General features: G+C 37.8%; 1 non-coding gene across 1 annotated transcript; it reads left to right on the top strand.

Annotated features, from left to right (window-relative positions):
* The first annotated feature begins 35,241 nt into the window (after positions 1 to 35,241).
* LOC122054309 lies at positions 35,242 to 35,347 on the top strand. Its single transcript, XR_006132637.1, has one exon. It is a non-coding gene; the product is annotated as a small nucleolar RNA R71 (small nucleolar RNA).
* Positions 35,348 to 72,089: the final 36,742 nt, after the last annotated feature.

The raw sequence follows: 72,089 nt of genomic DNA, 5'->3' as shown, positions 1-72,089 counted from the left end.
TTTGCTTCAGTCTGTCAAGACCTGGCTAGGGAGTTGCTTCTCAATGAAGGACTTAGGTGAGGCATCTCGCATTCTAGGGATACAGATCTATAGAGATAGATCTAAGAGATTGCTTGGCCTAAATCAGCGTACATATATTGACAAGGTACTCCTTCGGTTTGCCATGCGGAACTCCAAGAAGGGATTTCTGCCGATGTCACATGGCGTGAGTCTTTCGAAGACTCAAGGTCCCTCTTCTAAAGAGGAGAGAGACCGCATGGATCAGATCCCTTATGCCTCAGCCATAGGATCTATCATGTACGTCATGCTATGTACTCGACCTGATGTCTCGTATGCTTTGAGCATGATGAGTAGATACCAGTCAGATCCAGGTGAAAGTCACTGGATAGCGGTCAAGAATATTCTTAAGTACTTAAGAAGGACAAAAGAATATTTCTTGATATATGGAGGCAATGACAAGCTAGCTGTAAAGGGTTACAGTGATGCTAGCTTCCAGACCGACCAGGATAATTATCGATCGTAGTCAGGGTTCGTATTTTGCATTAATGGTGGTGCTGTGAATTGGAAGAGTTCGAAGCAGGACACAGTAGTTGATTCTACGACAGAGGCCGAGTACATTGCTGCATCAGAGGAAGCAAAGGAGGCAGTTTGGATCCGCAAGTTCATCACTGAACTTGGGGTGGTTCCTAGTATCGCTGACCCTATTGAGCTCTATTGTGACAACAATGGAGCTATAGCACAGGCAAAGAAACCTCGCTCACACCAGCGGACCAAAAACATACTACGACGCTTCCATCTCATTCGAGAGATTATCGAGAGAGGAGATGTGAAGATATGCCGAGTACGTACAGAGGCTAATATCACAGATCCCTTGACCAAGGCTTTGGCACAGAGGAAGCATGATGGTCACACTAGGTCATTGGGGCTTAGAGCCTACACTGATTGGCACTAGTGCTAGTGGGAGATTGTTGGTTAGAGCCCTAGAGACAATCATTTAATGATTGTATTATGGACTTGTTGTATCATATTCTTATATAAATAAAGGCATTTGTTTTGGGTTATTATACTTACTTGTATTGGTGCCAAATAAACTAAGTATAATAGCGTCCTTGAGTAGAAGGTTCTCACCTATATCAATCGGTTAGTTGAACCGATAGTGAGATGATATAGGGAACACTACTCTTAATCATTCCTAGTCGAGTATTAACATTCAGGGACAATGTTAATGCAATAAGACTAGCATGTAGGTCAACTCGATGACTTGATCTCACAAGTCATGGATATAGAGATATCAAGTTGACACATGGGTATGCATTAGAGAATGTATACTGAATGACCCGCCATGAGAAAGTATCATGGATCATTATATGAGTGTCATATACTTTCTCATGTGGCTATTAGTATGACTACTAGTCCTTAGACCTGAAGTCAACATGGATCCCTACATAAGGAGTTATGTACTTTCGTTTCATCAAACGACACCCGTAACTGGGTGGACTATAAAAGCGATTACTGGGTATGTAACGAATTATGCAGAGGGATGTGAGTGATGTAGATGGGATCTATCCCTCCTATATAACGGGAGAGACATCGATATTCTTGATAGAGTGAGACCACGAAGTGCATGGCCATGCCCAAATGAGTCGATATGAGATATTGAGCTCATTTGATTTAGTGAGTCTACTTGGAGTTCAAGATTTAGATTGGTCAGAGGATGACACGGTCTATGCCTCACATTGATCAATCTAGATGTTTAGGATAGAAGGACACTTGTCATATATTGTGAGGAGTCACAATTAGTAGTCACAAGGTGATGTTGGATCTCAACATTCTTGTAACTTGGGTAGTAATGATGTGTTGCTAGATACCGCTCATTACTTATGCTCCTAAATGGGTTTAGGGGCATTGCCAACGTTACAAGAACCTATAGGGTCACACATTAAGGACAATTAGATGGAGATTAGGTTCATATGATGAACCAAGAGGATTAGATTCATTTGATGAATCAAATTGGATTAAGAGTAATCCTAATTGGGCTAATTGAGTTGGACTCAAGTTGATTCATGTGTTCAATGAGTCTAATTTAGATTATGACTCATTGAATCAATTTAATTAAATGAATTAGATTCATTATATTAAATTGGCTTGAATTAAATGGTTGGATTAGATCAACCATGAGAGAGATTAAGTCAAGTTTGACTTGACTTGAGAGGAAGAGGAAGAGTCAAGTTTGACTTGACTTTATGCCACATCATTTGTGACTTGACATTAAGTGGCCAATGATGAGGTGCCACATCATCATGTTTAGCACATGTGTGTGCCACCTGATGGAGGTTGCAAATCTCTTTAATGGCCACACTTAATGCAAAATGGGAGTTACACTCCATGAAGGTGGCCGACCACTTTTGATTGTGAATGGAATTCATTTTCATTCATTCTCATTCAACTCATCTTCTTCCTCCTTGAGTTCTTTCTCATCTCCCTCTCCTCCTTGGTCAAACACCCTACGTGCTAGCACACCTTTGCTTGGCCTCTCCACCTATTGTGTTCGTGTGGATACTTCTAGAGAGTTGTCTATCTTGACAACTTGAGATCCGGCACCTTGGACGAGCGGGATTCGCGAAAGGCATGCATCAAGGGTAAAATCTTAACATATAGTTCTAGTGTAGATCTATAGGTTGGTAAACTCGTACCCATATTTTTGTTTTCAAAAGTTTCAATTTTTCAATTTTTGATTTTAAACTTTCATTTTCTGATTTAAATTTATCTAAGATATTATTTAATTTAGCATTTTCTTTTTCTAATTGATCTAATTCTTTGGACAGAGACTTGATAAATTTAAAAGACTGAGTCGGGGTTAGATTGCGTACCTTACTTACCTAATCTGGTGACGCTCCCCCTTCACTGCTGCTTTCTTCTTCTAATGTTCCTCCCCCTTTATCGATGCTCATCTCGGAGCAACTTTCATCGTCATCTTTAGGTCAGTGTTCGGCTATTAGTGTTATCTGGTGGATCTCCTCGATCTCAGATTCCTCTGATGATGAAGCGATGTCCATGGAAGAGTCAGATTCTTCTTTTCTTGATGTTTCGTGATGTTCTAAGAACTTTTCCCAAAGTTCTTTCGCACATGTATAGTCACCGATATTTTCGAGTTCCTGCACAGGTAGAATGGTAAGTAAATGAAATTCATCCTTACCATTTGCCATGAATTCGATCCTTTGTTGTTTGTTCCATTGGTATTCCTCAAGTACTTTTCCATCTGTTGTTTTAGGTACTTTGAAACCCCTCTTCATACTCAACGTGATGTCGAAGTCAGTCTTGAAGAAGACCTCCATTTTGCGTTTCCAGAACTTGAAGTCTCCGTCAAACTTCGGGGGATCAATGTTCGCTCCGGCCATCGTCTTGATCGTAGGGCTTCAGTTGGTGGTTAGTCCTTCTGAGGCGATCAGGCTCTGATACCACTTGTTGGTGCAGCGGGAGTTGGCAAGAGGGGGGTGAATTGCCTGCAAATAAAAATAACCCTTCTCAAAACTTTTCAACTCTTAAAATAAAGCAATACTTAATAACAAAACAAAATGACAGAAAAGAAATAAAACTCAGAGTTTTAACATGGTTACAACCAAGAGGGTTGTTAATCCAGGGTGATGAAAGGCGTAGTAAGAAAACTCCTTCTCTGAAGGCGGAGAATCCTTTTACACTTTGAAAGCTCACTAGTTGCTTAAACAGAAATTACAGAGTTACATTTTCGTATGAATTCGTTGTTCTCTAAGGTTGCCCGAGAGCCACCTTTATATAGGGGTTCTAGAGCTTATCGGATGCCTGATCTTCTGGATCAGGTTTTGACTTGAGAGGGATCGGTCGACCGATCCCCAGGTTCGGTCGACCGAACCTGCTGTACCTGCCCAGCTTTTCGTCCAGGTGCAGTCTCTGTGGATCGAGCTAAGTTCGGTCGACCGATCCTTTTGTTCGGTCGATCGATCAGCCAACGGTCTCCAGTTGAGTTGGCTCGATCAAACTACTCGACTTGATCTCTGGATTAGCTTTGGTTCAGTCGACCGATCAGGATGTTCAGTCGACCGATCAGCTTCACTAATGGTCAGCTTCTGACGTGGTATTCGACGTGTCTGCTGCGGTTGGCTTCGGTTAATAAAGGGTTCGGTCGACCGAACCGTTGACAAATCAACTCCCAGTTGACTTGCTCCAGTTCGGTTCCTTGGTGTTGGTTGGTACTCGAAAAACCCAATGGCTCCACTGTACAAAAATTTTGTACGTGATCTGAACCTTTCCTAGCTACCATGTGTTCTTTTAAGTTAAATTTGTATCTCCTGCGGAACTTAACACGTTCGATTCCAAGTTTAACTTATATGTTCTTTTAGGTTTAGATTTGGATCTCCTGCAGAACTTAACATGTTTGATTCAAATCACCTAGGTTATAAATTCAATTAAATATTAGTTTCCAAAATTGGCTTCCAGTACTACATGGCGAGACACTTGGCCTTCGTGGATATGGGAGCAACCACCACCGACTAGACAAAGCCTTTTAAGGAAAGTTAATATTTAATTTCCTTATATAACTCTAGGTTAACCAAAAGGAACAATCAAATCACAAGGAAAAAAGAAAAAGAACACAACATCGAAATTAAATTCGAAAAACAAGAATCGAATGTCTCTTATATTTGGTATTTATACAAAGAAAAATTAACTAGTATGATGCGAAAATTAAATAGTAGTTATACCTCTTCCTTGTATGCTAAAAACCTCAAGATCTTCTACCGTATCCCTCGCCTCCTCTTAGACGTCGTGTGGGCGACGATCCTTCAAGATGAACACCACCTAGAAAGCTTCTCCTCCTTCTCTAGAATTCGGCCACCACCACCACAAAGGACCAAAAGAGAGCAAAGGGAAGAGAGGGAGAGGGGCGGCCACTTGATGATCTCCAACAACACAATATCAATTGTTATTTTTTTTTAAGGCCTCCCCTTCCCCCCCTTTTTATATTAGTTTCCCAATGGAAAATTATGGAAAGAGTTTTATAAAAAATTAGACTCATTCCTATTTCCTTTTAATTTTTTCTTTTTCTTTCCTTTTAATTAATCAATCCTAGATTGATTTATTAATTAAACAACTATTTGCTGATGTTTAATTATTTGACCGGCCCCTTGCTTGGGCACCAAGCAAGGTGGTCGGCCACTTATTAAAAGGGAAAGAAAGAAATTTTTTTTATAAAATTTAAAAGAAGAAAACTTCTAATAAAATTTTACAAACACTCTTTTTTTTTTCTAATGTGGATATTAAAAGGAAAGTTTTAAAATTTAAAACCAAGTTTTAAAATTTAAAACATCTCTAATAATATTTCTTTTTAAAAGAAAGTTTTATAAATTTTACAACTCTCTTTTAAAACCTTGTGGCCTAATTTAAATTAGGAAAATTTTATAAATTTTTAAAATCTCTCTTTTTACAAATTGTAAATATCTGAAGAAATTTAAAAATTCAAAAACAACCTTCCTAATTTAAATATTGCGGCCGGCCCCCTTGCCCAAGGCAAGGGCCGACCACTTCTAAAGAATATGTGGATGACCATTGCATGGTCACCAAGCAATGAACCGGCCCCTTCTTGGACACTAAGATAGACTTTTCTTTGGATGGACTTGAGGCTTTATTGAGGCTACAACAGGAACCTAGAGGAGAAATTGGTTTTGGCGTTCCGATGAGCTTGGGTATCCAGTGCTCGCCCCAAACACACAACTCAAGTTCATCGATAATAACTCATTCCACTAGAGATTTATTACCGCACTACCGCACCAATCCTAAATTACATTATGGGCTCCTTCTTATCATGAGTGTGTTAGTGTCCCTGTGTTTAAGATTACGAATGTCCACTAATTAAGTGAGTTACTGACAACTCATTTAATTAATATCTAGCTCCAAGAGTAGTACCACCCAACTTTATTGTCATGTTGGCCTAGGTCCACCTGTAGGGTTTAACATGGCAATCCTTATGAGCTCCTCTTGTGGACATTCTCAACCTAGATAACTAGGACATAGATTCCTTCTATAATCAACAACACATACTATAAGTAATATCATTTCCCAACTTATTGGGCATATTGATTTATCGAGCTAAACCTCACCTTTTGATAAGTCAAAGAAATAAATATTAAATATACATGCTTGTTATTATATTAGGATTAAGAGCACACACTTCCATAATAACTAAGGTCTAGTTCTTTTACTATGTCAGTACAAAAAGAACTTACCTAAATGATCCTACTCAATACACTTAAAGTGTATCAGTGTAATTTATTAGTCAAGATAAACTAATACTTAATTACACTACGTCTATTCTGATGGTTTGTTCCTTTCCATCTTAGTCGTGAGCAACTGTTTATAATTTATAGAGAACCAACAACATGATCTTCTAAGTGTGACTCCACACTCCATGTTATCTACTATATAAATTAATTGAACAATTACATTTAATTAATAAATGTAAACATTTGACCAATGTGATTCTTTATTTCAAAATAAATGTGTACAAAAGCTAAACTTTTAAGTATACACTCCAACACTTGGGTGATTGCGGCCATCCGGAATAGGGCTCACCCGAACCCAGTTCCCGGCCTTCTCCGCGAGCAGGCTTCTCGTCCCTCGAACGCCGCGCACATTCTTCTCGCTCCACCGAAGTACTCTTCCGCATCTCTCTCGTCCTTTGGACGCACTGAGCTCGTCGGCTCCCTTCCCGTGTCGTCCTTTTTGCTAGCTGCGTCTTCCACAGGACTTCCTGTGCTCCTAAGTTCCCGCACACTCAGACACAGGGATCAGACAAAATGCAGGACCTAACCAACTTTGTTGATCACATCAAAACTACCACGGGGTCTAACGGCAGCTAGGGTTGGAGCACACGGAAGACAGTGATGAAAATGCCATAATAGTTGGAAAATTAATTTCTAAATTTATTGCTTTTATTTACTCTATGTGTGCTCATGTGTTATATGCTAGCACAGGTTAAAATTACTCACCTTAAATAACTAAGTGGGAGAGGGATTTTAAATAAATTCCACGGTCTTCATTACTGGTTTGTAAGTGATGCAACAAGCTTGTTTGTTGGCTCTGAGTACCTCCCTCCACAACGGATGGGTTTGTTACAGATCACTAGATCAAACTTCATTTATGGATGGTTATAGGAAATTATTTAGGAGCGTGTGATCTTCTTCAATTGAAGGGGCATAATCCTATTTAATGGACTAAGTATCAAGTAATGGTATACACTTAGACACATTCAATAGTATCCTCCCCATCGGAGTCACTGCTATTGTTTTGCGGGACCAAAGCAATATCAACTATTAATTTGTCATAAAGTTAGGTAAAACCTCCATCTTACAAATGTTTGAATTTGTATTTGTCCACACTAACATGGCATACAAAATTCACGGTGTTTGAGGTAATTTTATTTGTCATAAAGTTAGGTTGACAATATAAAATGGGTAATACCTCCTCTTACAAACAATTGAATTTGTATACGTCCACACTAACGTGGTATACAAATTACATGGTGTTTGAGGTAATTTAAGGTTGACAAGATAATTAATGGGTAAGACCCTCCTCTTACGAATGTTGAATTTGTATACGTCCACACTAACGTGGCATGCATAATTCCCGGTGTTTGAGGTGTTGGTGAATTTAAATAATATTGTTTGAGGAATCAATGTTATTTTAAATTCAAAGTTTTGACCAAATATTTGATCAAAGACAGACCAACTATTAATTTTATTCTTCATAAAGTAAGTTTGACGAGATAATAAAATTAATGGATAAAATCTCCTCTTTGTTTTTGTATACGTCCACACTATCGTGGCATACAAAATTCACGGGGATTTTTAAGGAGTTGGTCTTGACCAAATATTTTTGTGATTCTTAGGTTTTCAAATGTTAGTCAATCCCCTAGTTGTTATACCATAGAAAAGACTTAGTAGTCCCAATTATAATGATTGGAAATAGGACTTGGATATTAAGGTGGACTGTCTTCTTAGAACTAAGAACAATTCAAGTGTATTTTATTCATTAGTTGTTACATGTTTAGTGGAGTTATCTACTAGTACCTGGCGTGTAGATACGGGAACCACTGATCATGTCTGTAATTTATTGTAGGGGTTCCAGGAAACCCGATAATTATATAAAAGTAAAATCACCATCTACATGGGCATTACTGCAAAAGTAGCAACTGTTGCAGTGGGAGAAATTTATCCTTTGATAGGAATAAAAAGTGGATTTTGAGAAAATTATCTTTACATACTAAGTTTAGAAAGAACTTGATTTCGGTTTCTAAACTATCAACAAATAGATATTCTGTCTATTTTGATAACAAACTTGTTATCAAGAAAAAATAGGGAAGTTATATGTTCTGATATGTTGGTTGAAGATTTGAATGGTGGTGCTGTGAGCTGGAAGAGTTCAAAGCAGGACACAGTTGTTGATTCTATAACAGAAGCTGAGTATATTGCTACATCAGAAGCAGTAAAGGAGGCAGTTTGGATTCGCAAGTTCACTACTGAGCTTGGGGTGATTCCTAGCATAGCCGATCCTATAGAGCTCTATTGTGACAACAATGGAGCAATTGCGCAGGCTAAGGAACCTCGCTCACACCAGCGGACCAAACACATACTACGACGTTTCCATCTCATTCGAGAGATTATCGATAGAGGAGATGTGAAGATTTGCAGAGTACCCACAGATGCTAACATCGTTGATCCCTTGACCAAGGCTTTGGCATAGAGAAAGTATGATGGTCACACTAGGTCATTGGGCCTTAAAGCTTACACTGATTGGTACTAGTGCTAGTGGGAGATTGTTAGTGAGAGCTCTAGAGCCAATCATGTGATGATTGTTGTATGGACTCGATGTATCATATTTCTATATATAAAGGCATTTCTTTATGGTTATTACAAGTCATGGATATAGAGATATCAAGTTGACACATGGGTATGCATTGGAGAATGTATACTGAATGACCCGCCATGAGAAAGTATCATGGATCACTATATGAGTGTCATATACTTTCTCATGTGACTATTAGTATGACTATCAGTCCTTGGACCTGAAGTCACCATAGTTCCCTACATAAGGAGTTGTATACTTTGACTTCGTCAAACATGACCCATAACTAGGTGGACAATAAAGGTGATTACTGGATATGTAACAAATTATGCGGAGGGATGTGAGTGATGTAGTTGGGATCAATCCCTCCTATATGATGGGAGTGACATCATGATTCTTCATAGAGTGAGACCACTAAGTGCATGGCCATGCCCAAATGAGTCAATATGAGATATTGAGCTCATTTGATTAGAGTGAGTCTACTTGGGGTTCAAGACATAGATTGATTAGAGGATGACACGGTCTATGCCTCAATTGAGCAATCTAGATGTCAAGGATAGAAGGACATTGTCACATATTGTGAGAGTCACAATTAGTAGTCACAATGGTGATGTTGGATCTCAACATTCTTGTAACTTGGGTAGTAATGATGTGTTGCTAGATACCGCTCTTTGCTTTATGTTTCTAAATGAGTTTAGGAGCATTGCCAATGTTACAAGAACCTATAGGGTCACACACAAAGGCCAGTTAGATGGAGATTAGGTTCATGTGATGGACCAAATTGGATTAAGAGTAATCCAAATTAGATTAATTGAGTAAGACTCGATTGAGTTAGACTTGAGTTAGACTCAAGTGAGGCTAGACTTGAGTTAGACTCAAGTGAGGCTTAATGATGATATTCATTGAATTTTGAATTCAATGATAAATGGTAACATTCATTGAATTATGAATTCAATTTGAATATTAGATTCAAATTTTGATTCAAATTATGAAGAGAAGAGGAGTTTCAAAATAGCCATTTAATGAAGAGTAAGACTCATTAATGAGGCAGATTAATGGAGTTAATAAGCATTAAGTATTTTCATTAGATGAAAATACTTAAGCCAATTTACTGTTATTTTTCATGAGGTATCATCATTATTCTTCCTCTCTTCTAGTTCTCTCCCTCTCCTCCATTGCCGAGCCACCCATGAGTGCTAGCACACTCTAAGTGGTTTTTCTCCACCTATTGTCCATGTGGATATGTGTAGAGGAGTGTTCACTTGACACTCTACAAGATCCGGCAACCTTTTGGACGAGCGGGATAAGCGAAGGGCTTCGCTACAAAGGTATAACCTCTATTATGTAGATCTAGTGTAGATCTAGGAGAAAACTATGTATATGTAAAAATTTTATCTTCGCATGGATCTTGTGGCACAACTCGAGGTTTTCCGCAGCGCAAAAAAAGTGGTTTTTGCGGCTCAAATTTCTAACAAAAGTATCATGGATCGTTATATGAGTGTCATATACTTTCTCATGTGACTATTAGTATGACTATCAGTTCTTGGACCTGAAGTCACCATGATTCCTCTATAAGAAGTTGCATACTTTAGCTTCGTCAAACGTCACCCGTAAATGGGTGGACTATCAAGGCGACTACTAGGTATGTAACAAATTATGTAGAGGGATGTGAGTGATGTAGAAGGGATCTATCCCTCCTATATGACGGGAGTGATATCATGATTCTTGATAGAGTGGGACCACTAAGTGCATGGCCATGCCCAAATAAGTCAATATGAGATATTGAGCTCATTTAATTAGAGTGAGTCTACTAGGAGTTCAAGACATAGATTGATTAGAGAATGACACGGTTTATGCCTCAATTTATCAATTTAAATGTCAAGGATAGAAGGACATTGTCACATATTGTGAGAGTCACAATTAGTAGTCACAATGGTGATGTTGGATCTCAACATTCTTGTAACTTGGGTAGTAATGATGTGTTGCTAGATACCGCTCATTGCTTATGTTTCTAAATGGGTTTAGGAGCATTGCCAACGTTACAAGAACCTATAGGGTCACACACAAAAGATAGTTAGATGGAGATTAGGTTCATATGATGGACCAAGAGGATTAGGTTCATGTGATGAATCAAATTGGATTAAGAGTAATCCAAATTAGACTAATTGAGTTGGACTCAATTTGATTCTTGTGTCGAATGAGTCTAATTTAGACTATGATTCATTGAGTCAATTTAAACTAATGAATAGAGATTCATTAAATTAAATTAATTTGAGTCAAAGGGTAGATTTGATCAACCATGGGAGATAAGAGGTCAAGTTTGACTTGACTTGAGAGGGAAGATGAAGGGTCAAGTTTGACTTGACCAAATGCCACTTCATTGTGACTTGGCATGGGCCGGCTAATGATGATGTTCCACATCATCAAGGCTACATCATTGTGTGCCACCTCATGAGGAAGACCAAGAGTCATGACTCTTGGTATTACATGGAAGTATAAAACACTCTAATAAGGGGGTCTGCCACATGTGTGTGAAGCAAGGGTGTGATTATTCAAGGTCTCTTCTTCTTCCTCTTTTTCTTTCTCTCCTTCTCCTCCATTACCGAGACCTCTTAAGAGTGCTAGCACACTCTAAGTGGTTCTCTCCACCTTTTTTCCATGTGGATACGTGTAGAGGAGTGTACACTTGACACTCTACAAGATTCGGCAACCATTTGGACGAGCGGGATAAGTGAAGGGCATCGCTACAAGGGTAATAATTCCTTTTCATGTAGATCTAAGTTAGATCTAGTGTAGACAAGCATGAACATGAATATTTTATTTATCTATCTTCGCACGGATCCGTGGCTACCTTCGAGGTTTCTGCAACGCAAAAAGTGGTTTTTTCAGATCGAAAGTTCTAACAATCACATGAATGCATTTCTTATAAAGGAGGGGTTCATCCCAAATATAGTCCTTCACATCTAAAAAAAACTTTTGCTTTTGTTGATTGGAGAAATTTGGGGGTAAAACTCCACTTGCTTGGAAATTGACAAAATCTACATACCAAGGTATTTTAACACTTGACAAAGCTAGAAGGTGCTCGTCGAGAAAAACATCATCAATAGGTAAGTCAGAATTTGCATCCTTTTTTTTTGTTTTGCCATACTCTGATAAATGATCAGCCACTACATTTTCTGCTCCCTTCTTATCTCTAATCTCAAGGTTAAAATCCATCTGATAAGCCGAGGTTTAGTATCTTTCTTGCCTAGTAAAAAATCGGATGGCTGCATGATCAGTATAAACTATCACCTTTGAACCCACCAGATACGATCTAAATTTATCAAATGCAAATACTACGGCTAGGAATTTTTTTTCGGTAGTGGTATAATTCACTTGAGCTGCATCAAGTGTTTTACTTACATAATGGATTGCATGTAGAATCTTATTTTTTCTCTGTTCTAAAACTACTCCTACTACAAAGTCGCTAGCATCACACATTATCTCGAATGGAAGATTCCAATCCGAGGCTTTGATTACTGGAGCTGAAGTAAGAGCACTTTTGATTTTAATAAAAGCCTCCATGCAATCACTATCAAAACAAAACTCAACATCTTTAATTAACAAATTTGTCAAAGGCTTAGAAATTTTTGAGAAGTCCTTAATAAAACACCTATAGAATCCGGCATGCCCCAAGAAACACCTTACTCCTTTTACATTAATTGGTGGGGGTAACTTCTCTATTACTTCTACTTTTGCTTGATCCACTTCAATCCCACATTCTGATATTTTATGTCCCAAGACAATTCCTTCTTTAACCATGAAGTGACATTTTTCCCAGTTTAATACTAAATTCGCCTCTTCACATCTTTGAAGAACTGTAGAGAGATTCGTCAAACAAGTGCCAAAGTCATTCCCATAAACTGAGAAATCGTCCATGATCACTTCCATAATTTTCTCTATTAAATCTAAAAAAATTATCATCATATATCTCTGAAAAGTAGCTAGAGCATTACAAAGCCCAAATGGCATATGGCGATAAGAAAAAGTGCCATAGGGGCATGTGAAAGTAGTTTTCTCTTGATCTTGAGGGTGAATTGGGAGTTGGAAAAATCCTGAATATCCATCCAGATAGCAAAAATATGAGTACTTAGCCAATCTCTCAAGCATTTCATCAATAAAAGGCAAGGGAAATGATCCTTTCTAGTTTCTTTATTCAACTTTCGATAATCAATACACATTCGCCACCCCATCACTGTTCGTGTTGAAATCAGTTTATTATCCTCATTTTTTATAACAGTCATTCCCCCTTTCTTTGGAACTACGTGTACTGGACTCACCCATTCACTATCTGAGATTGGATAAATGATCGCGGCATCAAGAAGTTTGAGCTCCTCCTTCTTTACTACTTCTTTCAGATTTGGGTTTAACTTCCTCTGATGTTCAATTGAATTTTTATAACCCTCTTCAAGTAAAATTCTATGCATGCAAAGGGAAGGACAAATCCCTTTAATATCATCAATTGTATATCCAATTGCTTTTCTATGCAGCTTTAACTCTTCAATCAATCTCTGTGTTTCAGAATCAGTTAAATTGGCATTGATTATAACTAAAAAAGTGGAATTTGGTCCAAGGAATTCATATTTTAGGGTTGATGGTAACGGCTTAAGTTCAAGTTGAGGTGGCGCTATTTCTGGCACAGTTAGCTCTTGCTCTATCAACTTAATTTCATCTTCTTGAGATCCCTTCTCCAAATCTTCTTCATCTTCTAGAGAAATATCATCCCCTTTCATCTCCTCCGTTAAAACTGTCTCTCCATCAAATATTTTTGAAAGAGATTCATAACACCAAAGCAATTATACTTGAAGATCATTCTGATTCAGAGTAATTCATTTCTCACCATTTTCCTTCTCTTCAACCGTATTAGCCGTCAGAGTTGTCTTATTCTGTCCTGACCAATCATTAAAATTTGATGCAATCCTGCAAATTATCTCGTTGGCTTCCTCTAAGCTTTTCTTCAAAAAAGATCCTCCAGAGGCTATATCTAATTGACTTTTATTTGAGAAAGAAAGCCCCATATAGAATAAGTGCATGATTAACCATCTCTCTGTTGGTTGCTACTCGGAAAACCCAATGGCTCCACTGTACAAAAATTTTGTACGTGATCTGAACCTTTCCTAGCTACCATGTGTTCTTTTAATTTAAACTTGTATCTCCTGCGGAACTTAACACGTTTGATTCCAAGTTTAACTTATATGTTCTTTTAGGTTTAGATTTGGATCTATTGCCGAACTTAACATGTTTGATCCAAATCACCTAGGTTATAAATTTAATTAAATATTAGTTTCCAAAATTGGCTTGCAGTGCTGCATGGCGAGGTACTTGGCCTTCTTGGATATGGGAGCAACCACCACCGACTAGACAAAGCCTTTTAAGGAAAGTTAATATTTAATTTCCTTATATAACTCTAGGTTAACCAAAAGAAACAATCAAATCACAAGGAAAAAAGAAAAAGAATACAACATCGAAATCAAATTCGAAAAATAAGAATCGAATGTCTCTTGTATTTGGTATTTATACAAAGAAAAATTAACTAGTATGATGCGGAAATTAAATACTAGTTATACCTCTTCCTTGTATGCTTAAAACCTCGAAATCTTATGCCGTATCCCTCGCTTCCTCTTAGACGTCGTGTGGGCGACGATCCTCCAAGACGAACACCACCCGGAAAGCTTCTCCTCCTTCTCTAGAATTCGGCCACCACCACCACAAAGGAGCAAAAGAGAGCAAAGGGAAGAGAGGGAGAGGGGCCGGCCACTTGATGATCTCCAACAACACAATATCAATTGTTATATTTTTCAAGGCCTCCCCTTCCCCCCCTTTTTATATTAGTTTTCCAACGGAAAATTATGGAAAGAGTTTTATAAAAAATTAGACTCATTCCTATTTCCTTTTAATTTTTTCTTTTTCTTTCCTTTTAATTAATCAATCCTAGATTGATTTATTAATTAAACAACTATTTGCTGATGTTTAATTATTTGACAGGCCCCTTGCTTGGGCACCAAGCAAGGTGGCCGACCACTTATTAAAAGGGAAAGAAAGAAAAAAATATTATAAAATTTAAAAGAAGAAAACTTCTAATAAAAGTTTACAAACTCTCTTTTTTTTCTAATGTGGATATTAAAAGGAAAGTTTTAAAATTTAAAATCAAGTTTTAAAATTTAAAACATCTCTAATAATATTTCTTTTTAAAAGAATGTTTTATAAATTTTACAACTCTCTTTTAAAACCTTGTGGCCTAATTTAAATTAGGAAAATTTTATAAATTTTTAAAATCTCTCTTTTTATAAATTGTAAATATATGAGGAAATTTAAAAATTCAAAAATAACCTTCCTAATTTAAATATTGCGGCCGACCCCCTTGCCCAAGGCAAGGGCCGACCACTTCTAGAGAATATGTGGCCGGCCATTGCTTGGTCACCAAGCAATGAACCGGCCCCTTCTTGGACTCCAAGATAGGCTTTTCTTTGGATGGACTTGAGGCTTTATTGAGGCTACAACAGGGACCTAGAGAAGAAATTGGTTTTGGCCTTCCGATGAGCTTGAGTATCCCGTGCTTGCCCCGAACACACAATTCAAGTTCATCGATAATAACTCATTCCACTAGAGGGTTATTACCGCACTACCGCATCAATCCCAAATTACATTATGAGCTCCTTCTTATCATGAGTGTGTTAGTCTCCCTGTGTTTAAGATTACGAATGTCCACTAATTAAGTGAGTTGCTAACAACTCATTTAATTAATATCTAGCTCCAAGAGTTGTACCACCCAACTTTATTGTCATGTTGGACTAGGTCCACCTGCAGGGTTTAACATGAAAATCCTTATGAGCTCCTCTTGGGGACATTCTCAACCTAGATAACTAGGACACAGATTCCTTCTATAATCAACAACACATACTTTAAGTAATATCATTTCCCAACTTATCGGACATATTGATTTATCGAGCTAAACCTCACACTTTGATAAGTCAAAGAAATAAATATTAAATATACATGCTTGTTATTATATTAGGATTAAGAGCATACACTTCCATAATAACTAAGGTCTAGTTCTTTTACTAAGTCAGAACAAAAGGAACTTACATAAATGATCCTACTCGATACACTTAAAGTGTATCAGTGTAATTTATTAGTCAAGATAAACTAATACTTAATTACACTACGTCTATTATGATGGTTTGTTCCTTTCCATCTTAGTCGTGAGCAACTGTTTATAATTTATAGAGAACCGACAACATGATCTTCTAAGTGTGACTCCGCACTCCAAGTTATCTACTCTATAAATTAATTGAACAATTACATTTAACAAATAAATGTAAACATTTGACCAATGTGATTCTTTATTTCAAAATAAATGTGTACAAAAGCTAAACTTTTAAGTATACACTCCAACAATCTCCCACTTATACTAAAAGTCTAAGCTACCATATCTGTTTCCATACATCTGATTCCCATCCCCTCCACACGCCGATCAAAAGCTTTCGCCGGAAGGGCCTTGGTGAAAGGATCTGCTAGGTTATCTGCTGATGCTATCTTGGCGTCGACAACGTCTCCTCGCTTGACGATGTCTCGTATCTGGTCATACTTGCGCTCTATATGTTTACTTGCCTTATGGGCTCGTGGTTCCTTCGAGTTTGCAACTGCTCCACTATTATCACAATAAATTGTGATGATCTTGGGCAAACCAGGAATCACATCTAAGTCCATTAGAAAGTTCCTGAGCTATACAGCTTCTTTGGCTGCCTCAGAGGCTGCCACATACTCAGCTTCCATAGTTGAGTCTGAGACGCATTTTTGCTTAACACTCCTCCATGCAATGGCTCCACCTCCTAAAGTAAACACATAGCCTGATGTAGACTTACTGTTGTCCCTATCTGATTGGAAGTCCGAATCCGTGTAACCCACAGGGAGTAAATCGTCTACTTGGTAAACTAGCATTTAATCTCTAGTCCTTCTCAGGTACTTTAATATATGCTTTACTGCAGTCCAATGTCCTTGTCCAGGATTACTTTGATATCTGCTAACCATGCCCACGGCAAAACAGATATCAAGTCTCGTACAAAACATTGCATACATAAGGCTTCCTACAGCCGAAGCATAAGGAACTGCCTTCATGACCTCAATCTCCTTTGATGTTTTTGGAGACATCTCTTTAGATAAGGCTACTCCATACCTAAAAGGTAAGAAACCTTTCTTGGAGTTTTGCATGCTAAAACGAGCAAGGATTGTATCTATATATAAAGCTTAGGGTAGGTACAACATTCTTTTCTTGTGATCCCTTATAACTTTGATCCTAAGGATGTCTGCACATTCTCCTAAGTCCTTCATATCAAATTTTTGGACAACCATACACTTACGTCTGATAATACCTTGACATTGTTGTCAATTAACAAAATATCATCTACGTATAGTACAAGAAATATCACCATGTTTCTGTTACACTTCTTGTATACACAAGACTCATCCGGACACTGAATAAATCCATATGACTGGATTATTTCATTAAACCGGATGTTCTAAGATCTTGAAGCTTGCTTCAGTCCATAAATGGACCGATTAAGCTTGCACACTAGATGCTCTTTGCCCTTTTCAATGAACCCTTCTAGTTGCTTCATATGGATGTTTTCTTCAAGACTTCCATTAAGGAAAGTTGTCTTGACATCCATTTGCCAAATCTCATAATCCATATGAGCGGCAATGGATAAGAGTATCCGGATAGACTTAAGCATAGCTACCGGCGAAAATGTCTCCTCATAATCGATTCCCTCTTTCTGAGTGTACCCCTTCGCAACAAACCTTGCTTTGAAGGTTTCTACCTTCCCATCTGTCCCTCTTTTCCTTTTATAGATCCACTTGCATCCAATGGCTTTTACACCATCAAGTTGTTCTACAAGCTCTCAGACCTTAATAGAATACATAGATTGTATTTCGGAATTCATTGCCTTTTGCCAAGATACTGCATCTATATCTTGGAGTGCTTCATCATATGTCCGGGGATCTGGTTCATGTTTGCCTGGGATCAAGTCCGAAGACTCACCCAAAAACATGAATCTCCCGGGCTACCTTACAACTCTCCCACTACGACGAGGCACCGTCTGTGGTTGTGTATCATGTGTGACACATGTTTCAGTCTCTTGTGGTACTTCATCTTGTATTGTTGGTACTGAAGTAGACATGTCCTCTCTTAGTTCTTCTAGAATAATTTTACTACTGGGCTTGTGATCCATTATATAGTCTTCTCCTAAAAACTGGGCATTGGTGCTAACAATGACCTTCTGGTCTTTAGGACTATAAAATAAACCGTCTTTCATTCCTCTGGGATACCCCACAAACATACGAAATTCTGTACGAGATTCTAACTTATCAGCATCTTGTTTCAGCACATGTGCTGAACTACCCCAAATCCGAATATGTCTTAGACTGGGCTTCCGCCCATTCCATAATTCTGTGGGAGTAGAAGATACTGATTTAGAAGGTACTAAGTTCAGAATGTGCGCTGCTATTTCCAGAGCGTATCCCCAAAACGAATTTGGTAATTCTGAATAACTCATCATCGATCTAACCATCTCCATTAGAGTCCTATTCCTTCGTTCTGCCACACCATTCTGTTGGGGTGTACCAGGTGCGGATAATTGGGATTGAATCCCGACCCCTGATAAGTAATTCCTAAACTCTCGTAAGAGGTATTCGCCACCACGATCAGACCATAGTGTCTTGATACTTTTACCTAGACGTTTCTCCACATCAGCCTTGTACTCTTTGAACTTATCAAAGCACTCAGACTTGCGGCGCATTAGGTAAATGTATCCATATCTTGAATAATCGTCTATAAAAGAGACAAAATATTCAAAGCCACCTCTAGCCTGGATAGACATAGGACCACACAAATCAGAATGAACCAATTCTAATGCTTCTTTGGCTCTATACCCCTTGGCCTTAAAAGGTCTCTTGGTCATCTTACCTTCCAAGCAGGATTCACACGTTGGAAAGTTTTCCAACTCTAATGGACCCAAGAGTCCATCGGCTACAAGCCTTTGAATCCTACTTAAGTTAATATGACCAAGGCTTAGATGCCAAAGATGTGTTTGGTTCATTTCCGAAGGTTCTTTTCTCTTATTAGAGTTAGAAGATGTGTTATTAATTTCCATATTTTGCTTTGTGGGAGAAATTGGATTTAAAGTATATAAATTGCCAACCAATGCACCAGAACAGATAATCACTTTATTTCTCTTTATAACCACATTGTTACTAAAGGAAACTGAATATCCATCCAAATACAGTTTAGAAACTGAAATTAAATTCTTTCTAAAACTGGGTACATAAAGACAATTCCTTAAAACCAATTTCCTATTCCTATCAAATGATAAGTAGACGTCTCCCACTGCAACAGCCGCCACCTTAGTAGCATTGCCCATGCAGACGGTAATCTCTCCTTCAGATAGTCGTCGGGTTTCCTGGAACCCCTGCGAGGAATTGCAGACATGATCAGTGGCTCCCGTATCTACACACCAGGTGCTGGTAGATAACACCGCTAAACATGTTTCAACTACTTGAGTATGAGATATACCTTTATTGTTCTGTTTCCTACGAGGATAGTCCGCCTTCCAATGTCCAGTCTGCTTGCAAATAAAGCATTTGCCCTTCGGCTTCTTTATTCCAGTTTTTTGTCCTGCACCTTGAGGTTTATTCACCTTCTTTGCTGAGCCATTTTGTTTCTTCTTCTTCTTGCCTTTCGGCTTAGAAGTAGAACCATTTTCAGCATAGTGAATTTGAGAATGTTGATGAAACAACCCTTCGGCTTCCTGAAGTTCTGTCAGATGTTCCGCCAATGAATACATCCTTTTATTCATATTATAGTTCAGGCGAAAATGCTCAAAACTTCTGGGCAGCGTTTGGAGGATGATATCGACCTGGGTTTCCCCATCAATTTCCCCTCCAAGAACTTGTATTTCGTTTAAGTAAGCTATCATCTTGAGAATATGATCCCTCACGGGAGTCCCCTCAGTCATGGTGGCTGTCATTAGTTTTCTCATTGCCTCTTGCCTAGCAGCCCGATTCTGATGTCCGAAGAGTTCCTTGAGATTGTTCATTATATCATAGGTTGTTGGTAAGTCCTGATGCTGATGTTGCAATACATTTGACATCGAAGCCAAGATGTAACACCGCGCCATCTCATCAGCTTTTACCCATTTACTATGATGCTGAATCTCCACTGGGGTAGAATCATTGCTAGGTGTTTCTAGGCATTCCTCTGACAGTACAAACTTATAGCCCTTAGCAGTTAAAACAATGTCCAGGTTTCTTTTCCAATTTATATAGTTGGGACCAGTAAGTCTGTTTTCTTTTAGAATAATGGCCAGTGGGTTGAAAGTCATCCTAAGAATCACAAAATAAATTTTGGTCAGAACTCTAAATTTAGAATAATATTGATTCCTCAAACAGTACTATTTTAAATTAACCAACACCTTAAAACACCGTGAATTTTGTATGCCACAATAGTGTGGACGTATACAAATTCAACATTTGTAAAAGGAGGGTATATCCCATTATTTTATTATCTTGTCAACCTATCTTTTTGACAAATAAAATTAATAGTTGGTTTCCTTCGGTCACACAAATAATAGCAGTGACTCCGATGGGGAGGATACTATTAGACGTGCCTAAGTGTATATCATTACTTGACACTAAGTCCATTAATAAGATTATGCCCCTTCCGATGGGGAAGATCACACGCTCTTAATTAATTTCCTATAGTCATCCGAAATAGAAGTTTGGTCTAGTGATCCACAAACAAACTCATCCGATATGGAGGAAGGCACTCAAGTTTGTTTGCATCACTTACAAATCAGTAATGGAGACCGTGGAATTCACTAAAATAAATTCCTCTCCCACTTAGTTCTTTAAAGTGAGGAATTTTGATGATGCTAGCCTACTAAACATGTACACTAACATTCACACACAGCATAATACAAAAACAATAAATAGAAAAACTAATTTTCAACTATTATGGCTTTTATCTATTATTGTCCTCCGTGTGTCTTCATCCCTAGCTGCTGCCATCTTTGGCCACCGCCACCGGGTCTAGTTGTCGCATCCATCATGCTCCTTGTTCCGCTGCGCCACTTTGATCCTCAAAAGGTTCCACACCTTGCAAGATTCGAACCGCGACATAAATAGAATTTTACATTTTTCGATCCTATATTCCTCGAAGGAATGTACATGTAAACTAGTTCGAACATAAAATAAAATTTACATCCATCGATCCTATATTCCATAAAAGGAATGTACATGTATCTGGATCAAAAAATAAAATCCTAATAAAACTAAATACAGCTCCTACTATATTTTATAATATAATCATGCACACATAATAAATGCCCTTGACATGTCCAAGGGTCCAATCACACACATAATAACTATAAGTCATAATAGTTGGATCCTGCATCCACAAAGTTAGCATATCCTACTATTAACCTGCCCAAATTATGTATGCCATGTGCATAATTTGTTAGCTAGAGCCCTAGAGCCAATCATTTGATGATTGTATTTTGGACTTGTTGTATCATATTCTATATAAATAAAGGCATTTGGATTTTGGTTATTATACTTACTTGTATTGGTGGGAAATAAACTAAGTATAATAATGTCCTTGAGTAGATGGTTCTCACCTATATCAATCGGTTAGTTGAACCGATAATGAGATGATATAGGGAACACTACTCTTAATCATTCCTAGTCGAGTATTAACATTCAGGGACAATGTTAATGTAATAAGACTAGCATGTAGGTCAACTCGATGACTTGATCTCACAAGTCATGGATATAGAGATATCAAGTTGACACATGGGTATACATTAGAGAATGTATACTGAATGACCCGCCATGAGAAAGTATCATGGATCGTTATATGAGTGTCATATACTTTCTCATGTGGCTATTAGTATGACTACTAGTCCTTAGACCTGAAGTCACCATGGATCCCTACATAAGGAGTTATGTACTTTGGTTTCGTCAAACGTTACCCGTAACTGGGTGGACTATAAAGGCGATTACTGGGTATGTAACGAATTATGCAGAGGGATGTGAGTGATGTAGATGAGATCTATCCCTCCTATATGACGGGAGAGACATCAGTATTTTTAATAGAGTGAGACCACGAAGTGCATGACCATGCCCAAATGAGTCAATATAGGATATTGAGCTCATTTGATTTAGTGAGTCTACTTGGTGTCCAAGATTTAGATTGATCAGAGGATGACACGGTCTATGCCTCACATTGATCAATCTAGATATCTAGGATAGAAGGACACTTGTCATATATTGTGAGGAGTCACAATTAGTAGTCACAAGGTGATGTTGGATCTCAACATTCTTGTAACTTGGGTAGTAATGATGTGTTGCTAGATACCGCTCATTACTTATGCTCCTAAATGGGTTTAGGGCATTGCCAACATTACAAGAACCTATAGGGTCACACACTAAGGACAATTAGATGGAGATTAGGTTCATATGATGAACCAAGAGGATTAGATTCATTTGATGAATCAAATTGGATTAAGAGTAATCCTAATTGGGCTAACTTGAGTTGGACTCAAGTGGATTCATGTATTCAATGAGTCTAATTTAGATTATGACTCATTAAATCAACTTAATTTAATGAATTAGATTCATTATATTAAGTTGGCTTGAATCAAATAGTTAGATTAGATCAACCATGGAAGAGTTTTGGTCAAGTTTGACTTGACTTGAGAGGAAGATTAAAAGTCAAGTTTGACTTGACTTTATGCCACCTCATTGGTGAGTTGGCATTGATGTGGACCAATGGTGTTACTCCACATCATCATGGGTGCCACCTCATGGAAGTTACAAAGCCATTCTCTTTAATGGCTTCATATTAATTGCAATTAATGCAATTAATTTGGGGTTACACATGGAGAAGTGGCCGGCCACATTTTTGAATGAAATGGATTCATGTTTCATTCAAGTGGCATTATTACATCTTCTTCCTCTCAAGCTCTCCCTCTCCTCCTTCCTTGGCCGAACCACATAGGTGCTAGCACACCTTGGTTTTTTGGTCACCTCCACCTAGTGTGTTCGTGTGGATATGTGTAGAGAGTTGTCTACATTGACAACTTCGAGATCCGGCATACCGAGGACGAGCGGGATACGCAAAAGGGCACGCAACAAGGGTAAAGATCTTCATCATGTAGATCTAGAAGTTTTGTAACTCGTACTCGTATGTTTTCGAATTTTTCTTCGCACGAGATCCGTTGGCTAGGGTGATTCGAGGTTTCCGCAACGCGAAAAAGCGGTTTTCGCGGCCCGAAAAACCCAACATAATTAAACTAATACCAAAAACACAGGATAAAACTCTAGCTCTGATACCAATTGTTGGTTGCTACTCGGAAAACCCAATGGCTCCACTGTACAAAAATTTTGCACATGATCTGAACCTTTCCTAGCTACCATGTGTTCTTTTAAGTTAAACTTGTATCTCCTGCGGAACTTAAAATGTTTGATTCCAAGTTTAACTTATATGTTCTTTTAGGTTTAGATTTGGATCTCCAGCAGAACTTAACACGTTTGATACAAATCACCTAGGTTATAAATTCAATTAAATATTAGTTTCCAAAATTGGCTTCCAGTACTGCATGGCGAGTCACTTGGCCTTCTTGGATATGGGAGCAACCACCACCGACTAGACAAAGCCTTTTAAGGAAAATTAATATTTAATTTCCTTATATAACTCTAGGTTAACCAAAAGGAACAATCAAATCACTAGGAAAAAAGAAAAAGAACACAACATCGAAATTAAATTCAAAAAACAAGAATCGAATGCCTCTTGTATTTGGTATTTATACAAAGAAAAATTAACTAGTATGATGAGGAAATTAAATACTAGTTATACCTCTTCCTTGTACGCTAAAACCTCGAGATCTTCTGCTGTATCCCTCGCCTCCACTTAGACGTCGTGTGGGCGACGAACCTCCAAGACGAACACCACCCGGAAAGCTTCTCCTCCTTCTCTAGAATTCGGCCACCACCACCACAAAGGAGCAAAAGCGAGCAAAGGGAAGAGAGGGAGAGGGGCCGGCCACTTGATGATCTTCAACAACACAATATCAATTGTTATATTTTTCAAGGCCCCCCCTTCCCCCCCCCCCCCCCTTTTTATATTAGTTTCCCAACGAAAAATTATGGAAAGAGTTTTATAAAAAACTAGACTTATTCCTATTTCCTTTTAATTTTTTCTTTTTCTTTCCTTTTAATTAATCAATCCTAGATTGATTTATTAATTAAATAACTATTTTTTGATGTTTAATTATTTGACCGGCCCCTTGCTTGGGCACCAAGCAAGGTGGCCGGCCACTTATTAAAAGGGAAAGAAAGAAAATTTTTTTATAAAATTTACAAGAAGAAAACTTCTAATAAAATTTTACAAACTCTCTTTTTTTTCTAATGTGGATATTAAAAGGAAAGTTTAAAATTTAAAACAAAGTTTTAAAATTTAAAACATCTCTAATAATATTTCTTTTTAAAATAAAGTTTTATAAATTTTACAACTTTCTTTTAAAACCATGTGGCCTAATTTAAATTAGGAAAATTTTATAAATTTTTAAAATCTCTCTTTTTACAAATTGTAAATATTGAGGAAATTTAAAAATTCAAAAACAACCTTCCTAATTTAAATATTGTGGTCGGCCCCCTTGCCCAAGGCAAGGGTCGGCCACTTCTAGAGAATATGTGGCCGGCCATTGCTTGGTCACCAAGCAATGAACCGGCCCCTTCTTCGACCCCAAGATAGGCTTTTCTTTGGATGGACTTGAGGCTTTATTGAGGCTACAACAGGGACCTAGAGGCGAAATTAGTTTTGGCCTTCCGATGAGCTTGAGTATCTCGTACTCGTCCCGAACACACAACTCAAGTTCATCGATAATAACTCATTCCACTAGAGAGTTATTACCGCACCAATCCCAATTTACATTATGGGCTCCTTCTTATCATGAGTGTGTTAGTCTCCCTGTGTTTAAGATTACGAATATCCACTAATTAAGTGAGTTACTGACAACTCATTTAATTAATATCTAGCTCCAAGAGTAGTACCACCCAACTTTATTGTCATGTTGGACTAGGTCCACCTGTAGCGGTTAACATGGCAATCCTTATGAGCTCCTCTTGGGGACATTCTCAACCTAGATAACTAGGACACAGATTCCTTCTATAATCAACAACACATACTATAAGTAATATCATTTCCCAACTTATCGTGCATATTGATTTATCGAGCTAAACCTCACCCTTTGATAAGTCAAAGAAATAAATATTAAATATACATGCTTGTTATTATATTAGGATTAAGAGCACACACTTCCATAACAACTAAGGTCTAGTTCTTTTACTAAGTCAGTACAAAAGGAACTTACCTAAATGATCCTACTCAATACACTTAAAGTGTATCAGTGTAATTTATTAGTCAAGATAAACTATTACTTAATTACACTACGTCTATTCTGATGGTTTGTTCCTTTCCATCTTAGTCATCAGCAACTGTTTATAATTTATAGAGAACCGACAACATGATCTTCTAAGTGTGACTCCGCACTCCATGTTATCTACTATATAAACTAATTGAACAATTACATTTAACAAATAAATGTAAAAATTTGACCAGTGTGATTCTTTATTTCAAAATAAATGTGTACAAAAGCTAAACTTTTAAGTATACACTCCAACACTCTCAATACCGTGATGCGGACATAACTGTAAAAGAGATTAATATATTTCCCAGGCTTGATGTTGCTCCTCCCCAACAAGTTGCTTGAAATTCAAGATTTGACTTCTCAAATAGGTAGTCTTCTGAGGGGGAAAATATTTGCCTAAGAACTTCTACTCTAACTTATCCCAGGTTTTGATACTTTGAGATTTCAGAGAATTATACCATCTCTTCGCAGCATCATTCAGACTAAAAGAAAAAACTAGTAGCTGCATAACTTCAGACAGAACCTCCTCATATTTCGTATTATAGCAATATCTATAGAATTCTGTTAGATGTGAATAAGGGTTCTCAATCTCTAGACCCCCAAACTAAGCTTGCTGAATCATTAAGATAAAGGATGGTTTAAGCATAAAATCTCTTGCTTAAATTTCAGGGTAAACAATCGGACATAATCCTTTGGCAGACCTTGGGGCCCCATAATCTCCTAATGACCTGAATACCATGTTTGATGTGCAAGAGAAAAGAAATAGGAGATACAAAATTACAGTTACCACAATCAGAAAATTATTAAGAGGTAACAAGATATACAAGAAAAAGTTATGAAATCAGAATTCTAAAAATTAGATTCAACTATGCAAATGAAAAGAAAGAAAAGTTATGTTTAGCCTAACTCAATTGATAATCCCTAATGTTATAGCACAGTCCCCGACAACGGCGCTAAAAACTTGTTGACTCTCCACAAGTGTACAGAAATGTCATAAGTAATAATAAAAGATATCGAATCCACAGGGACTGGAATAAACACTAAAGATGTCTCAATGTGAATTAGCTAAACAACTAATCAATTGGTTTTCAAGAGCTAAGTATGACTACGAAATGTAAACAAAGAAATGAAAGAATAAGAAACAAGAATAAGGGTGACGATAAAGGGAATGTTCTAGGAGTTTTGGTTTCTTTGTAAGGATTGTTTCATGTAAATGATCTACCAAACCTTATTCCTCAATTGTCCAACATTTGTAGAAGGTTGTCGGTTCTCTCTTGCAATAGACAACCGACCTAGGATTGAAATCTATACCTAAATGTGATCAATTAGAAATGAACCTATGTTGTCCTTACACGGGCTTACTTGTCATGTGCGTCCCTTGGATAATCAACATAGAATTTATCACTCCTCAACCGCACCAAGATATAATATACAAACACATACAATCTATCCTACCCTCTTGAAATACCTAATTTTCCCTTCAAGATTACCCCTCAAACGTCCTTACACGGGCATGTTCCAGTCACGAACGTCCCTCGAAAAATCGAATGAGGAATAACCTCTACAAGATCCACAAGATATCCAAACATTCAATCAAGCATGGTAATTAAGACCTAATCACAACAATCTACACAAGAAAGAATAGATACAAACAGGACAAAATCATAGAAATAGGAAATTGGCACATCCACAAGAGTTTTACATCAAATTATCCTTACAATTTCTCCCTCCATCCTAGAACAAGATATCTACTCCATAAAACAAGAAAAAAAAACCTGAATAGAAGATGATTACAAGCATTCTTGATCCCCTCAAATCCAAGAAAAGAGAGAAAGAAAACTTATCTACAAAGAATAACGTCTTCGGATCCAATCCTTGCTTTCCCGGAGTCGATTCAGTGAAGATCCACCCTTAGATCGCCGGAAAACCCTTCAAGATGGTGGAGGAATGCCCCAAATCTTCTTTCCCTCCCAAAAGGGAGAAGATCCCTTTTGAAATGAAGAAGAAACCTTTATATACAGTGGGAAATTTGAGCGCCACACGGCCCCAGGACCTAGCCATGTGTGGAACACGGCCTGACTCACTCCCCTCTCTGCCTGTCTCACACGACCGTGTGTGAGACATGGCCATGGCTTGCTTCTGCCAATGCTCCCCTTGCACGGTCGTGTAGATCTACACGGCCTGCACTGCCTCTGCCTCTGGAAACCTTGCATGGTTGTGTGGTGTACACGGCCAGAGCCCTCTTGCTCACTGGAAACCCAGCACTATCGTGTGGTGTACACGGCCAGGGCTTCTGTGGTCTCTGGAAATCTTACATAGTCATGTGGTGTACACGGTCAAGTCTCCATTTGGCTTCAAATCTTGGCACGGTCGTGTGAGGTTCACACGGCCGAGCCATCTTCCTTTCCTGCTGCAGCTACACGGCCAAGGATCTCCACACGGCCTGGGCAACCCCCCATTGCAGGGTCGTGTGAGGTACAAGAATGGTGCCTTCCTCCTTTGCTTCGCTTGCAAATTTGGCCTTGAACACAAAACCTTCACCAAATTCGACTCCTATGTACAGAAAATACACAAAAGTTGATCTCCGAACAAAAAGAGTAAATATGCTAAAAGGAAAGTTGGAAGTATGAAAATACATAGACAAAGCATGTGCAAAGTATGTGAATGTGCGTTAAAACATGCTAAACAAGTGTATACAATCTACGCACATCAACTGCTCATCTTGGCCACATTGATGTAGTGGTAGCTTGGAGATATGAGCAGTTGCCATAGTCCTGCTCGTTCTGTCACTCAGATGTAGTGGCGGCTGTGAGCGGTGTGTGTGAGTGGCGCATATATGCATATGCATATGATGTGCTGTGCATCCCTTGGAGATATATCTGCATACATATCTTGTAGTTGTTAGCTACATGTGTTTGTGAGATGTTGCACTTGTTTAAACTATGATTGTTGTATATGGTTGTCATGCTTCATACATGTCATTTATTATACATGTATATAATGTTGGTTATATTGCTCAGGTGTTATAAGTAGATATGTTGCTGATCCCTGGTGAGTTTACTAATCATTGCAATGTATATATCAGTTTCAGATTCGGTATATGCTTTTATTATGTCAGTTATGATTATATGCATTCCTTATGTTGGATATGACTATGAGTATTCATTATGTCAACTATGTCTAGGTGCATTCATTATGTCTGTTATGATCATGTTCTTATTTCCCTGATGAGACTGTATACTTTGATCTCCATATTTTATTTTAACCATGCACTATCTTATCTTTTACCCGCTGAGTGACCCGCACTCACCACCGTATTTTTGTGTTGTCTTTTCCTCAGGTAGCAGGTAGTAATTATAGAGTTTCTTGCAGTATCATATCTGCCGGTCCCACGTCACATCTGAAGACAGTCTTTGATTTTTTTTTATATATGTTTTCTTTATGGTATTGGCATTATATTGGTGTTTAGCCATGTGACTTCTTTACCCTTTTTAGTATTTTGTTGTGTTTAAGCTGTGCTAACATGCATTGTGTCATTGTGATTTGTTTAGGCTTTCCTTTCATTTTTTTGTTGTGTTTTTAGTACAGTCGTGTGCGTTGTTTATTATACGATTGTATGGTTGCGATCATTTTATTTCAGCCGAGTGAGTTGTGTATATAACTACGTGGTTATATATGTTTAATTAGTGTGAGCTAATGATTATAGCTTGTGAGTATTCTTGTGGTTGTAATCATGCTTCATATTATCACAGTTATAGGGGGGATGCTGTCCATTTGCCAGGCAGGAACTCCTCTAGGGCGTGACAATTTATTAGTACGAGAGCCACAGGTTTATGACGCTTATTTCCTGTGTTTTGAATTTCATGTTTTATTTTCTTGATGTGACTTTTCAAGCTTTGGGACCAGGGTGCGACAGGACATCTCCAAGCTATAGGAGGTATGTTTGTATACTATTATCATACACTGCTATTGTTACTTATCCAGTTAGTTTTCTATGTTAGTTATGACATGTGTTGATACATTTTTGTTAGTATTTATCTATTTGTATGAAGCAAACATGACATGTGTATGTCAGTTACTGTTGATGTTTATCATGTTAGCTAGAGCCCTAAAGCCAATCATTTGATGATTGTATTATGGACTTGTTGTATCATATTCTATATAAATAAAGGCATTTGGTTTTTTGGTTATTATACTTACTTGTATTGGTGCCAAATGAACTAAGTATAATAATGTCCTTGAGTAGAAGGTTCTTGTAACACCCACTAAGCTTTTAAGATAAATATGAGAATGATGAATTTACCTTAGAAAAATATTAGTAGAATGTTGAACCAAAAAGAAATAAAAAGAAATAAAAATAAGGAGTGGTCAAGGATTGAACCTTGAACCTCTCATGAGGTAAATGATAGGATTAATGGGTAATAACCAGTTGGGATAGGAATGATATATTGATAGCAAAGGAGAGAAACTCATGATAAGGATGAGAGTAAAAGCTAGCCAAAAGAAAACAAGAAAAGAACAAGAGAAAGGCAACTTGCCTTCCTTCTTTTCTCTCCCTCTTCCTCTCTCTTTTTGCCGTGACTTAAAGAGGACCATTAAGGGGATTCATTCCCCCTTGTTTCATCATGAATGATGAGAACAAATAAATAAATAAAATAAAAAGAAAATGAAAAAAAAGGGCTAAGGGAGAAGGAAAGCAAAAACCAATTTTGCTACCTCTTCCCCCTTAACATAAAAGGGAGCATGTGAAGAGAAGATTTGATTTTTCTCTCATTTCTCTCATTCTCCCCTCTCCATCACCGAGAACCTCAGCCCCCTCTCCTCCATTTTCGGCCCCCAAAACAAAGTTCCTCCTAGGATACAAAGGAGGGCTACCAAGGGAAATCAAAGGAGGAGAACAAGAAGAAGAGACCCTTTCTTCCATCACCACACTTTAGAACCACAAGCGAAAAGGATGTAAGTATCCCCTCACCTGTGGTACAAGTAGTTTTGATGTGTTTTTGGATTTTATGAGGATTTTAAAACCTAGAACAAAGTTGTGAAAAATTCGGCCAAAGGAAGGACTTGTGATCCTAGGAATGTTTAAAATAAGCCTTGATTCATGATAATTTTTCTATGCTTTGTCAGAAGGTTTTCTCTCATATTTTTATATATATGTGATGTTGGATTAGAGATGTATCTAACCTTAGAGTTTCGGCCAAAAAGGTTTTATAAGGGCTAGGGAATTTATTTGTTTACCTAACTTGCACAAAACCCTCTAAATAAATGGTTAAGGATCCATTATTGTTTTCATACTTGAAGGTTACTGTTACACTCTGCAAGTGTACGAAAATGTCGCAAGTAATATAAAAGATTATCGTATCCACAGGGACTGGAATAAGCACTAGAAATGTCTCAATGTGAATTAGCTAAACAACTATCCAATCGTTTCAAAGGCAAAGTAAAGGTAAACAAATCTAATCTTAAAGATCAACAAACAAGAGTTTAGTGTTTTGGGTTATGATAAAGGGAGATTCTAGGAGTTTCGGTTTCTTTGTAAGATTTCTTGAATGTAAATGGTTCACCAATTCTTATCCCTCAATTGCCAAACATGTAGAAAGTTGCCGGTTCTCTCTTGCAACAGACAACCGGCTAAGGACTGAGAAATGTATCTAAATAGGATTAATTAGACATGAACCTACATTGTCCTTACACAGAAGCGCACCTATTACTATGTCTTCCTAGGATATCAACATAGAAGCCCACAACTTATTAATCTATCAAGATACAAGAAACTAATCACAAGATCCATCCTACTCTCTTGAATATTCCCATTTCCTCTTCAAGATTATCTCTCAAACGTCCTTACACGGGCTTGCACCTGTCACGTGGATCCCTCGGATGATCGAGTGAGAGTTTATCTTTACAAAGTCCACAAGAAATCCAAACAATCAATCAAGAATGAGAATTAAGCACAAATCACCATTAATCATTCAAGATCTAATTGATACAAGCAAGACAATGTCATTGAAACAAGAAAATGGCAAATCCATAAGAGATTACATCAATCCACCATACAAATACTCCCTTAATCCTAGAATACAAGATCTACTCCATGAATCGAGGAAGAAAACCCGAAGAAATAGAGATTACAAGCATTTCTTAAATCCCCAATCCAAGAAATCAAGAAGAGGGGAAAAGAGAAAACTTATCTGAAGAAGCCTCGTCTTGGATCCAATCCTCGCTCCGAGTCGAAATCGTCGAGATCTCCCTTAGAATCGCAATCCTCCCAAGAATGGGAGGAAACCACCAAATCTTGCCTTCTCCCAAAGGGAGAGATCCCTTTTAATTCATGAAGAAGGGTTTAAATAGAGGAGGAAACCCACACGGCCTGTGACACGGTCAGTGTGAGATTCACACGCCATGTCCGTTCCCTCTGCCAAGCTGCAGTAGTGTGACTCCACGCCGAACCCTTCTCTCTGGAAATGCTACACGGCCACACCACAGCCTGCTTAGTCTCTAGAAATGCTACACGGTCGTGTAACACAGCCGCTCTGGTCTCTGGAAATCTCACGCCGTGTAGATCCACACGGCCATGTAAGGCTTCTGCTCTGGTTGGCTTCAAATCTTGACACGGCCGTGCGAGGTTCACACGGCCATGTCATCTTCCTCTTCTGTTGGTGCCAAACTCCACACGGCCTGAGCTCCATACCAGTGCAGGGCCGTGTGAGGTACACGGCCCGGTGCTTTCTCCCTTTGTTTCCTCCAATGCATGCCCAAAGATGTAGATTTTTCACCAAATTGACTCCTGTGTACAGAAAATGCACAAAAAGCGGATCTCCAAACCAAAAGAGTAAATATGCTAAAAGGAAAGCTGGAAGTATAAAAATGCATAGATCAAGCATGCTCAAAATATGTAAATGTGCGTAAAAACATGCATAAAAGAGTATATAATCTACGCACATCACACCCCCAGACTTAAACCTTTGCTTATCCTCAAGCAAAATGCTGCAGTCTAAATTCATATGTTCTACAACACATTCATAAAACCCAGTGCACTTTCCTAACTCTATCAAAAAGTTTCATTAACAAGCATGATCATGGAAACAAGTAAAGTATGGTTCAAGCTTAAGAATCTTGTGCGCAGTGTAAAAGTAACTCAACACCCTTCAAGTTTCAATCCATGTCCTAGTCAAGTCGTCATCAAATTTAAATTCCTAGTGTTCCCAGTGAAAGACAAGTAACCAGTGATAGGCACTTACTCACCATTCACTTGGTTCATATTTCTCAACTAACCCAAGGTCTCAAAGGTGTGCTCAATCTCAAGAGAAGCTAAACAGTCATTTCCCCAGTAACCTAACTCGGTCTCAAAGGGGTGACTTGCTAGATTCCACTCATGACAACTGTTTTTTATATCCCTTATTATTCTTTTATTTATTTTATTTATTTTTTTTTATAAGTGTTTGCATTGTGCAAAACTTATTCACAAATGTACTTTTAGCACACATGTTGGGATATTTTGATTTTTCCAAATGAGCTTTAATGATTTGAGCCTCATCCAGTAACCAAAATGAAAGTTGAGAAATCACCATGGAAACCAAGTACTAAGCAAACAAGATGAATCATGACTATTTCAATGACATCAACTATTCAAGCGTCAAGCACAAGTGTAGTGAAGATAAAATCCTTAAGGTTGAACTAAAACTAAAACTCATCACCATAAGATTCTTAGCTTATTAATGCTTCCCAAGATAGAAAAAAGAACTACATAAAGTTTACTACTAGCATCATTCGAACATCATGAATCAAGACAATAATCGTGCTAACATTTCACTTGAATCCAAGAAAGCATATAAGTGAAGTTTTGATGTTCTCAAGATGTATGCCATAAAAAATCAAAACCCAAAATGCAAGACATAAGCAAAAACAAAAACAAACAAAGCAAATCAAATGCATCTAATGCATCCCCCCAGACTTAAATTTTTCATTGTCCCAATGAAAACTAAAAACAATGTGGAGGAGATTTTAAGAGAAGTTACCAAGTGATGAGCTCCAAATGGTTGACATTCATGTTTTTTTTTTAGATACTCCTCTATCCAATGTTCACAATCCTCCACAACTTTAAAATCTACAAAAAATAAGATAGACAAGAAGAATTAAGTAGAGGGTATGATTTATTATCAACAAAATAAAAAGAAACTAAAAGTAAAATGAAAACAAGATTGAACTTGGGTTGCCTCCCAAGAAGCGCTTGTTTAAGGTCATCAGCTCGACCACCTCATTAGATTCATCTAAATCTTGCTCTTGGAGGGGTAAGATATTTTAGAACCCTCCTACCAAGGGCTCTTATTATGGAGGGAGCTTTCAATATTGGAGCTACAAAGTAAAGTATAACCCTCTCCATCTTCGTCTTCTTGGAAATTTTTTCAGGTGGTCGAAGACGGTTCAGATTGAGCTTCCAATTATTGACCCATGTGAAATATGCACATCCAAAAGAAAAACAAATCTCCCACAGGCATGTTATATAGTATGGAGCTAGAACCATATCAAGATAAGATGAATAAGTAATAAAAACTGAATCACATCCAACAAAGTCAATTATAGGTACCTCCATAAAGTTTTCCAAAAGATCACAAAAAATACTAACCTTACTTTGCTGAGAAATACCTGAAATTTCTAAACATGTAGATGTGACTTCCTCTGAATCAAATGATGGTTCTGGCTCTAGCTTAGGTGTTGATGATATCAATGATGGTGATTCTTGAGACTCTGCTAGCTCTGCATAAGTCTCTACACATTGTTCCAAAACATGATCAATCCTTAAAACCTCTAAGGGTTGTCTTGACAAAGGTGGTGATCCTTGAGATGCTGCTTCCACAACACAGATCCCTACACATTCTTCCATATCATCATCATCAACACATACATCAAAAAATAAACCAACTCTATGTCCTCAATAGGAGAATCAATAACAAGATGATCAATAACTTCACTTGCAGTTTTAAGTTGATCTACCACATCACATTCATCATCTGAAAATTCAATGTCACTATAACACCTTATAAAATTTTGAGGTAGATCTGAAAACTTATTTACCACTACATTATCAATAAAATCCTCATCTGAAAAATCTTCATCTTCATATATATTCAAAAATCTACACTCAACCATATTAGTGTCACAGGATTTGCCGAAGTCTTTATTTTCATTGACCCCCACTAACCTTTGTGGAAAAGGAACCCTTAGTGAAGGTCCTGGGAAAGACTGAACTCCCTTTTTCCCAAATTCCCTTTGAGCTTTTGGAGGAGGTCCAACTTGCTTATCTAATGTTGGTGTGATTAATCGTTGAGGAAAAGGTACTTCTGGCCTTTGGGAACTTCCTAGATAAATAGAATTGAGTTCTTGTGATCTTCTATTATTCTTCTCCTCAATTCTAAACATGTCATTCTTCAAAAGTTCTTCATGATTTTTGCCACTTCTCAACCCCACATCATCACACTTTTCATTGGATCTTGACTGTGTAGGAGGCGGATCTTCTTTAAACCATTTTGAAACAATTCTATCAAGCTTTGCCCCCAAATGTTTGAACTCCTCACTCTGTGACTTGTGAATTTCAACATTTTTAGGTGGTTGAATTTCATTTTGTTTGACAGGCTCTCTTATATTTATGGCTTTCACTTCTTGAATATCTGAGGGAAATTCCATCCAACTTTTGTTCGACCATTCATGGAGGTTCAATGTCACTTGATCAATTAACGAATAAGCTTCATCTACACTTTTGTCTACTCCAGCTGATGAATCCAATAAAGTCTTGTCTGAGGAAGAAATTCCCCCATAGAATATGTGCAAAATCAACCATTTTTCAAAACCATGATGAGGGCACTGTCTTTGAAGACTCTTGAATCTATCCCATGCTTCAAATAATGATTCTCCATATGCCTGAGCAAAATTTGTTATGTAATTCCTCATATACACCGTTCTACTTGGAGGGAAAAAATGATTCAGAAATTGCTTCTCCAATTGTTCCCAACTTGTGATGCTTTGAGGACAGAGAGAATATAGCCAAGTCCTTGCTTTATCCTTGATACTGAAAGGAAATGTCATCAATCGAACTGCATCTGCTGATACTCCTTCACATTTCACCAAATCACAAATCTCTAAAAATGTTTCAAGATGCAGATAAGGACTTTCTGATACTTCTCCTCCAAATTTGTGACCTTGTATCATGAAAATTATCTCTGGGTCTAGTTGGAAACTTTCTGCTTCAATTTGAGGTTGCACAATGGGAGATAAAAATCTTGCAGAAAAGGGTGTAGAAAAATTTCTCATGGGCCTGCTTGACATGTTAGTGCTCATGGATATTCAAGAAGAAAAAGAAGATTATCAAGAATCAAAAACAAGAAATAAAATGCAATATGAAAAGCAAGAAAGCAAATGCAGAATTTAAATTGCAAGAAAGAAAGTGCATAATGAAAACAAGAAAGAAAAGATAAAAGGAAAAAAGAAAAATATCTAGAATAATTCATATGCTAAAGATTGCAAGATATGTTTACAAAAGAAAAGAAGAAAGAAACTAGATCAAAAGAGAAAACAGAGAAAAGTTAGATTAGAGTGCTAGAAATCAAGAATGCAAAGTTAGAATTAGAATTAGAATTGCAACAAAAAGAATTGTCAAGAATGTTATTCAAGAAAAGAAAAGCTATGAAAATGTAAAGAAAGAAAGAAAAGTTATGTTTAGTCTAACTCAATTGATAATTCCTAATGTTATAGCGCAGTCCCCGGCAACGGCGCCAAAAACTTGTTACGCTCCGCAAGTGTATGGAAATGTCGCAAGTAATATAAAAGATTATCGTATCCACAGGGACTGGAATAAGCACTAGAAATGTCTCAATGCGAATTAGCTAAACAACTATCCAATCATTTCAAAGGCAAAGTAAAGGTAAACAAATCTAATCTTAAAGATCAACAAACAAGAGTTTAGTGTTTTGGGTTATGATAAAGGGAGATTCTAGGAGTTTCGGTTTCTTTGTAAGATTTCTTGAATGTAAATGGTTCACCAATTCTTATCCCTCAATTGTCAAACATGTAGAAAGTTGCCGGTTCTCTCTTGCAACAGACAACCGGGTAAGGACTGAGAAATGTATCTAAATAGGATTAATTAGACATGAACCTACATTGTCCTTACACAGAAGCGCACCTATTACTATGCCTTCCTCGGATATCAACATAGAAGCCCACAACTTATTAATCTATCAAGATACAAGAAACTAATCACAAGATCCATCCTACTCTCTTGAATATTCCTATTTCCTCTCCAAGATTATCTCTCAAACGTCCTTACACAGGCTTGCACCTGTCACGTGGATCCCTCGGATGATCGAGTGAGAGTTTATCTTTACAAAGTCCACAAGAAATCCAAACAATCAATCAAGAATGAGAATTAAGCACAAATCACCATTAATCATTCAAGATCTAATTGATACAAGCAAGACAATGTCATTGAAACAAGAAAATGGCAAATCCATAAGAGATTACATCAATCCACCATACAAATACTCCCTTAATCCTAGAATACAAGATCTACTCCATGAATCGAGGAAGAAAACCCGAAGAAATAGAGATTACAAGCATTTCTTAAATCCCCAATCCAAGAAATCAAGAAGAGGGGAAAAGAGAAAACTTATCTACGAAGAAGCCTCGTCTTCGGATCCAATCCTCGCTCCGGAGTCGAAATCGTCGAGATCTCCCTTAGAATCGCCTAGAAATCCTCCCAAGAATTGGAGGAAACCACCAAATCTTGCCTTCTCCCAAAGGGGAGAGATCTCCTTTTCAATTCATGAAGAAGGGTTTAAATAGAGGAGGGAATCGGGCGCCACACGGCCCCGTGACACGGCCGTGTGAGATTCACACGGCCATGTCTAGTTCCCTCTCTGCCAAAGCTGCATGGTCGTGTGACTCCACACGGCCAGAACCCTTCTGCTCTCTAGAAATGCTACACGGTCGTGTGGTGCACACGACCACAGCCTGCTTAGTCTCTGGAAATGCTACACGGCCGTGTGGTACACACGGCCGCAGCCTGCTTGGTCTCTGGAAATCTCACACGGCCGTGTAGATCCACACGGCCATGTAAGGCTTCTGCTCTGGTTGGCTTCAAATCTTGACACGGTCGTGTGAGGTTCACACGGCCATGTCATCTTTCTCTTCTGTTGGTGCCAAACTCCACACGGCCCGAGCTCCATACCAATGCAGGGCCGTGTGAGGTACACGGCCCGGTGATTTCTCCCTTTGTTTCCTCCAATGCATGCCCAAAGATGTAGATTCTTCACCAAATTGACTCCTGTGTACAGAAAATGCACAAAAAGCAGATCTCCGAACCAAAATAGTAAATATGCTAAAAGGAAAGCTGAAAGTATAAAAATGCATAGATCAAGCATGCTCAAAATATGTAAATGTGCATAAAAACATGCATAAAAAAGTATATAATCTACGCACATCAGTTACTTGGAACAAAAAGTATCCCACTCACAAGTTTCGGCCAAGGAAGGGTTTAGGGTTAGGAATACTTTGAATTTAAACTCACCATGTTTATATGATAGAATATAGAGTTTCTTAAAGAAGTTGCATGCTTGTATGTTGATAGAAACTCATGAACACCACTCTTAATGTTTCGGCCATGGTAAGGTGGATGGCTTAGAATATCTTAAACAGATTTTTAACATGCTCAAAACCTCCATGACAATAAGATATGAAAGTTGTTTAATGCTCCCATGCTTAATTAGAGTATAGGAAAATTGGTTGCATGATATATGATAATTATGACCACAAGGGTCCTAGCTTGTTGTGAACCAAATTTATATGTATAGTTCTTTGATATTTTTGCCATAAAACTTGTTTAGGTTTTCCATACTTTAGGCCACATAAAACCTAGTTTAAAGACTTGGAAGGTTTCGGCCAAACATATGCTATGAGATAAAGAAAGGAAAAACCTAGGAAACCTAAGACACAATTTAAATGTATGCTTATAGTGCTTGACTTTTATACATGTTATGAAATGTGTTATGACTTTCTATGTTTTTATTCCATTTGAACAAATTCTATGCTTGATGAGGTTCGGCCATGTAGGGTTTAAAGACCTAGAAACCCTAAAATTTAGACCTCATGTGTTAAAGATGCTTCTTATGAAATTGAGATAACATGTTGATTGTGTTCACATGCTTATATAATTAACTATGATTCAAATGGACACCTTAAGGTCTTGGCCATGAAGGGATACATGCCCTAGAAACCCTAGAACTTACATTGAACATGCTCATGTCACTCTCCATGAAATATGAAATGGAGAAAGCTAAAAATTCACATGCTATATGTTGTTAGTGACCTAAATTGATGCTAAGGGAAGTTTCGGCCATGACCACTTGTATGATGCCATTTATGAATTTATACATGATGTTAGAGTAAGTTCACATGCTTGTATGCTTGCTTGAAAACCTAAATGAGTACTTGTAAGTTTCGGCCAAGACATAAATTTAAGAACTTAAAGAATTTAGGAACTAACTCAATGGTGCTTATCATATTTCTTGAAATGAATGCTATAAATATGGTTAAGGTTTCCATGCTTTATGTCCTTTAGAACCTTGTTTCACACTTGTTAAGATTCGGCCAAATGAGGTTTAAGGACTTGGAGAATTTAGAGTCCAAGTAAATCTTGGTTATGATACTTCCTATGAAAATGATATGTGAATGAATTAGGTTCTACATGCTTGGATGTGTTTAAAACCTAAATGGGCACCTAAGAGGGTTTCGGCCATGATAAGAACCCAAAGGATTAGGAAGCTTAGTACCCAAATTAATCATGTTACATTGTTCCTTATGATTGGATGAGCACATGATATACTCTTATGCTTAGACATGTATGCTTGTGAGCTATACCAAATGAGAATTTCTACGATATGTTATCAGTTCAAAATATGCATGTTTTATGTTATGATATGTGGGTAAATCTTACATCCTTTGGTGAAATGATATGAGCTGAAAATATGCATGCTTATGTTATGATATGTGGTTAAATTATGCATGTTTTGATGCTATGTTTAGTGCTTAAAATATGCATGCTTTCATGATATGCTATGTGGTTAAATTATGCATGCTTTGATGCTATGTTTAGTGCTTAAAATATGCATGCTTTCATGATATGCTATGGGGTTAAATTATGCATGCTTGATGATATGCTTTATGCTTAAGATATGCATGTTTTTATGATCTATGCCTAAGTGATGCATATTGCTATGATATGATGTATGCCTAAGTGATGCATATTGTTATGATATGATGTATGCCTAAGTGATGCATACTTTTATGGTATGATGTATGCCTAAGTGATGCATACCTTTATGACATGATGTATGCCTAAGTGATGCATACCTTTATGATATGATGTATGCCTAAGTGATGCATACTTTTATGACATGATGTATGCCTAAGTGATGCATACTTTTATGATATGATGTGTGCCTAAGTGATGCATGCTTTTATGATGTATCATATGTATAAGTATGACATGTACTTTACTTTATATGGCTTGTACCAAGGGTGAGCTCCATAAGCGCCCCGGGGTCGATGGAATAAGACTCGGGCCTCGTTAGGGATGGGCTCCTAAGTGCCCCTAGGTTGATGGAGTAAGACTCGGGCCTAGTATGTTTGCCTTGTAGGGTTCAAGACTTGCTACCTTGGACCTACATAGGTTGCGCGCAATATGTAAGTGGTACATAGCCGGGATCCCCTTTAAGTTGAGATTATGTTCAAGTATATATATGTAAGAAGAAATGGTTTTAAAGATCATGAGACATACACATGTTTTTCGGATACATGTTTTTCAAAATCATATGCATATACCTTATGATGATTTATATGCATGGTTAGATATGATTATGTTATGTTCCATGATATGTTCATGTGTATGATATGCCATGACTCCTTATGATGATATGCCATGATTAGATACGATTATGTTATGCTTCATGCTATGCTTTACGCTATGATATGCCATGACTAGTTATGATTTCTTCATGTTGCATGGTATGCTTAAAAGAGTATGTTACATTATGTCATGACTAGTTGAAGTGATGCCATGTTGAGACATTCTTTGATTATACTATGATTTTCGGTTTTAGTGAGTAGGAAAGGAACTTACTGAGCCATGAGTGCTCACAGCTTACTGTCCTTGTACCACAGATAAAGGAAAAAACTGGATGAGCTAGAGAAGCAGCAGGAGAGGCAAGGAGATGTGTGTGGCGGTGGCTAGGCAACCAAATAAGAACCTGCTTTAAAACTTTTAAAGAACTACGCTTTGGTATCATGAATTGTAGTACCATATGTGTGACTTGATGTTATGTTTCTACTAAATTTGTTATCATGTTATTGAGGCACTGATAGTGTAGTTCGGATTTGATAAAAAGGAAAACAAAAGAAAAGTTTTTATTAATCTAAGAAAATTATTTTAAGTCTTCCGCTGTTATTTGTACATAGAGTATCGTAGTCCCGTCCCTTAGGGTTAGCAGGGAGGGCGGGCGTTACAGGTTGAGAGCATCTCACTTGGTTATCAGGATTCATAAACTCTACTACTTAAGGCTGGAGGTTTAGAGTTCGAATCCTGGGGGAGGCAAAAATCCACTGACCAGGGGTGGAAAGTCCTAGTGAGTAACGGCACGGCCAAGGGTCGTCGGTCGACGACATTAGAGGTCGCCAAATGGGCCGACGACATAAGGGCCGACGGTCGACGACATCAGAGGTCGCCAAATGGGCCAAGAGGGTCGGGTCGTTACAGTTCTTACCTATATCAATCGATTAGCTGAACCGATAGTAAGATGATATAGGGAACACTACTCTTAATCATTCATAGTCAAGTATTAACATTCAGGGACAATGTTAATGCAATAAGACTAGCATGTAGGTCAACTCGATGACTTGATCTCACAAGTCATGGATATAGAGATATCAAGTTGACACATGGGTATGCATTAGAGAATGTATACTGAATGACCCGCTATGAGAAAGTATCATGGATCGTTATATGAGTGTCATATACTTTCTCATGTGGCTATTAGTATGACTACTAGTCCTTAGACCTGAAGTCACCATGGATCCCTACATAAAGAGTTATGTACTTTGGTTTCGTCAAACGTCACCCGTAACTGGGTGGACTATAAAGGCGATTACTGGGTATGTAACGAATTATGCAGAGGGATGTGAGTGATGTAGATGGGATCTATCCCTCCTATATGACGGGAGAGACATCGGTATTCTTGATAGAGTGAGACCACGAAGTGCATGGTCATGCCCAAATGAGTCAATATGAGATATTGAGCTCATTTGTTTTAGTGAGTCTACTTGGAGTTCAAGATTTAGATTGATCAGAGGATGACACGGTCTATGCCTCACATTGATCAATCTAGATGTCTAGGATAGAAGGACACTTGTCATATATTGTGAGGAGTCACAATTAGTAGTCACAAGGTGATGTTGGATCTCAACATTCTTGTAACTTGGGTAGTAATGATGTATTGCTAGATACCGCTCATTACTTATGGTCCTAAATGGGTTTAGGGGCATTGCCGACATTACAAGAACCTATTGGATCACACACAAAGAACAAGTGGATGGAGATTAGGTTCATATGATGAACCAAGAGGATTAGATTCATGTGATGAATCAAATTGGATTAAGAGTAATACTAATTGGGCTAATTGAGTTGGACTCAAGTTGATTCATGTGTTCAATGAGTCTAATTTAGATTATGACTCATTGAATCAATTTAATTAAATGAATTAGATTCATTATATTAAATTGGCTTGAATTAAATGGTTGAATTAGATCAACCATGAGAGAGATTAAGTCAAGTTTGACTTGACTTGAGAGGAAGAGGAAGAGTCAAGTTTGACTTGACTATTGCCACATCATTAGTGATTTGGCATTAGGAGGACTAATGATGATGTGTCACATCATCAAAGTGTGCCACCTCATGGGGGTTACGAATCTATTCTCTTTAATGGCCACATTTAATGAAAATGGGGGTTACCTTTTTGGTTTTGAATGAGAATGAATTTTTCATTCACTCACATTCACATCATCTTCTTCCTCAAGCTCTCTTTTTGCTCCTTCTCTTCTCTTGGTCGTGGGTTTCAAGCAAGGGAGAAGAAAGGAGAGTGAATCTAATCCAAGAAGAAAGGTTAGTGAAAGTCACATAGAGATTTTAGAGGAGTGTGTTCTCTTCTTTTCTTTTCTTCTTCTTCCAATCCCATCCGAGAGCCCTAGAAAGTGCTAGCACACTTGTGGTGCTCTCTTCTCCATCCTTGAGTGTTAGAGAACACATCTTGTTTGTGTGGACACTTCTAGAGGATTGTCTACGTTGACAATCTCGAGATCCGACGTACCTTGGACGAGCGGAATACGCGAAGGGCACGCATCGAAGGTATAAAATATTTTTCCCTTTGTAGATCTACTGTGGATCATAGTTTGAAACTCATACTCGTATTTTCGAAAGTTTTCTTCGCACGGATCCAATGGCTAGGGGGTTTCGGGGTTTCTGCGACGCGGAAAAGCAGTTTTTGCGGCCCGAAAACCCAACAGTGGTATCAGAGCCACGTGCGAGGACGAATACGAGTTTATTTTGTGTTTTATGAAAACTTTTCAGGTCTATAATATTCGGTAAATTTATGATTTTTATAGTTTTTATGGGTATTTTTCTCGTAGAAGCGAAGCACAAGTGTTTCGACACTTATAGGCTTCGACTACCGAGAAGAATTTTCCAAAACGGCATAGTTTCGCCCCAAAACTTTTTGGGACAGCGGGCTAAGGCGCTGTTGAATCGCAAAGGAACCCTCGCGATGGTTAGATCATGGGTAGGGGTGCTTCCCCTGGCCCCGCAAGGGGATTCGTTCCGCGATTACGCCCGAAAATCGCTAAACGGAACCGCCGGGAAATTGTACTCGTAAAAATTGTAAAAATTATAGAAAAATTACAGAAAATTATAGAAATATATAATTTTGAAATATATATTATTTTTGTGATAGTTATGGCCCAAAGACCCAATTCGATTGAATAATTTGTGTTGTAATTCATAATACGGCCTACGTGCCGTGATGTGATGTGCGTGTTGTATTTTTATTTTTTTCGCGACCTGCGCGTCGTGCCTTTCTCTTTTATTCTTGTTGTAAATTAGATTTAGACTCGAATGTAAATCGAGTTTTAGAATGTAATGTAAATTTTGAAGCGGTGGAAGGTCCACTCAAGACGGAGTTACGAGGAAGGCGCGAGCAACACAAGGTGGTCAAAGGAAGGAGCTTGAGAAGCTGTTGACCTTAGGTTGACCATCCGATCTTCTCATTGGCTTGAGAAGATCGTAGTAGGGCCATGACATAATCACAAAATTATTCAATTAATTGCTTTTGTGTGTATGTGATGCATGCTAGTTAATTAAGTAATTAATTAGTGCCTAACGATTAGAATAGATCTAAGTCGTGCACATGATGCACCCTTCGATTAGATTAGATCTATCGAGTATATGATACGCATCATCGTTTAGATTAGATCTAAATCCCATCAACTCATAATGCCTACCATGCCGTGATACCTACCACTACCTCGATCGCATGTTGTTGTTGAATCTGCCAAAGCAGAGCAACACATACTATCTTGGTAGGGTACGGAGGGACAATCTTGGTCCCGCCTATCAACGCATGGGTGAGTACAACTCAATTAGATTGAGTAACTAGTTAACTCAATTGGATCGAGTTTAACTATAGGCATTATCCAATGGTTGGTAGATAGGTCAAAATCATGTTTATATTAACTCTTGGGCGTATTAGCCAAAGCTAACTCGAGTTTTAATATAAATGTGGATTTTGATCCTATAAACAAGAGTTGCATAGAGATGTAATTGGTAATCGTTACCTATCGATCATACTAAGTCTTGGGCGTATTAGCCAAAGCTAACTCAAGGGTTAGTATGATGTGGATCTTGTCCCACAAGAATTATAGAATTCAGTGGGAGCATCATTTAGTTAAAGGCCTAATTAAATGATTAAGAATATGATATTTATTTCTGCATTTATTTCTGTTGTAGATTACCATGACGTCAAACACAAACAATTTCTCCCTGCGTTCTGTCCTTAAGAAGGACAAGCTCAACGGAGCAAATTTCCTGGACTGGTATAGGAACTTGAGAATAGTTCTCACTCAAGAACATAAATTGTACATTCTGGAGCAGCCCATTCTGGGGGCTCCTCCTGCCACTGCCACGCGAGCAGACCGAGATGCTTACAAGAAGCATCAAGATGATGCATTAGATGTGTCCTGTCTTATGCTCGCGACCATGAACTCTGAGCTTCAGAAGCAACATGAGCTGATGGGCGCTTACGATATGGTTGAACATCTTTGTCACCTATATCAAGGACAAGCAAGGCACTGGAAGAGGAACTCCAAAGAATACTTGGAAGATCTTAAGAAGAAGAGAAATAAGATTTCTACTTCAGGTATACATGTTATAGAAGTTTACCTCTCTATTTCTTCATCGTGGGTATTAGATATCGGATGTGCTTCGCACATTTGTACTAACGTACAAGCGCTGAGAAATAGCAGGGCATTGACGAAGGGTGAGGTAGACCTACGAGTAGGCAATTGAGCATGGGTTGTTGCTATTACTGTAGGAACTTACTATCTATCTCTACCCTCTGGGCTTATACTAAAATTAGATGAGTGTTGTTATGTGTCTGCCTTGACTAAGAACATGATTTCAGTTTCTTGTTTAGACAAGAAAGGATTTTCGTTTACAATAAAGAACAAATGTTGTTCCGTCTATTTAAACGATATGTTCTATTGTAGTGCACCTCTGATAAACGGACTTTATATTCTAGACCTTGAGAGCCCTATCTATAACATAAATACCAAGAGGTTCTAGTCAAATGACATGAACCAAACCTACCTCTGGCACTGTCGCTTAGGTCATATAAATGACAAGCGCTTATCCCAACTCCATAAGGATGGTTTGCTGGACTCATTTGATTTTGAATCTTATGAGACGTGTGAGTCATGCCTATTAGGTAAGATGACCAAGACTCCCTTTAATGGGCACAGCGAAAGAGCGACTGATTTGTTAGGACTCATACATAGTGATGTATGTGGCCCTTTCAATATCGCTGCTAGAGGCAGTTATAGGTACTTCATCACATTTACTGATGACTTCAGTAGATATGGTTATGTGTAATTGATGACACATAAGTCTGAATCCTTTGAAAAGTTCAAAGAATTCAAGAATGAAGTAAAGAACCAGCTTGGCAAGAGTATTAAGATACTTCGATCCGATCGAGGTGGAGAATACCTTAGCCATGAGTTCCGTGACTATCTAGCTGAGTGTGGATTCTATTCCAACTCACTCCTCCTGGAACACCACAGTGGAATGGTGTATCCGAAAGGAGGAATCATATCCTATTAGATATGGTACGATCTATGATGAGTCACACAGATCTTCCGACATACCTTTGGGGCTATGCTTTAGATATGGCAGCTTTTATACTCAACCGAGTTCCATCCAAGGCCGTGATAAATACACCATATAGGATATGGACTGGGAGAGATGCCCAGGTGTCTTTCATGAGGATTTGGAGTTGTGAGGTTTACGTTCGACGTCAAGTCTCAGACAAGTTAGGACCCAAATCCGACAAGTGCTACTTTATTGGATATCCCAAGGAAACTAAGGGATATTACTTCTACATTCCCAGTCAGCATAAGATAGTTGTGGCAAAGACTGGAGTCTTTCTAGAAAGGGACTTTATTTCTAGAAAGACTAGTGGGAGTACATTCGATCTTGAAGAAGTTCAAGATGTGGATCCTAGCACTGAAACCTCGATGGAAGTTGAACTGGAACCACAAAGTGTTGTGGATGATGTTGTTCCACAAAGAGTTGAGGAACAACAACCAGTTCAAGTATACATACATCTTCGCAGGTCTGATAGGGTACGTCGCCAGCCTGAGAGATACTCATTTCTCTTGTCTGACCATGATGACGTTGTGCTCATAGAGGATGAGTCTACCACCTATCAGGAAGCTGTGGTGAGACCAGATTCCGAGAAATGGCTAGAGGCCATGAGATCCGAGATGGAATCCATGTACACCAACCAAGTATGGACTTTGGTTGATCCACCTGAAGGGGTAAAACCCATTGGGTGTAAGTGGGTCTTTAAGAGAAAGACTGACATGGATGGACTTATCTATAAGGGTCGGTTGGTAGCTAAAGGTTTCAAGCATATTCATGGTATTGACTATGATGAAACCTTTTCTCCAGTAGCGATGTTTAAGTCCATTCGGATCATGCATGCTATTGCAGCTTACCACGATTACGAGATCTAGCAGATGGACGTCAAAATCGCATTTCTGAATGGAAACCTACTCGAGGATGTGTACATGACACAACCTGAGGGTTTTGTAGATCCAAAGCATACTAGCAGAGTATGCAAGCTGCATAGGTCCATTTATGGACTAAAGCAAGCTTCTCGGAGCTGGAATCTTCGATTCGATGATGCAATCAAATAGTTTGGTTTCATCAAGAATGAAGATGAGCCTTGTGTCTACAAGAAGGTTGTAGGGGACATAGTTGTCTTCCTCATATTGTATGTGGATGACATACTACTCATTGGGAAGGACATCCCTATGCTTCAGTCTGTCAAGACCTGGCTACGGAGTTGCTTCTCAATGAAGGACTTAGGTGAGGCACCCCGCATTCTAGGGATATAGATCTATAGAGATAGATCTAAGAGATTGTTTGGCCTAAGTCAGAGTACATATATTGACAAGGTACTCCTTCGGTTTGCCATGCAGAACTCCAAGAAGGGATTTCTGCCGATGTCACATGGCGTGAATCTTTCGTAGACTCAGGGCCCCTCTTCTAGAGAGGAGAGAGACCGCATGGATCAGATCCCTTATGCTTCAGCCATAGGATCTATCATGTACGCCATGATATGTACTCGACCTGATGTCTCGTATGCTTTGAGCATGACGAGCAGATACCAGTCAGATCCAGGTGAAAGTCACTGGATAGCGGTCAAGAATATTCTTAAGTACTTAAGAAGGACTAAAGAATATTTCTTGATATATGAAGGCAATGATGAGCTAGCTGTAAAGGGTTACAGTGATGCTAGTTTCCAGACCGACCAGGATGACTATAGATCGCAGTCGGGGTTCGTGTTTTGCATTAATGGTGGTGCTGTGAGCTGGAAGAGTTGAGCGGGACATAGTAGTGATTCTGACAGAGGCGAGTATATTCTTTGCATCGAGGCGCAAAGGAGGCAGTTTGGATTCGCAAGTTCATCACTGAACTTGGGGTGGTTCCTAGCATTGCTGACCTTATTGAGCTCTATTGTGACAACAATGGAGCTATAGCATAGGCGAAGGAACCTCGCTCACACCAGCGGACCAAACACATACTACGGCGCTTCCATCTCATTCGAGAGATTATCGAGATAGGAGATGTGAAGATTTGCAGAGTACCCACAGAGGTTAACATCGTAGATCCCTTGACCAAGGCTTTGGCACAGAGGAAGCATGATGGTCACACTAAGTCATTGGGGCTTAGAGCCTACACTGATTGGCACTAGTGCTAGTGGGAGATTGTTAGCTAGAGCCCTAGAGCCAATCATTTGATGATTGTATTATGGACTTGTTGTATCATATTCTATATAAATAAAGGCATTTGGTTTTTGGTTATTATACTTACTTGTATTGGTGCCAAATAAACTAAGTATAATAACATCCTTGAGTAGAAGGTTCTTACCTATATCAATCGGTTAGCTGAACCGATAGTGAGATGATATAGGGAACACTACTCTTAATCATTCCTAGTCGAGTATTAACATTTAGGGACAATGTTAATGCAATAAAACTAGCATGTAGGTCAACTCGATGACTTGATCTCAAAAGTCATGGATATAGAGATATCAAGTTGACACATGGGTATGCATTAGAGAATGTATACTGAATGACCCGCCATGAGAAAGTATCATGGATCGTTATATGAGTGTCATATACTTTCTCATGTGGCTATTAGTATGACTACTAGTCCTTGGACCTGAAGTCACCATGGATCCCTACATAAAGAGTTATGTACTTTGGTTTCGTCAAACGTCACCCGTAACTGGGTGGACTATAAAGGCGATTACTGGGTATGTAACGAATTATGCAGAGGGATATGAGTGATGTAGATGGGATCTATCCTTCCTATATGACGGGAGAGACATCGGTATTCTTGATAGAGTGAGACCACGAAGTGCATGACCATGCCCAAATGAGTCAATATGAGATATTGAGCTCATTTGTTTTAGTGAGTCTACTTGGAGTTCAAGATTTAGATTGATCAGAGGATGACACGGTCTATGCCTCACATTGATCAATCTAGATGTCTAGGATAGAAGGACACTTGTCATATATTGTGAGGAGTCACAATTAGTAGTCACAAGGTGATGTTGGATCTCAACATTCTTGTAACTTGGGTAGTAATGATGTATTGCTAGATACCGCTCATTACTTATGGTCCTAAATGGGTTTAGGGGCATTGCCGACGTTACAAGAACCTATTGGATCACACACAAAGAACAAGTGGATGGAGATTAGGTTCATATGATGAACCAAGAGGATTAGATTCATGTGATGAATCAAATTGGATTAAGAGTAATACTAATTGGGCTAATTGAGTTGGACTCAAGTTGATTCATGTGTTCAATGAGTCTAATTTAGATTATGACTCATTGAATCAATTTAATTAAATGAATTAGATTCATTATATTAAATTGGCTTGAATTAAATGGTTGAATTAGATCAACCATGAGAGAGATTAAGTCAAGTTTGACTTGACTTGAGAGGAAGAGGAAGAGTCAAGTTTGACTTGACTATTGCCACATCATTAGTGATTTGGCATTAGGAGGACTAATGATGATGTGTCACATCATCAAAGTGTGCCACCTCATGGGGGTTACGAATCTATTCTCTTTAATGGCCACATTTAATGAAAATGGGGGTTACCTTTTTGGTTTTGAATGAGAATGAATTTTTCATTCACTCACATTCACATCATCTTCTTCCTCAAGCTCTCTTTTTGCTCCTTCTCTTCTCTTGGTCGTGGGTTTCAAGCAAGGGAGAAGAAAGGAGAGTGAATCTAATCCAAGAAGAAAGGTTAGTGAAAGTCACATAGAGATTTTAGAGGAGTGTGTTCTCTTCTTTTCTTTTCTTCTTCTTCCAATCCCATCCGAGAGCCCTAGAAAGTGCTAGCACACTTGTGGTGCTCTCTTCTCCATCCTTGAGTGTTAGAGAACACATCTTGTTCATGTGGATACTTCTAGAGGATTGTCTACGTTGACAATCTCGAGATTCGACGTACCTTGGACGAGCGGGATACGCGAAGGGCACGCATCGAAGGTATAAGATTTTCTCCATGTAGATCTAAGTGTAGATCTAGGTAAACTCGTACTCGTAGTTTTTCGAAAATTTTTCTTTGCACGGATCCGTTGGCTAGGGAGTTTCGGGGTTTCCGCGAGGCGAAAAAGCGATTTTCGCGGCCCAAAAAACCCAACATATCAGACCCTATTAGAGATTAGAGATTACCGTCTCAAGGGATTCCTTGTACCATACCACCGGTATTACTAGTTTTTGTTACTACTAGTTGGATGAGAGTTTGAGTCACATACCACCTCTGCTATTATTAGTTGGGTAGTGGATAGTACTTGCATACTCATGTTGACTCAGTCAATAGAGTACTGATTTGCCTTAGTTAGTTTGGTCAGTAGAGGACCAATTTACTTTTATGGGTTCGATCAGTAGGGGATTGACTTACTCTGTTACATAGAGATTCTTACCTTTGAGTTACTTCTATTTGGTTAGATAACCTGGAAGGTACGTTAGGGTACATGGCTTGTTCGGATGTAGAAAGGATTGTATTGGATGCATACCATTGTTGACTCGACCAGTCTATAGAGGATCGATGTATCATATTTCATGGGGATTTTGACCATGAACTGTTTGTACCTGGTTGGATAATTTAAAAGGTATATTTGGATAGATGACCCCACTGATGTGGAAAAGTGTAGAGCTAGCTGTTTAACACTGACGGGATACAACTATTACTTGGTTGTATAACTTGGAGAGTACATTCAGACATATGACTTGTACTGATGAGGGGCAAATGATGTTAGCTGCGTTTCCTTTGCATGACCAAGCATCACGTGAAGGAAGATGTAGAAGACTATTTTGAGAACGAGACATCACTTGGTGATTACTTTGAGAGGGAGAGGACTTCTCTACCTCCTTTGGTGGCATGATGGTTTATTAGCGATGGTTAGTTGACTCAACTATCATTGTCTCCATAAGTAGCTCAAGACCTTGACCATATGATCATTTACTAAAGGTCTTGAAGTCCATAATTCAGATCAAGTATTCAATCTTTTGTCGACAGTTATCAAAGGATATTCTTCAGGTATAATTATGAGATTTGTGGTGATATTCTTCGATGGGTAGACTCTCAGTCAAGAGGATAAGTGACCCTTTGGTTTTTATATTATCATTTCTATTGGCGCTACTCGGAATTCCATTCTGTTTCCTCTGTACAAAAATTTGTACAAGCACAGAACTTTTCCTAGCAACCCATGTGCTTTTCAGAAGTTAAACATGGATTGCAAACGAAACTTAATATTATTAATCCAAGTTTAACCCATGTGTTCATCAGAAGTTAAACCATATTACAGAAGTTGATTAAATATCTATTTCAAGGATTGGCTTCCAGATTGTTGGCGAGGTACTCGGCCTTCTTGGGTATCGGATCATCCACCACTTCCTAGACAAAGCCTTTCAAAGAAATTGAATATTTAAACTCCTTACAATAACCTTAGGTTAAACTACAAAGACCTCAATTGAAGCACAAGATCACTAGCCTCTTGTGTTGGTATTTCAGGATCTATAAAAAAGAAAACTAAACTAGTACACAGCGGAAACAATTAACTAGTTATACCTTTCTTTGTATCTTAAAGACCTCTTGATCTTCTGCTGTATTCCTCTCCTCTTCTTGGACGTCGTGTGGGCGACAATCTTCCAAGACAAAGACACCCGACCTTCTCCTTCCTTTCCAAACTTTTAGCCACAAAAGAATATAAAGTGAAGAGGTGCCTCCTCCTCCTCCTTCTTCTTCTTCTCCTCCAAGCAATCGGCCACCAAGGGCTTCTTCTCTTCTTCTTCTTCTCCTCTAAGCCATGACCACCAAGGTGAGATGGGCATTGGCCCTAGAGGGAATAAAGAGAAGAAGTGGGGTGCCGACTTAAAAAGAGATAGAGAGAAGAAGAGGTCAGCCACCAAAGAGAATAAAAGAGAGAGAACTTAGGTTGTCTTTAGGCACCACCCTCCTCTTCTTTTATATTCTTTTCTAGCAGCAAAAAAGGAAAGTTTTAATAAAATTTTCCTTTTATTTCTATTGTGGATGGTTTACAAAAAAAAAGAAAGATTTTAATAAAAATTAAAATCTCTCTTTTAAACCATTGTAAATAGTTATAAAAGGAAAGATAACAAAATTTTGTTTTAAACAAAATCTCCTTTTATTCCTATAATGGTTATTTACAAAAAAGGAAAGATTCTAACAAAATTAAAATCTCTCTTTTAAACCATTGTAGATAACCATAAAAGGAAAGATTTTAACAAAATTTTATTTTAAATAAAAACTTCCTTTTCTCTTCTTTTATGGTATGGCCAGCCCCATGCTTGGACACCAAGCAAGGCTTGGCCGACCCACAACTTAGGCACCAAGCAAGGCTTGGCCGGCCACTTGCTTGGGCACCAAGCAAGGATGTGGTCGACCCCTTTCTTGGGTATGAAGGATCAGCAAAATGGGTGAATGCGAGGCTTTATAGAGGCTACAACAGGGACCTAGAGGAGGAATTGGTTTTGGCCTCTTGATGAGCTTGAGCTTCCTGTGTTCGACCTGAACACCCAACTCAAGTTCATCAATAATAACTCATACCACTAAAAAGTTATTATTGAACTACTACACTAATCCCATATTACATTATGAGCTCCTTCTAATCATGAGTGTGTTAATCTCCCTATGTTTAAGATATCGAATGTCCATTAATTAAATGAGTTACTGACAACTCACTTAATTAACATTTAGCTCCAAGAGTAGTATCACCCAACTTCATTGTCATGTCGGACTAAGTTCACCTGTAGGGTTTACATGACAATCCTTATGAGCTCCTCAAGGCGACATCATCAACCTAGATAACTAGGACACAGTTTCCTTTTATAATCAACAACACACCATATAAATAATATTATTTCCCAACTTATCGAGCATATTGATTTAATGAATAAATCTCACCTTTTGATAAATTAAAGAAATAAATACTAAGTATATGTGATTGTTATTATATCGGGATTACGAGTATGCACATTCATAATAACAGAGATTCTGTTCTTTTATGCAGTCAGTATAAAAGGAACAACCTCAAATGGTCCTGCTCAATACGCACATAATGTACTAGTGTAATTTTATAGTCAAGATAAACTAATACCAAATTACACTACAACCATTCTAATGGTTTGTCCCAATCCATCTTGGTTGTGATCTTCTATTTATAATTTATAAGGAACTGAAACATGATCTTCTGTGTGACACCACACATCATGTTATCTACAATATAAATTAAATGGACAACTGTATTTAACTAAATACAGACATTTGACCAATGTGATTCTCATTTCAAAATAAATGTTCATACAAAAAAACTAAGCTTTTAGTATACATCCTAACAATTTCTTTATTATGGGTATTGGGGCACCCGATATGATGAGAATTAGTTATTGGGGAGTTATCAGGTTTGATTATTATTATGTACGATTTGAGATTGATGGATATTGTGAGATTATATGTTGTCTTTTGATGATCTATTAGTAGATATTTGACTTGGTGGTCTATTATTTGGTATTTGTTAGTGATGATAGTGACATGAGGAGTAGCATATATGTGATATTTATGGATTTGGTGATTTGTAATTAGTGATCAGATTATAGATTCGTCGATGATCTTACAGTTGAGGGTGTCTGTTGTATGGATATTATGAATCCTTCGTATTGCCATTTAGGCTAACCAGTGCCATAAATGTTTTCATGGACTCAATGAATCTGTAATTCATAGGGAATTTGGATCAGTTATCTTTGTCTTCATTGACAATATATGATATATTCTCGATCAGAGGTGGATCACGAGCATTATCTTTGCATACTTCTGGAGATGTTTTGATGGGAACATCTCTATGCGAATTTTAGTAGTGCGTATTTTAATTGTCTCCTGTGGAATTCTAGGAACATATTGTTTCCAGCAGAGGCATATCAGTGGATTCACAAAAAATAGAGACTGTTACCAGTTGGGAGTAGCCAAAGTCTGTATAGGAGACTCGCAGCTTCCTTGGTCTAGTTGGACATTATCGAAGACTTGTAGATGGTATTTCCAACATAGATATGTCATTGACTAGATTGTCTAGGAAGAGTATGGAACTTACCTGGACACATGCTTATGAGACTAGTTTCAGGGGTTGAAATAAAGACTAATAACTACACTGGTCTTAGGTTTACCTTCTAGTGTGGACGAATTTGCACTCTACACAGATGTATCATACCAGGGGTTAGGTGTAGTTTTGATGTAGTATGAGTGGAGCAGTCTCATGCGAGTAGATAAAATTCTTGTCTGATGAGAATGAGATTCTTTATTTCTGTGGGAGATTAAATGTGCTCCTGAGTCACTTCCTTCCTGGGAGGAGTTACTGCAGAAAGCACATCGTTCGAGATTTGCGATAAATTTGGGTGGTGCCCAAATGTAGAGATTTCGAGCATTCCTATTGGTTGAATGACATGAAGAAAGACATTGCGGATTTTGTAGCTTGATGTCTATTATGTTAGCAAGAGAAAGCTGAGCATCAGAGACTAGCTAGATTGTTTCCGTTGATTCAGATACTAGAGAGGAGTTGGGAGCATGTTATGATGGACTTTGTTGTGGGATTACCCAAGACATGGAGAGGATATGATGTGTTGGGTAATCATTGATTAGTTGACTAATTTGTTTCCTTTCTATCGATCCGTAGGATGGATTCTTTGGATTGATTAGCAAGGGTTATACTATAGAGAGATTGCTAGACCTTATGGTATATCTTTGAGTATTCTATCGGTTTGAGATCCGTGATCCACATCACAATTCTGACAAAGTTTACAGCAGACCATGATTATAGAGCTCTATTTTGGTACAACTTTCTACCCTCAGACAGATGAACAGTCTGAGCGCACTATATAGATGTTGGAGGATTTGTTGATACTAGGTGTTATGGATTTCGTGTGAGGATCATTTGTGACTAGTAGATCCTACCCACAGTTAACTAGGCAGTAGTGTGGAAGTAGCGGAAGCAAGATGAACTCATAACCCACAGAGTCATCCTTTACAGTTGGACAATTGTTCATGATATTTGGATGGAGTGGTATATGAATATGTTACTTGGTTGTTACCCTTGGATGAGGATTCCTGAGTTGAGCAGTAAATTTGGGGACCAAATTTTTATAAGTGGGGGAGAATATAAAATATAACACCCAAATAATAATTAAAAATAAGTGTTATTAGAGAAATAACCTTATTGGATTTTTTAGGAATTTTTAGAAATTTTTCTGGATTTAAACGGAGTCCGTATGACATGTTTTAGTGGATAAATCGATTAGGGTTAGAGAAAGCATATTTGGAATATCCCTTAAGTGGGAGTTGATTAATTCCATTAACATAAGGTTTAATTGGAAAACTTAGCTTTTTTTTCTCATTTTCTCCTGACTCTTTTCCTCCTTGATATCGCCAACACATCCTCATCTCCTCCGCGAGCCTTCCTCTTTCGATTCACCGGTGTCGAGCTCTTATCGATCCAGCCGCCGGTCGCGGGAGAGCATGTCATTGCCTCCCCCTTCCTCCCAATGCGTTGAGGAGTCATTCCACCACGCAACCAACCCAGATCGTCTCTGCCCTAAACGTGGTCAGCATTGTCACAGCTGGGGTCGTCGCATCCAACCTCGACACCTTCAATCGTTGGTTGCCTGATCGTCGGTTGTCTTCACTCGATTGCCACCACCCATCGTCGGAGATGCTGTAACGCCCGCCCTCCCTGCTAACCCTAAGGGACGGGGCTACGATACTCTATGTACAAATAACAGCGGAAGACTTAAAATAATTTTCTTAGTTTAATAAAAACTTTTCTTTTGTTTTCCTTTTTATTAAATCCGAACTACACTATCAGTGCATCAATAACATGATAACAAATTTAGTAGAAACATAACATCAAGTCACACATATAGTACTATAATTCATGATACCAAAGCGTAGTTCTTAAAAGTTTTAAAGCAGGTTCTTATTTAGTTGCCTAGCCACCGCCACACACATCTCCTTGCCTCTCCTACTGCTCCTCTAGCTCATCCAGCTTTTTCCTTTATCTGTGGTACAAGGACAGTAAGCTGTGAGCACTCATGGCTCAGTAAGTTCCTTTCCTACTCACTAAAATCGAAAATCATAGTATAATCAAATAATGTCTCAACATGGCATCACTTCAACTAGTCATGACATAATGTAACATACTCTTTTAAGCATATCATGCAACATGAAGAAATCATAACTAGTCATGGCATATCATAGCGTAAAGCATAGCATGAAGCATAACATAATCGTATCTAATCATGGCATATCATCATAAGGAGTCATGGCATATCATACACATGAACATATCATGGAACATAACCTAATCATATCTAACCATGGCATATAAATCATCATAAGGTATATGCATATGATTTTGAAAAACATGTATCCCAAAAACATGTGTATGTCTCATGATCTTTAAAACCATTTCTTCTTACATATATATATACTTGAACATAATCTCAACTTAAAGGTGATCCCGGCTATGTACCACTTACATATTGCGCGTAACCTATGTAGGTCCAAGGTAGCAAGTCTTGAACCCTACAAGGCAAACATACTAGGCCCGAGTCTTACTCCATCGACCTAGGGGCACTTAGGAGCTCATCCCTAACGAGGCCCGAGTCTTATTCCATCGACCCCGGGGCGCTTATGGAGCCCACCCTTGGTACAAGCCATATAAAGTAAAGTACATGTCATACTTATACATATAATACATCATAAAAGCATGCGTCACTTAGGCACACATCATATCATAAAAGTATGCATCACTTAGGCATACATCATGTCATAAAAGTATGCATCACTTAGGCATACATCATATCATAAAGGTATGCATCACTTAGGCATACATCATGTCATAAAGGTATGCATCACTTAGGCATACATCATACCATAAAAGTATGCATCACTTAGGCATACATCATATAATAACAATATGCATCACTTAGGCATAGATCATAAAAACATGCATATCTTAAGCATAAAGCATATCATCAAGCATGCATAATTTAACCACATAGCATATCATGAAAGCATGCATATTTTAAGCACTAAACATAGCATCAAAGCATGCATAATTTAACCACATAGCATATCATGAAAGCATGCATATTTTAAGCACTAAACATAGCATCAAAGCATGCATAATTTAACCACATATCATAAAATAAGCATGCATATTTTCAGCTCATATCATATCACCAAAGCATGTAAGATTTACCCACATATCATAACATAAAACATGCATATTTTGAACTCATAACATATCGTAGAAATTCGCATTTGGTATAGCTCACAAGCATACATGTCTAAGCATAAAAAGTATATCATGTGCTCATCCAATCATAAGGAACAATGTAACATGATTAATTTGGGTACTAAGCTTCCTAATCCTTTGGGTTCTTATCATGGCCGAAACCCTCTTAGGTGCCCATTTAGGTTTTAAACAACATCCAAGCATGTAGAACCTAATTCATTCACATATCATTTTCATAGGAAATATTATAAACAAGATTTACTTAGACTCTAAGTTCTCCAAGTCCTTAAACCTCATTTGGCCGAATCTTAACAAGTGTGAAACAAGGTTCTAAAGGACATAAAGCATGGAAACCTTAACCATATTTATAGCATTCATTTCAAGAAATATGGTAAGCACCATTGAGTTAGTTCCTAAATTCTTTAAGCTCTTAAATTTATGTCTTGGCCGAAACTTACAAGTGTTGGTGCAGTTAGCACTAACGATTTAACCCAGGTTTTGATGAATGACAAATAGGTTAAGTTAGTTTTGTTGTTGTCTGACACTTTGATCGAGTGTGCAGGAGAAGTCCAGACAGGTCGACGGGCTGACCAGATGTCTGGCACGAAGTCCAAGCGGGTCGACGGGCTGACCGGACGCTTGGCGAGAAGTCCAGCTAGGTCGACGGGCTAACCGGATAGTTGGCGAGAAGTCCAAGCGGGTCGACGGGCTGACCGGACGCTTAGCGAGAAGTCCAGACGGGTCGACGGGCTGACCGGACGTCTGGCAGGTAAGTGAGGTAAGTCACTGGAGGGGAGTGACTGTGAGGACGCGTTCCCGGAAAGGGGACATTAGGTGTCGATCCGGCTTAGATCCATTTCAGATGTCTAAGTCGAGATCGTGACTAGATTCCGGTCTCGGAAAGACGGAATCTAAGTCATACTCTTTTTATCCATCTGTTGAACTTTAACTGTGCTAACAATCTGTTTTACAGGATACATATTTGCCTCGGACTAACTTTGTTTTGCAGGAAAAGGGAGTTTTCTGAAACAAGGTGGTCCGGGCGCCCGGAGGGGATCCTGGCGCCCGGAGGGGATCCTGGCGCCCGGAGGTCCGGGCGCCCGGAAGGCGAATTCTATCCAGCCGAGTCGTCGCCACGTGGAGCATCATGGTTTGTGCAGCTACGTCACATTCCAGGCGCCCGGAAGGGATCCAGGCGCCTGGAACAGCATATAAAAGAAGCCCCAGACAGGAGCTTCAGATGAATTCAATTAAGCTGAGAACTCTTCTACTGCTGGTCTTGCTGCTCGACGTTCAGTGCGACGCCAACAAAGTTCCGACAAAGTGCTACTTCGGTTTTTATTTAATTTCCTTGTCGGTATTGCTTTATTTTCACTTGCATTTCCTGTACTCATTCTGTAATCATATTTCGACTTGTTAGTGATTGCCCAACGAAAGTGGTCAAGGACCACGGGCCTTCGAGTAGGAGTCGTCACAGGCTCCGAACGAAGTAAAAACATCTGTGTCTATTTTATTTTTCCGCTGCGTTTATACTCGTCTTTTTCGAATCGATATTCACCCCCCCTCTATCGACTCTAACGGTCCTACAAGTGGTATCAGAGCGGGTACCGCTCTGATTTGGTGCAACCACCAATCAGACAGGGGGTGAATTTTCTTTTTTTTTTTTATTAATTTTAAAACTGGTGTTTCGTTAACTTAATATTTCTCTAATCAATTTAAATTAGTGCAACACGAATCTAGTTTTTTTTCTCTCTCTTCCCGCACTACTAATCCAAGACCAAGTCTTGGGATATTTTTTGGTTATTTACCTGTGCACAGAATGTCCCAACAAGAAGGATTCAGCACAGTGCGACCTCCACTCTTCAACGGGGATGACTTCCCTTACTGGAAGAAGCGCATGGAGGTCTACCTCAAAACTGACTTTGACCAGTGGATGAGCATTACGAGACCTTACAAAATTCCGGCAGACACCTCCGGGAATATACTGGATCCTGAAGAATGGACAGCTGACTTGAAGAAGAAGGCGTCAACAGAAAACAAAGCGATCAACACGCTACAGTGCGGACTAACAAGAGAAGAGCTAAACAGAGTCGGTCCACACAAAAACGCTAAAGAATTGTGGGACAAACTGATCGAGCTGCACGAAGGAACAAGCGACGCTAAGGTAACAAAACGAGACCTGCTTTTAAATAAAATTTTTAATATAAAAATGCAGGAAGGAGAAACAGCGAATCAACTCCACGCGAGGATCAAGGACATCCTCAACGGGCTCCATGCGATAGGCCACCAGATGGAGAACAGAGACTTGATAAGGTACGCATTAAACGCCTTTCCACGTAATAGTTTGTGGGCATCAATAGTGGATGCCTACAAAATTTCTAAGAATCTTTCTAAATTAAAATTGGATGAGCTTTTCTATGAATTAGAATTACACGAATAAACTAATGCTGGAGCCGAGAAAGGTGTAGCTTTATTTGCAGGTTCCTCCAAGAAAAGCAAGCCTGAATTTGAAGAAGACGCCGACCAAGACTCCGAAGATGAAGAACACCTGGTGAACTTGGTAAGAAAAATGTTCACCAGGAGAAAGAGGAGCTTCAGCAAAAAGGACCTTCAAAAGATCAGCTCTCCCTCAGAACAAAAGAACGTCACTTGCTACGGCTGCAATAAAAAGGGACACTACAAGAATGAATGCCCAAAACTGAAGTTCGACAAATCAAAGCCAACCAAAAAGAAGGCACTCAAAGCAACGTGGGACGACTCCTCGGACGAATCGGAGGAAGAAGAGCAGAAACATCAGAGCCACCTCGCACTGATGACCCGCGAAGCTGAAACAAAAAACGAATCGGAAGATGAAGACGGGTCTGAACCCGAAACAAGCCACGAATCCGTACTCGTTTCCGAAGGCCCGAATGAAGTATACTTTAATTTAAACAAAAAAATTTTTAGAATCATTTCCTGCTTAAATAGTAAATTAACTAAATTAGAAAATGAAAACAAATCACTTCTTGAGGAAAATCAAAACCTCAAGGAACAAATCATAAATTCAAATCCAACTCAAGATCTAACACTTGAGGAAGAAAATTTATTACTAAAAAATGAGATTAACAATTTAAAAGAAATGTTAGAAAAATTCACAACAAGATCAAAAAATCTAGACTTAATCCTAAATAATCAAAAAGCATGTTATAATAAAACCGGACTAGGATATAAGTCGAATTCAAATAAAACCTTCAAATCATTAATAACCCAACATAAATCAACCAATCTAGCTTGGGTTCCGAAAGCGTGTCTGACCACGCAAGTAGGACTTAATCAATATTATATACCTAAAGAAAAAATACATTATATAAAATCGAATAAACCAAACCAAAATCCAAAATACAAACCTAAATCAAATTCAAAATCTAAACATTTTAAAAATCAACAAAATTATCACCAAGTTAACCATAACTATAAAAAGAATCGACACAAACCTAAAACCAAAATCTAAATTAATGGCCAATAATTCAGGGGGAGGCTCCAGAATAGCTGGCACCTCCAAAACTAACCTACCCGACAGGGTAACCCAAAACAAACTAACCCGGCAGGGTAATTAGGATTAGTTAAAAAGAGACCAAGTTTAACTTGACTCATGGTACTGGTGAAGTTTTTGGATGATAGTACGTTAGGGAAGCTTGGGCATCGCATGTCTAGAAAGATATGGCTTCGATCTGGTGCATTTGGCCAAGTTGAACTGACCGAAGCTACCCTTAAACGAATCCTAACCAGTTAGACCAAGATTTAGTACTAAGTTCTGTGGATAGGACTATTCGGAAAACCTCGAAAGGTTGGTTACTTCTAATGATGTCCATGTGACTCACCAAGCTTAGAAGTTTATCCGAAGAATGCCTATTTGTGGAAACCAAAGCTAAGTCTGAATCTAACACAAGTTAAACCAAAACTCGGTAATCAAACCAATTTCATCTCACAAAATCATAGGATTCCCTGATTGATAATATAGATCGGGTGAGATGAATAAGGCTTAAATTTTAAAGTTAAAATTTTTATTTTTAACTTAAAAAAAAAAAATTAATTTCAAAATTTTAATTTTAACTTAAAAAATTAATTTCAAAATTTTAATTTTAACTTAAAAATTAATTTCAAAATTTTAAACTTAAAAATTAATTTCAAAATTTTAACCAAAAAAAATTTAATTTCAAAATTTTAATTTTAACTTAAAAAATTAATTTCAAAATTTTAATTTCAAACTTAAAAATTAATTTCAAAACTTTAATTTTAACTTAAAAATTAATTTCAAATTTTAATTTTAACTTAAAAATTAATTTCAAAATTTTAATTTTAAACTTAAAAATTAATTTCAAAATTTTAACTTAAAAATTAATTTCAAAATTTTAATTTTAACTCAAAAAATTAATTTCAAAATTTTAATTTCAAAATTTTAATCTTAAACTTAAATTAATTTTAATTAATTTCAAAATTTTAAACTTAAATTAATTTCAAAATTTTAACTTTAATTTCAAAATTTTAATTTTAATTTCAATTTTTTTAAATTCAGTTTCAAAATATTTAATTCAAAATTTTAATTTCAAAATTTTAAAACTTAACTACAAAAGCCTAGGAACAGTTGCCTTTGGAAACAACGGCAAACTCAAGGTAATTGGTATAGGTAATATTGAGTTAAAATTAGACTTTATAATTACAAATGTCTTACTTGTTGAAAACTTTAAATATAATCTTCTAAGTATAAGTCAATTGTGTGATACTAGGTATAAGGTCAAATTTCTATCTACAGAATGTTCAATCAAACATCTAGATAATCCTACCATAAGCCTAAAAGGTTTTAGAAAAGACAACATCTATGTCATCAACTTAACCATTTCTTCCATTAAGTGTTATTTAACACAAAAAGAAGAAACTTGGTTATGGCATAGGAGGATGTCTCACACCAACTTTAGAAATATAAGTAAACTAAATGGACTTGTAAAAGGCTTACCAAAGTTACCTAACTTAGATTCAACCATATGTAATGCTTGTCAACAAGGCAAACAAACTAAATCAACCCACAAACAAACAAATCAACCACAAACTAACTCAATCTTAGAACTTCTACATTTAGACCTTTTTGACTCCCATGGAGTCAAATCCATAAATGGAAACTTATATTGTTTAGTAATTATAGACGATTATTCTATGTTTACTTGGGTAAAATTCTTAAAACATAAAGATGAAACTTTTGAAATTTTTACAAATTTTTGCAAACAGATTGAAAACGAAAAAGATATTAAAATTAAAAGAATTAGGAGTGACAATGGGGGAGAATTTAAAAATCACAACTTTAACAGCTTTTGTCTAGAAAACGGTTACCATCATGAGTTCTCATGCCCTAAAACCCCCCAACAAAATGGAATTGTAGAAAGAAAAAATAGAACCTTACTTGAAACTTCTAGAACAATGTTAAATGAGTACAACCTACCTAAATACTTTTGGGCAGAGCCGTTAGTACAGCCTGCTATGTACAGAACAGAACAACAATAAATAAAAATCATAACAAAACGTTTTTCGAAATATTTTATAATAAACAACCAAACATAAAATATTTTAAGGTATTTGGGTGCCCAGTTTTTATCTTAAATACAAGAGAACACTTAGGAAAATTCATCTCTAAAATTGAAAATGGAATTTTTGTGGGATATTCCCTAAACAGTAGAGGCTACAGAATTTATAATAAGGTTACATTAAAAATTGAAGAAACTACTAATGTAAAATTTAAAGAAACTAAACAAGACATAAAACCTACACAACCACCTGAGTTTGTTCCAGAAACCAACCAAACTCTAAGTCATGAAGAAGAGGAACACCATCAAGAGCATCAACCTCCTAGAATAATAAGGGTAAACCCAAATCATCCAATTGATCAAATAATTAGTGACCCAGACTTAAGAGTTCAAACCAGATCATCTTTTAGAAACCTAAGTCAAATTTCATTAATTTCAAAAATTAAACCTAAAACTGTGAAAGAATCCCTACTAGACCCAGATTGGATTATAGCTATGCAAGAAGAACTAGCCCAATTTGAGCGTAATGAGGTCTAGGACCTAGTCCCACCACCCAAGAATAAGAAAATAATAGAAACAAAATGGGTATTCAGAAACAAACTAAGTGAAACTGGGGAAATTACTAGAAATAAGGCTAGGCTGGTTGCCAAAGGATTTAGTCAAGTTGAAGGACTTGACTATGATGAAACATATGCCCCAGTAGCCAGATTAGAATCCATTAGAATGCTACTAAGTTATGCAGCCCATAAGGGATTCAAACTATACCAAATGGATGTTAAGTCTGCCTTTCTTAATGGACTAATCAAAGAAGAAGTTTATGTAGGTCAGCCTCCTGGTTTTGAAAGTCTAGAACACCCTGATTATGTTTTTAAATTAAAGAAAGCCCTATATGGACTTAAACAAGCACCCAGGGCGTGGTATGAGAGGCTAACTTCTTACCTAACATCTAAAGGATTCAAACAAGGTCAAATTGACCCAACCTTGTTTGTTAAATCATTAAATACAAACATTTTTATTGCACAAATATACGTAGATGACATAATATTTGGCTCAACAAATTCAGAATTTTTAGAAGAATTTATTAATCTAATAGAAAAAGAATTTGAAATAAGCTTAGTGGGAAAACTAACCTATTTCTTAGGATTACAAATCAAACAGACAAATGAAGGAAACTATATTTCTCAACATAAATACACCAAGGAATTACTTAAAAAATTCAGAATGGAAAATACAAAAGAAATAAAAACACCGATGGCAGTAAACACAATCTTTGATAGTAACCCAAATGGAAAACCAATTGATTTAAAACATTATAGAAGTGCAATAGGTAGCCTACTGTACTTAACTGCAAGCCGACCTGATATTTTATTTGCAGTTAGTATGTTGCTAGATACCAAACTTGTGCTAAGGAATCCCATTTGACACAAGTTAAAAGAATTTTTAGATATCTTAAAGGAACAACAAATGTAGGAATCTGGTATCCTAGGACAAATAATTTTGAACTAATAGGGTATTCTGACTCAGATTATGCTGGATGCAAATTAGACCGCAAAAGTACAAGTGGTGGATGCCAATTATTAGGTTCATCACTTGTTAGCTGGTTTAGTAGAAAGCAACATTGTGTTGCTCTGTCTACAACTGAGTCAGAATACATAGCTATAGGCGAATGTGTTGCACAATTATTATGGATGATGCATACTCTAAAAGATTTCAACTTAAATATCACAAATGTAAAAGTATTAATTGACAATATAAGTTCAATTAACTTAACCAAGAATCCTGTGCATCATTCAAGAACCAAACATATTGAAATTAGGCACCACTTCATCAGGGATCATGTTACTAAAGGTGATATTGAACTCAAGTACATTGAGTCCAAATCAAATTTAGCTGACATTTTTACAAAACCACTCCCTGAAAGTAAATTTAGCAACTTACGACGAAAATTAGGGATGTGCTCAATAGACTAGGTTCTTTAAAAAAAAAATACTTTCAAAAATGGTTTTATCAAAGTATAAGTCAAATTTATTTGTTTTCAAAACTTGCCATTTTTAGATTTTCAAAAACAGTTTTGGCCTTAGACTAGTTTTGAATCCTTAGAAAGCATGTACCCATAGGACTAGTTTTTGAGCTTCTCACCAACACCTTAGGCTTACCTTTCTTGTGTTTGACAAACATAGAAAGGGGTGAGATGCATAGGCCAACTGTCTAGACTTAAGATGCTTATTTCAGTGCATCAGCATAAGTCTGGACGTTAAATACAAATCAGACAGTAATCAGATTAAAGATAATCAGTCAAGTCATACACTGACCTTAATCTGACTAACCAAGTGAAAGCTACTATCTTATGATAGTTAGTTAGTACCTAATTGGTTAGACAGCTGTTTAATTTTAAGATATCAAGTTCAGGGGGAGAAATTAATAGCAAAACTTGAAAGTTTAAATCCCATCTAATTTTTTTAAACCTGTGTTTAAAAGTTGAATATAGCATATTTAAACTTATTCAGTTCTTGTAAAATATGCTTGGAAATCTTTACACACTTGAAAAGTGAAACTTGATTAACTTTATAGTCATTTTGACTATTTTTTTGGTGTTAAAAAAATTAAACCAAACTTAAATATATTGCAAAATCTAGTTACTTTTTGCAGAAACTCAACACTTTGATTATTTACCCTTGCTTATTTTTTTTTGATGAATGCCAAAGGGGGAGGGTTAGGTGGTTAAGTTAGCTAAACCAATTTGAAAATACAAACTAACTTTAAAAACCACATAAATGCATGTTGTTTCTTGCATATGTTAACACTAACTTAACCAGGTTGTCATTCCATCAAAAAGGGGGAGATTGTTGGTGCAGTTACCACTAACGATTTAACCCAGGTTTTGATGAATGACAAATAGGTTAAGTTAGTTTTGTTGTTGTCTGACACTTTGATCGAGTGTGCAGGAGAAGTCCAGACAGGTCGACGGGCTGACCGGATGTCTGGCACGAAGTCCAAGCGGGTCAACGGGCTGACCGGACGCTTGGCGAGAAGTCCAGCTAGGTCGACGGGCTGACCGGATAGTTGGCGAGAAGTCCAAGCGGGTCGACGGGCTGACCGGACGCTTGGCGAGAAGTCCAGACGGGTCGACGGGCTGACCGGACGTCTGGCAGGTAAGTGAGGTAAGTCACTGGAGGGGAATGACTGTGAGGACGCGTTCCCGGAAAGGGGACATTAGGCGTCGATCCGGCTTAGATCCATTTCGGATGTCTAAGTCGAGATCGTGACTAGATTCCGGTCTCGGAAAGACGGAATCTAAGTCATACTCTTTTTATCCATCTGTTGAACTTTAACTATGCTAACAATCTGTTTTACAGGATACATATTTGCCTCGGACTAACTTTGTTTTGCAGGAAAAGGGAGTTTTCTGAAACAAGGTGGTCCAGGCGCCCGGAGGGGATCCGAGCGCCCGGAGGTCCGGGCGCCCGGAAGGGATCCGGGCGCCCGGAAGGTGAATTCTATCCAGCCGAGTCGTCGCCACGTGGAGCATCATGGTTTGTGCAGCTACGTCACATTCCAGGCGCCCGGAAGGGATCCAAGCGCCTGGAACAGCATTTAAAAGAAGCCCCAGACAGGAGCTTCAGATGAATTCAAGAAAAGCTGAGAACTCTTCTACTGCTGGTCTTGCTGCTCGACGTTCAGTGCGACGCCAACAAAGTTCCGACAAAGTGCTACTTCGGTTTTTATTTAATTTCCTTGTCGGTAGTGCTTTATTTTCACTTGCATTTCCTGTACTCATTCTGTAATCATATTTCGACTTGTTAGTGATTGCCCAACGAAAGTGGTCAAGGACCACGGGCCTTCGAGTAGGAGTCGTCACAGGCTCCGAACGAAGTAAAAACATCTGTGTCTATTTTATTTTTCCGCTGCGTTTATACTCATCTTTTTCGAATCGATATTCACCCCCCCCCTCTATCGACTCTAACGGTCCTACAACAAGTACTCATTTAGGTTTTCAAGCAAGCATACAAGCATGTGAACTTACTCTAACATCATGTATAAATTCATAAATGGCATCATACAAGTGGTCATGGCCGAAACTTCCCTTAGCATCAATTTAGGTCACTAACAACATATAGCATGTGAATTTTTAGCTTTCTCCATTTCATATTTCATGCAGAGTGACATGAGCATGTTCAATGTAAGTTCTAGGGTTTCTAGGGCATGTATCCCTTCATGGCCGAGACCTTAAGGTGTCCATTTGAATCATAGTTAATTATATAAGCTTGTGAACACAATCAACATGTTATCTCAATTTCATAAGAAGTATCTTTAACACATGAGGTCTAAATTTTTGGGTTTCTAGGTCTTTAAACCCTACATGGCCGAACCTCATCAAGCATAGAATTTGTTCAAATGGCAAAAAAACATAGAAAGTCATAACACATTTCATAACATGCATAAAAGTCAAGCACTATAAGCATACATTTAAATTGTGTCTTAGGTTTCCTAGGTTTTTCCTTTCTTTATCTCATAGCATATGTTTGGCCGAAACCTTCCAAGTCTTTAAACTAGGTTTTATGTGGCCTAAAGTATGGAAAACCTAACCAAGTTTTATGCAAAAATATCAAAGAACTATACATATAAATTTGGTTCACAACAAGCTAGGACCCTTGTGGTCATAATTATCATATATCATGCAACCAAATTTCCTATACTCTAATTAAGCATGGGAGCATTAAACAACTTTCATATCTTATTTTCATGAAGGGTTTGAGCATGTTAAAAATCTGTTTAAGATATTCTAAGCCATCCACCTTACCATGGCCGAAACATTAAGAGTGGTGTTCATGAGTTTCTATCAACATACAAGCATGCAACTTCTTTAAGAAACTCTATATTCTATCATATAAACATGGTGAGTTTAAATTCAAAGTATTCCTAACCCTAAACCCTTCCTTGGCCGAAACTTGTGAGTGGGATACTTTTGGTTCCAAGTAACCTTCAAGTATGAAAACAATAATGGATCCTTAACCATTTATTTAGAGGGTTTTGTGCAAGTTAGGTAAACAAATAAATTCCCTAGCCCTTATAAAACCTTTTTGGCCGAAACTCTAAGGTTAGATACATCTCTAATCCAACATCACATATATATAAAAATATGAGAGAAACCTTCTTACAAAGCATAGAAAAATTATCATGAATCAAGGCTTATTTTAAACATTCCTAGGATCACAAGTCCTTCCTTTGGCCGAATTTTTCACAACTTTGTTCTAGGTTTTAAAATCCTCATAAAATCCAAAAATACATCAAAACTACTTGTACCACAGGTGAGGGGATACTTACATCCTTTTCGCTTGTGGTTCTAAAGTGTGGTGATGGAAGAAAGGGTCTCTTCTTCTTGTTCTCCTCCTTTGATTTCCCTTGGTAGCCCTCCTTTGTATCCTAGGAGGAACTTTGTTTTGGGGGCCGAAAATGGAGGAGAGGGGGCTGAGGTTCTCGGTGATGGAGAGGGGAGAATGAGAGAAATGAGAGAAAAATCAAATCTTCTCTTCACATGCTCCCTTTTATGTTAAGGGGGAAGAGGTAGCAAAATTGGTTTTTGCTTTCCTTCTCCCTTAGCCCTTTTTTTCATTTCCTTTTTATTTTATTTATTTATTTGTTCTCATCATTCATGATGAAACAAGGGGGAATGAATCCCCTTAATGGTCCTCTTTAAGTCACGGCAAAAAGAGAGAGGAAGAGGGAGAGAAAAGAAGGAAGGCAAGTTGCCTTTCTCTTGTTCTTTTCTTGTTTTCTTTTGGCAAGCTTTTACTCTCATCCTTATCATGAGTTTCCCTCCTTTGCTATCAATCTATTATTCCTATCCCAACTGGTTATTACCCATTAATCCTATCATTTACATCATGAGAGGTTCAAGGTTCAATCCTTGACAACTCCCTATTTTTATTTCTTTTTATTTCTTTTTGGTTCAACATTCTACTAATATTTTTCTAAGGCAAATTCATCATTCTCATATTTATCTTAAAAGCTTAGTGGGTGTTACAGATGCCTCTCGTGTCTGTAATCACAGTGATCGGGGGATTTGCCGAGCCACCTAATATGCTCCCTTCTTCTGGATCTGATCTCGTCCCGGGTATGAGTCGATCGTTGCTGATCATCACCTGATCTCACCCCTGCAGTCGACGCTTCCCTTTGCCATGAGCAGCCAACACCAATGCTTTAACTCCTCTGTGAGTAAGGTAAGCCACATTTGAGGATCAGTTTGCATTTCGATGATGGATTGCTGATTTAGAGTCTTGGTTTGGATGATAGCAGCTTCACCTAGCGCCAACCATCCTTTCTAGCTGCAAGAACCCCCCAGCTATGAGTTAACAGGGGAAAGCTTCACTTCTATTGCTGCTATGATTAGATTTCTCATTCAAGTAGCTATGGATCAAATTAGGGTAAGTTGTGTATCAGATTTACATAGTTAAATTTCAGTTCTACATTAGGTTTGTTTTATTAATTGATGATGGTGCTAGGTTTAGTTGTACATGAATTACTAAATATGAATGTAAATTAGAGGAGGAAATGATTGTGTTGATTGAGAATTATTGGATTTGTTGGATGATGTGATTAAACTTAAATAAATTATGTGGATGAACTATGTATGTTGGGTTTATGATGCTTAATAGTTAATTCAATGGATTAAATGATTAGAAGTAGGATTTCAGTTGTGATATAATGAATTAAGTGAGTTTTGGATTGATTAATATATTGTAGATTATGTTTGGATTTAAAAGGAGTTGGATTAAGGATGGACTTATCATCTTATTGGATTTGGATCGTTAGGTGGAGTTAAAACATGATTACCTAATCAAATTAGGATTGAGTTTTGGGTTTAGCTAGTTATTGTATATGTGATTAGCTAAATCATATATCATGTGATTTGTACGCCTTTGATTCGAGGCGAATATCTTGACATGGGTTTGTTCCGATACAATTGACAATTAAAGGTGGGTATTTCTTCCTTGTCCTCTATTTAGTTCTTTGAACTTAGTGCATGGTTATTTTTGATTGATGGATTAAGTTGCTTTACCTTAAATATGTACATTTGCTGCTATCCTGCTTGATACTTATGCTTGACCTTTGAGATGATCTATTTATATCATGTACAGTCTTGACTTTTGGAAATCTAGACTCTATTATGTACACTTGTAGAGTATGTATTGTAGCAGATATCTTGATAACTGAGTTAACATGTTGATTATGCATTTGACATTGAGTGTACACATGATTGGTATGTGTTGTAGGAGTCACCTGGTTGATTGATCATTTGCATGTTGTGTGTGTTCATATGTCCGGTGTTTACTATTAGGGAACTATGTTGATTGTACCTATGATGATGATCATGTGTCTGGTGTGATTCTTGGAGGATCATGTGGATTGTACTTGTGTTATGTGTACATGTGTTTATCGTGTGTTATTGGAGGTTTCATGTTGATTATACCTATGTTGGGTGAGCACACGTGTTTGGTGTGATTGTTGGAGATATCATGATGATTATTCCTATGTCGATTGGGTTGTTGCAATGATGATGACGGTGTCTGTATCATAATTATTTACATTATACTCATCATTGCACTGCATGCTGATGGTCATTGCTCCCTTGTGGTATGAGCTTGTTGTCAGTCATTTTCAGCTGACCATTCGACCATTCCGAGGAGGAGTGGTGGTTTGGAGTGGAGCTTGTCTTATTGTGTCGGTGGACCACTCTATGTAGTGGTGGCATGGAGTCGTGTAGATAGTGACCTCGTTGTTATGTAGCTAGATAGTTACTCTGCATCCTGCCCGTCTCGGCCACATTGATGTAGTAGTAGATTGGAGACGTGAGTAGTTGTCACAGTCCTGCCTATTCGGTCACTCAGATGTAGTGGCAGCTGTGAGCGGTGTGTATGAGTGGTGTATACATGCATATGCATATGATGCACGGTGCATCCCTTGGAGATATATCTGCATACTTATCTTGTAGTTGTTAGCTACATGTGTTTATGATATGTTGCACTTGTTTAAGCTATGATTGTTGCATATGGTTGTCATGCTTCATATATGTCATTTATTATACATGTATATACTGTCGGTTATATTGCTCAGGTGTTATGAGCAAATCTGTTGTTGATCCCTGGTGAGTTTACTGATCATTGCACCGTATATATCAGTTTCAAATTCGATATGTCCTTTTATTATGTCAGTTATGATTATATGCATTCCTTATGTTGGATATGACTATGAGTATTCATTATCTCAACTATGTCTAGGTGCATTCATTATGTCAATTATGATCATGTTCTTATTTCCCTGATGAGACTGTATACTTTGATCTCCATATTTTATTTTGATCATGCACTATCTTATCTATTATCCGCTGAGTGACCCACACTCACCACCGTATTTTTGTGTTATCTTTTCCTTAGGTAGCAGGTAGTACTTATAGATTTTCTTGGAGTATCCTGTCTGCCGGTCTCACGTCACATCTAAAGATAGTCTTTGATTTTTTTTTTTTATATGTTTTCTTTATAGTATTGGCATTGTATTGGTGTTTAGCCATGTGACTTCTTTACAGTTTTTAGTGTTTTGTTGTGTTTAAGTCGTGTTGGCATACATTGTATCATTTTGGTTTGTTTGGTCTTTCCTTTCATTTTTTTCATTGTGTTTTTAGTACAAATGTGTGGGTTGTTAATTATACAACTGCGTGGTTGTGATCATTTTGTTCCAGCCAAGTGAGCTGTGTATATAACTACGTGGTTGTGTATGTTTCAGTCGTGTGGGCTGATGATTATAGTTTATGAGTATTCTTGTGGTTGTAATCATACTTCATATTGTCACAATTATAGGGGAGATGTTGTCCATTTGCCGGGCAAGAAATCCTCTGGGGCGTGACAAGGTATTCCTAGCATAAATTTACTTTCTGTAAAATTTTAATTATGTGATCATGTTTGACATGTTGTATCCTTGTATGCGTATGGTGTGTGTGATGTAATAATTAGGAATTATTATTGTTTTATTTTCCGATGCGCATGTTTGCGAAACATATTTTAGCACGCACCCGTATCGAGCATATCCTAATAGCTGAGAAGCTAACTTATGTCCTTGATGAAGCTCTTCCCACAAGTCTTGATGCCAATGCAACTGTAGACCAATTGTTGGCCCATCAGAAATATAAGGATGATTATGTATTTACAAGTTGCATCATGCTAACTACTATGACTCCTGAACTACAGAAACAACATGAACATTTGAATGCTTATGATATTATCTATCATCTTCATGAGATGTTTGATGACCAAGTGGTAGCTTTCCAAATGTATGCCATAAATAAACTCCCAAATTAATGTAATAATCGAAAACCCACAACTACA

The sequence above is a fragment of the Zingiber officinale genome, chromosome 3A (assembly GCF_018446385.1).
Source record: "Zingiber officinale cultivar Zhangliang chromosome 3A, Zo_v1.1, whole genome shotgun sequence".
NCBI classification, from domain to species: Eukaryota; Viridiplantae; Streptophyta; class Magnoliopsida; order Zingiberales; family Zingiberaceae; genus Zingiber; species Zingiber officinale.
Note: the sequence above shows the minus strand (reverse complement) of the source record. Positions and strands in the feature narration are given on the sequence as shown.